At 35.6% G+C, this 72,089-nt stretch overlaps 2 protein-coding genes across 5 annotated transcripts in view; one reads left to right on the plus strand and one right to left on the minus strand.

Moving 5' to 3' along the window:
- Positions 1-9,079: 9,079 nt before the first annotated feature.
- Positions 9,080-52,512, plus strand: LOC116164560 (gamma-aminobutyric acid type B receptor subunit 1). 3 transcript variants are annotated; one of them, XM_031478757.1, is made up of 12 exons: positions 9,080-9,097; positions 31,692-32,079; positions 35,551-35,835; positions 45,112-45,239; positions 45,296-45,437; positions 45,488-45,638; positions 45,692-45,941; positions 45,990-46,229; positions 46,280-46,504; positions 46,558-46,695; positions 49,688-49,847; positions 50,424-52,512. In XM_031478757.1, exons 2-12 carry the CDS (start codon positions 31,800-31,802, stop codon positions 50,444-50,446), a joined length of 2,022 nt encoding a protein of 673 aa, XP_031334617.1. In that variant the 5' UTR covers positions 9,080-9,097; positions 31,692-31,799; the 3' UTR covers positions 50,447-52,512. The 3 variants fall into 3 exon arrangements, with proteins under 3 accessions (XP_031334617.1, XP_031334618.1, XP_031334616.1); XM_031478758.1 differs by having other exon boundaries at positions 49,688-49,781; XM_031478756.1 differs by having other exon boundaries at positions 49,688-52,512.
- A 12,582-nt stretch (positions 52,513-65,094) lies between these two features.
- Positions 65,095-72,089, minus strand: part of LOC116163596 — a 191,152-nt gene continuing 184,157 nt past the window's right edge. For both annotated transcript variants that reach the window (XM_031477610.1, XM_031477611.1), the window contains 3 exons: positions 65,559-65,877; positions 65,421-65,510; positions 65,095-65,317 (listed from right to left, as the gene is read on the minus strand). In XM_031477610.1, coding sequence (XP_031333470.1) covers positions 65,114-65,317; positions 65,421-65,510; positions 65,559-65,594 — 330 coding nt within the window. In that variant the 5' untranslated portion in view covers positions 65,595-65,877 and the 3' untranslated portion in view covers positions 65,095-65,113. The remainder of the gene's footprint in view (positions 65,318-65,420; positions 65,511-65,558; positions 65,878-72,089) is intronic.

The following is a 72,089-nucleotide window of genomic DNA, read 5'->3' on the forward strand; positions in this document are numbered from 1 at the left end:
TTTCCGGGAAATACGACGTGTGTTGTGTCAAGAATATTCGGTTCACTGCACAAAAAATTGGCCAATATAAAGATTAAGATCTCGCAAATACGGGGATCGGAATTTTGCTTTGCTTGGCTTGTCGATTTTTACATGCGATAGTAATGAGAATAGATTTCTGATAAGTTGTGCATATGACTTACCCAATAAGACTGCGAAATTCGACATGAATTCTTCCGTATTAATTTTTGAACCTTATTTTAGCAAGTACTGACGGTAATGGGTCGTTTACGTTATAAAGATTGGTAATTTGTAATATAAATTTCAAAAGTCCTTCAGTCAATTGAATGGCCATCAATTGTGTATTGAATTGTCCCTTGAATTCAAACGTCCTAATAATAAAAATATTTATACAAAATTTTGCCTCTGGACTTAATGAAGATGGGCCGAAGAATTTTGGGAATTTGTCTGTCTGTCGTTTGTTCCATCGAGATATAATGTAATAATATATAATAATGATTTATTTCCATCAGCAAAGCCTATGACAGGATATTTAAAAAGATAAACAACATTAAAATACAAACTTCTGATTTGATCTTCTGATCTCGGCTCCTGGGCCTCCTATAGCCTTTGATGCATTTTTTTGTATATCAACCATATGCATTTTATGTTGTCGTCAGGGGGCGGACTGCGTACTTACGGGCCAGGTGGAATTGCAAAGGTTACGGGCCAATTTGTTGCTTCATTTTAAAGTACCTATTCCTTTCTCGAAAATCAATTAGAATGTAGTTGTTTTTAATTGCAGCTGATAATTAAAAGTAACAAAATATACATAATCCAAACGAGGCGCGTCGCCTATAATTGTGTTTCAGCACTTTCAAAATACGACAAAAAATGATAAATTCCTTACTTACATACAAACATAATTTTTTAATGAACAGCCTAACATCAACCCCAATGACAATGAGAGAAACGTGTTAATAATTTATTAATAGTGCAAGAAACTAAATACAGCACATACTTATAAATTTCCAACGCCCCCCCCGCCCCCCCGGGCCAGTCGGCTCCTGGCTTGTCGTATAGAAAATTGATTGCTCTTTTCAAGTATCGTAAAAAACATAGGCATTGCATTTGAAAAACAAGTTTCATCGATTTCCGGTTAAACCGGACGTTCTACTGGAAGTTCGAATAAGCGATCACAGAGAGATCGTAATGTCACATATTTATATTTAACACATTATAATAATAATAAGGGTTATTTGTGTTCTACATATGGCGTTATACGGTTATCATTACCAACGCCTCCGATGGTTGCATGGTTTTTTCAGCTTCTTCAGATCTCATGATTTTTCGGATCCTTAATTTAGAATTTTTCACTTACGTCGGACATTGATGATACAAAAACGTGTATAGTCAATTATAAAAAATAGCGTTATTTGCTTAGAATCCCATATTTGCATTTTTTCCTCTTCTTTGAGTCTTTCAGGCCTTTAGATTCTTACATTTCATAAAATTCGTCTGACTTCGGACCTTTAGGATTCTTTGAATTCTTCCGATTCTTAAGTTCTTTAACTTCTGCACATGCAAGCTATAGGTTCTCCGTATTCTTTAGATTCTCCGGAATCTTCATTTTCTTCTGATTTTTCATTTAAGTTAATAAGGTTCCTCTGGTTTTTCAAACTTACGGACTTATCTGTCTGATTCTTTCTATGCTTCGGGTTTTTCCGGTTTTTCAGAATTTAATATTGCAATTTTAGGGACGCTTACAATATTCTTCGTTTTTTTCTGTTTCTATAAATTGTGAACATTGTTGTTGTATCTCAACAATCGTTCTAGCAAAAGAGTTAGCAATAATAAAATAGTTACACTACCTTCATGTAATGCAAAAGTGAAAATCTGTTGAACTTTACATGGAAAGAAGACTTTTACCTAAATCTACAGAAATGGAAACTGTAATATCCTACAAAAGATGTAAGTTCGCCATACGTATTTGATTTTCCCAACGGTTGTTTTCCACACTTTCAATTTGTTCGGATTGTTTGAAAGTTTGGTGTCCGTTTTTTTCACACTTCAAACCCTTTTGCTTTTTCTAATTTCCTTCCTTCACTTGCTTCAACTATATCTGGTTCTTCATATGAACGATCAAAACAGAAAGGATCATGCAATAAATATTCAATTGGTCTGGTAAGGAAATTTTACAATAAAAACACATTTTTGACTATTTATCAGTTAGATATAGGGGTGGGGGCTTAGCCTCTGTCTTTTTAAAGAAGAAACTGGTTCGTAATTCATATGAAATATTAATAGGCTACAAGCTACGTCTGAAATCATTGATATGGCAATACCTTTTGAACCAATTTTAACAACAGAAGTATTGTAGATTGATTTTAGTGAAGGGTGAAATTAAATCAAATATTTGAGTTTCTCGAGAGTTGCGCACGTTCCGGCCATGAGAATAAATGCTGTTTTTTCGGAACGTTACAAACTACTATTCAACATTTTTTTATATTATAGAACCTGGGAATTCAAAGAACTACTTTTCGACTTGAAAATTATTTGCCACATTTTTGACCGAAACCTGTGGAGGTGAATATTATGCAATACGTCGCGTATCGATTGGTCTCATTGTATTCGCAATTCAAATGAAAAGCAAAAATGAAAGAGCCGAAGCGTATATTTAAATTCTCAAGGGTTGTATAAATATTAATCCCTTTCACATCACTAAACACCACACCACCATTTCGTTTTAGTGCAAAATTGTAGGTACATTAAAAGTTTTCCAGTTTCCGTTTTATGTATATTTTACAAACGGAAAAATATGCGAAAGTAAAGATAATAATTTTTTGTAATTAATTCCGCCCTGGGCAGAATACGTAAAAAAATCCTCCCGGGAGTGCGACGCTTGTGTTTTTCTTGGGGAAATGTGGTCGGTCTTTGCAAAGATGCTAACCAAATCGATAATTATGCGTCCTAAACGTAAATATTACTCGAAAAACGTTCCCTGGTAAATACGAATAGAAAATGCGACCCATATTAGGCAGATGATCCCTTGAGTTGCATCGCAAATATAAATTATCTAATAAGTGGTGAAATATAAAGGGTGTACGCCCTTAATACTCCTATTTGTCAAACACAAAAAGTGCCGTTAGTGCTTACACAAGAATGCTCGCAATTCCTTTATAACTAATATTAAACATAAATCCAATATTTCCACAAGAAATTTCACTTGATATAACATCCGGGGGCGCTCCACATTATAGAAGACGCCGTCTTTGTCGTCTTTTATTTACATCCATTTCGGGTGTCCAATAAGTCAAAGGGCATCTTTTCGTTTTCGTGTACCTTGTTGAAAGCAACGGGCGTTGTACATTTTTCTATTCGCACATGAAGACGGTCATTAGTACGTGTTTTAATTGTTAGGGTAGGCGTATATTATTATACCAGTTCCACATTCATTAGGCAAGTTCGTTTAATTTCCAGCGTGTTTAGACACACCATCCGTCGTGTATGCCATAATTTGAAAAATTTTGTTGGAAGGGAAATGTCTGCAGTTTGTTATTTTTATCGTTAATTATGTTTTCTTTGCTTTCATTATTATTTTCTTTACAATCAAATGAGACATTCTAACAAGAGCAAATTAATTATTTTGGAACGTTCACATTCGCGAAACTCATTAACAAGCAATTCTAAGAATTATTATTTTAAATTCTCCCCAAAATTTCGATGTACCTAACAAGCATTTCTGCAAGTAAACTACAGTATGACTACATTAGTAATGGGAATTCCATGTAAAAGTTAATTGGTACTCTGGCTCTTAATCTAAAATTTTTTCTACGATTACACCGATCAATTTAGGAGTGTGGCAAAAATCTTGTAGTGTCAAAGGAAGAACCAAGTATCTCATAATGTTGTGCTCATTTTGCGCTAATTTGTGCTGCTATTTGAAAATTTTGTGCTCATCAGGTTAATAATTCACCTTTCTCTGATAACACTCCAACTTCATGCTGTAGTGTCAACATTGATATTTTCAAAAATTTCTTTCACTATAACTTTGTGTTCATTTTGTGCTAATTTGTGCTGTTCATTTAAAATTTTGTGCTCATCAGGTTATATTCCGCTTTACACTCCAACTTAGCGCTGTTAGTATTCTGGAAGTAATTATATGACTTTAAATCGTTTTGCTATACAGTGTGTCCCAGATCGGGTGGGACTAAGTACATAGGTAACTTTCTTATTATTAAAGATAGAGAATTGGTTAAATGGACAATGTTTTGCAGTTTTAGATGCTTATTTAAGATTTCCTTGTGGACATTCAAAATGTCGAATAGGTTCAACGTAAATTTTAAAAAATTAAAATTGGTATACATAAATCTTTAATGTCTTATATCATCGAAAGTACAAGAGATATATAAAAAAGTTTTATATAAAAGTTACTGTCTTTAATACGCCTAATTTAGAATTGATGTCAAAAAAAAATTCAAGATGGCTATACTTTTGAGGAACATTTAGGTACCAACTTCCTAAAGTTAAATAGGCGCCATATTGGATTTTTAGATTATTTGATACATAACATTGAAAATAAGATACCAGTTATATCAACGGTTTTTATATTTTAATCAAGTAGACTATGATGAATTTAAAAAAAACAAAACAAAATCTATTCGAGGCAACAAAACGATGAAAGTAATTACAACAAACAAACGTCTGGCAAGTTTCAACTAGTTGCAAAAATGTGCCAAATTCTTGACAGAACAGCTTCTGCTACGGGGGTTCCTTCTGGATTTGAAGATTACCATCGGTTCCGCCCGGCAAGGCAAACCGTCTTCTTCTTAGGCTGCTCAATCGATAAAAATAAATGCTCCGGCTAACTCAAATCGGTGGGCTTTTAACTCTTTTGAAACTGCGTAACAAACCTTGACCTGCCGCCTACCAATCTCCTGCCTCAACTCCTACTCCTCCCTTTCCTTCCCCTCGTTCTTCGTTAAAGACAGGCACATTGAAACCAAATAGATAATATATTGAAATGAGATTAGCGATACAAACAATTTACAGGGATCTAGCAGTTCTTCTCTTCTCCTTGTAAAAACACTAGCTTAACAATGACAACTAAACTAAATAGAAAATCCTATCAGGTGAAACTAATTTACTCAAGGGGTGGCCATCCTCTACAGTTTGAAAATTGCAACAACAGGTAATCGTTTTTTAATCCAGCGTGGGCTGGGACTTATTTAAATAAACACAAACATTTATCCTACTCTTTGGTAATCGTTCATAGGACTTTAATAAACGATCAAATCAAAAATTTTTTTACTATAGCTCAATTACCAAAAAGTGGAATTTTACAGAATGTTACAAATTTAATTAGACTAACCTTTACAACATTTGTACAGCCGATCTTGTGAACTGCTCTTTCCTCTGGTACAGGGTGGATGTGATGAAACCTGACACTTAGGTGTCTGTGACTTCCTAGGGGGTGGCTTGAATTTAACACACGGAAACAAAAATCCACGGTGCCTATCCTTCCTCGGAACGAAAGCAAAGTTTAGCATTTGAACTGAAACTTAGTCCAGGAAATCCTTCGCGTGGCGAGTGGGAGACGGCTAGTTGCCAAAGTTTCTACACAGCACGTGTATTTAATTTTATTTTATTAGTTTATTAGCTTTGACCGCCTGCGGGAGACGGATTTTTGAGTTAGCGGTACGGCAGAACACAAACTTTTATGATCACTATCCGACGGTAAACCGCGATGGTTCGACGTATTATTTCAGCAGCTCTTCTTGGGGCAAATATCTCTCCGAAACGCAGCGTTCCTTCGACAAATGACCGTACGGCACTAGTAGGAAATTCCACCTGGGGCGGATCCCGAAATTCTGCGCCTTGAGGACTAGTGCAGCACTTTGACTTATATATCCTCGAGAAATCACAACGTATCCTAACGCGATTCACTGCATCCAAAGTAAACTGGGGTGAAGCTCAAGGGTTCGCCAAAATATCACCTGATTGGAACCTGGGTCTTCTTCGCCAAAAAATCAACGCGAAAAGAAAATAACACTTCGAAACGGGTGCAAAAAGCACGCAACTGCGAGCAACCGAAATAAGCCGGTGGCTCAAACCGCCAAGTGTACCAAACCGATCGCTCAAGGTACGTGTTGACCGCTTGACGTACTAACCGCGAGTCTCTTCAAAACGATCACTCAAAGTACGTGTCGACCCCTCGACGTACCAACCGCGAGTCTCTTAAAAAACGATCCCCTTCTTCAGAATTGAAATGAGAAAACCACACCCAAACAAAAATGGCTCCCCTTAGAAATTCTCCCATTGGTTTAGATAAAGAAGACTTAACCCACTCTAACTTCGTCGTCAACCTCCAGGAACTGCTGAATAAACTGATCTCACGGTTTTCTGCTGACGACGTGAAAACTCCTTATCTCTTGATGGCTCGGTGCTATATCCGCTCCTATTCTCGGTCTAGACGGCGCCAAAGTTGATAAACGAACGACAAAAAACTCGCATTACTCATGATGACGTCAATCAGCTTTGCACTCTTCCCACGACGAAATTAAATCTGAGCGAAATTAAATCTATCGGACCATAGTCTTGAGCGAACCGAAATGCCCAAACACAAAATTTCTAACCGGAACAAATAATGAAATATACAGGGTGACCTTCACTATCATGACAAGAAACTTCGAAATTTTTAATGAAATTTGGCGCGAAATCAAACCACTCGTTACACTTCCTAGATCAACTCTTCACCGTTTAACGTCTTCGCACGCTTTTTTACTCTTGTTTGTGTTACTAATACTTAGGTATTACTAATAATTCACATATTGTCCAAAGTCTAAACACAAAGCTCCTTTTTCAATCGAAACGAAAGAATAAGAATGACATTTTACAACTGATTCTTAAGTAGAGGGTACGGATATAGAAAGATATTAAATAATCATATCCCTTAAGCTTGTAAAGCTCTCTGATCTTACCCTTGTTTGAGGAACAATATTAAAAAAAATTTGACAGTTTTACATCCTTTATGCCTAATGTACATTTGCGAAATTTTAACGAAATCATAGTAACCGTTTTTGCGAAATTTTTTTTTATTTTATAACATTTTTTTGTCAGTTTTTTTATAATAAAACCTGGCACAAGTTTTGTAGGTTATACAGATAAAAATAAAGTTTTTAAAATACTTTAATAAAAATTTTAGATTGTTATTTGAAAAAAAAAGTTCGATGCCGTTGCGGGGCTCCAAAATTTTTTTCAAAAATCCCGCCCGTTATTATTCGTTTCCGTATGCCTAATATACATATCCAAAATTTGAACAAATAATACTATCTAAGAGAAACTAAAAGGCGAAAAAATCTATTCCAGAACGAAAACGCTCACGTCATCCAAAGAGTATCAATTTTGAGGTTTTAAAATCAGTCGTTGGTATGTCACCGATCGTGCTATAAAAATTACATCAACAAAATTAAAATCAATCGTCTTGATGTTTTTGCACATCTCTAATTTTTTTAAATTTTGTTTTGTTTTCGATTTATTTTTTTGCAGAATTTCTATGCGGTAATAAATAATATGAATTTAAACGAATAATAATTATGTTATTACTATATATATCACATCAACTGTCCATACTGTCCCCGCCATCTTTTTTTGAAAAAGTGTAAATAAAGTTATTGTATTTCTTTTTCACTTAAGCAGGCACTTTGCCAGCAAATTATGATTCTTTTGCTACTACAAAACTCGGTTTTTGGAGCGGCATTTCACCCACCATCTTAATCTTTGTTGATTGCAAAATTGTTCATAAAATAGTAATAAGTGGAAAAACGTCATAAAAATCATGATGACATTCTTGTTAAAAATGTTAAAGCGAGTTTTAGTCCCCATTTTGACCGCCAACCCGGCCTTACCAGCCGGAATTCGGGGTGGTGACAGGAAAACCGGATTCAGCAGTTTCCGGATTTGCCGTTAGAACCTTTACAATGCGCATTATTGAAATTCTTGCCCAGGCTGTTCCTTTCAGTTCAGTTTTGACCCCAAATGGAGGCTATGTGAGGCTGGTCCCCCATATTTTCCAAATTGATTTTTTATGACTGGGAAAATTGTGGGAACTCTTTCTAAAATGCAGTTTACGTTATGTGATTTTGCTTACGATTTCCCGTATGATTTTTCGTACGATTATTAATTCGACTTTTCTTGGGGGTTGTTTTGGTGGGTTTCTGTTTACGTTATACGATTTATAATCAACAATTACGAATCAGTATGAACGGATCCCAAAACAGGACATCTCGCAAGAGAAATCGTAAGCAAAATCACATAACGTAAACTGCAGTTTAGACTGATCAAGAACTCTAGAACTTTATCGGGGACACCCAGAACTGTCACAATTGCAAAATTATTTAAATATGAGGAGAGAGCCAACTTTACATATACTTAGCTTCCGAAGAAAAAATTTATTCTTCTCGTAGATTACTTCTAGACATTCTTTATTTTGTGTGGGCGATATTCAATTTTTACTGGATATCTACTTTTGAAAAAAACGACGTATTGCGGCTAAACGACCCATTTTAAGCATCATGTGTAATACATAAAGTTACTTACACCAAAATTGACCAAGGAATCCAAATATGTAATAATATGCAGAGGGTTTCATTAACAAAAATGCAACTTTGATATAAATCACCCTGTATAACAACTACTACGGCCCACCCTGTTTATTTTACTTTGCGGTAGCTTTATTACCGTTATTGATTGTGACCATGTAAAAGACTACCCGTCTTGAACCCAGTGGTAGTCTCGAAATCAAACTTGAAGGCCAACAACCCTTACAAAAAATAATTTAAATACTTGACAACCCTTACAAAAGCCAACTCTCCAGAGACCGTTATCAAGGAAAATTAAAAATTTCAGCCGTGTAATTTAAAAGATTTAACTTTTCATTTAATGCATTGGTGACTAATGATACGAAGGTCGTGCCGACGTTGATCTCTACCTGTTATCGCTTCACCTAAGAATTTGTCACTCAGTAGTTCGCGAAAATTTAAACGGTGCGGTATAAATGTAGCGTCATTCCAGTGGTAAATTCCCTTGCAGAAACTGAACAAAATAATACGGCTAAGTGGTGAGTTTTTACTTTTGTTTAATTAATATAAACTCGCTAAACCCTGAATGCAACGACAATTTTGATAAAATAGGTGCCAAAGTATGATTATATCCCCTATTCTATTGAACTCGCGTTCTGGGTCCTTACTACCCCTGTTCTGTTCATAGCGCCGTTAGCCTTTTCTAAGATGTTAGAATCTGAAGTTTGACTTCTCACGAGAAGAAGTAAGTAAAAACCCAGAAAAAAGGTACATATTGATCATACGATTAAATTAAACTCCATTGTAAATCATTTACCAAATTTTTTCATGTGACAAGGGCGATAAGGCTTTAGTAGGTAATCAACATTGGTATGTGCCCGATGATATTTTAATTACTAATTAAAGACTTAACTGCGGTCAAAAAGTGTTTCCCGTAAAAGAAGGCCCTTTTAATGACTAATTTTTAAGCAATTTTTTCAGAAAAACGCCGAATACATCAGCGAGAAAAAATGCACAAGAAATCAAATTCGCAAATTTTACACCTAACAAATGTAATTGTTACTTCTAGAATATCCTTCTTCAAATCACTAGTGGCATTAGTAATTAGTACAATTACGGTAATACATAATGCAGCGTATACAGGGTGCTCATTTGAAAACTTCCCACCGCGGATCTATCGAAAACCACTGATTAAAGGAAAAAACGCCGAGCAGGATTTGTCAAGGGGGACAACTTTATAACCAAAAACTGCTTCACCCCCTTTCACCCTCTGCCCCCCAGGGTCATTCCCTTAAACATTTTAAATGACAATTGGTATCGAGCAATAGCTTGTTTGAAAGGTCTTTCGAAGTACTTTATTTTTACGTTTGATTTTTTAAAATCGGTCGATTCGTTCTCGAGGAAATTAGAAAGATGTTTATTCAATTTATTTAATCGACCTATCTTAATTTGTTCAGATAGAAAACAAAAACAAACGAAAATATCACTTATTTGTTGCTATGGGTACGAAAGAATTTAAATTGATGTCAGTTACCTTTGTGACACTCTTGGGATAGCGAGAATTAATGTATTGATTCAGATTTTAGGATTTTATCTTTTCTATCTGAACAAATTAAGATAGGTCGATTAAATAATAAAAAAAGGTTTTTCTAATTTTCTCGAAAACGAATAGACCGATTTAAAAAAATCAAAAGTAAAATATAGGACTTTGAAGGACCTTTTAAACAAGCTATTACTCGATGCCACGTGTCATTTAAATATTTTAAGGAAATGGCCCTGGGGAGCAGAGAGAAAAAGGGTGAGAAGTCGTTTTTGGGTAAAGAGTTGTCCCCCATGACAAATCCTGCCTTGGCGTTTTTTCCTAGCTTTCATCAGTGGTTTTCGATAAATCCGTGGTAGGAAGTTTTCAAATGAGCACCCTGTATAATACTTAGGTATGCTTACTCACCATCAAAAATTTATTTTAGGAGGTGTATCGTCAATTGAAATGAGAGAAGCAATTGCAGACTTGTTCTTAGTAATTATAGGGATATATGTTTACCTGCGGAAATTATACACTGCATAAAGGATGAAATTAGTATCCCCTTAACTATCGTAATAAATGTTTGTTTGAATGAAGGAATTTTCCCTACAAATAAGACGTCAAATTACAGACTAATTTCTATCTTTTTCATTTTTTCCAAAATTTTGCATACAAAGTCAAAGATTTTTTCGAATTTAACATCTGTAACAATTGCAAGTATTAGTCCAGGAAACGAAACTTAAAATAGTATAAAACCTGGCAATTTTTTCAAAATGCATCGATTTGTATGAAAATTTCGGATTAAGTTCAACTTACCCTCCACTTCAAAATCTATATTATCATTTTTTAGCTACCCCTCTTTGCCAAAACCCATAAAACTACACATATATTATAACTTAATGCGGGTAAAATTTGGTTCAGATGAGTTGAGTAATTATTGTTAGAGGCTTTGGAACATTATTTCGAGATATTTCAACCCTTAAAAATCAACCCTTATTGTCGTTTAATAAAAAAGAAGTATTTACCCTCAAAAAGTTAATAATCTATTATTGACGACAGTTTTTTAGTGTGCATTTCGAACAAAGGATGGTGTTGAACCTCCTGGTAGATGGTGTTTCAAACGGTGATATAAACATTAAACAGTTCATAGAGAAATAATGTTTGTGTATATGTGCAAAGGAAAAAGTTACGGGCAGCCGCGCACGTAGGTATACTCGTATCGATATCTCTCGAGTGTCATACTGAACATCTCGGAAGCTATTTTCGAGTCGAAAAAAACTTAGTTTAACACTTTTCATTTGAATATAACCCATGGTTCTATTTTGTTTCTTTAATTAAAATTCAGATTTTCAAAGTAGTGATATTCTTTTTGAATCGCCCTGTATATACATTATATACTGTATAAGTGTATAGAATGGATGTAAGTGTTTATGTAAGTTTCTAATGTGTGGGATACGAAATATATACATGTCATGTAGATCATCATGCTCTGATTTGTGCTTTCAACATTTTTTAAAAAAAATTGTGATGATTTGTTTTTTAATCTTCCTTTATTTTTTATGATGGAAGGTGATTTAAAAAAAACGATTTTGTAGGTTTTTACAAGAGCTATAATGATATTTACATCAATCCCTTTAAAACTCTTAGTTTTAAAATGGAGGACTAAAACCAGGTAGTTCTTGCATATAAATACACGATTTAAACGTGTAGGTATATCTCACTTAATTTTTGTCGTACAGAAAATTCCCAGTGAGCAAAATGTTTGGTATTAAAAAAGCTACATTTGAATGCTGTAGCATTTTTTACGTATATCCAGTTGTTTTGTAGTTATTTTGAAGAGAAGTACGTTTTTCACAACATTGCAGAGATGCGTTTTTCACTTTTAGATTCAATTATTTCAAAGTAAGTACTAAACTGGTTACACTTCCATAATGTATTAATAATACGTAATTATAGAAAACTGGAAAAGGGAGAGGACTAATTTTAATTAGTGTGGTAATTAGGGGGTTTCTTGCGCTGATTTTTTCTCTGAAAAAGGTAATTTTATAATTATATATAATTGTTATGTAAAAGTTTGTTTTAAGAAAAGGTTTTTTTAAATACTTTAAAGAATATTCTACAAGTTTTTCTCATAAAATGCATAGTTTTGCCGATTTTTGACTGTGAATCTATCCTTTAACAAACGACAACTCGGTTCGTATTGGTCATACAGCAAGTATTAAAAAACCATTTTCTTTGTTTTTTTAAAAGCTGCGATTTTGATCTCCACAGTTTTTTAATAAAATGCATACTTTTCGAGGTTTTAGCGAATAACCAATTAAAAACATTGATCTTTCCTATGAAAAACTCCTACCTTCGGTCGCGAATAACTGGAGAAGTATTTACTTTAAAAAAAAACTGTCATTTCCTGGACTAATATAGTATAATCATTTAATTTCAAAAACAAATTATTAAAGTAGGTATATCAATATTATAACACTAAAGTACAAAACAATAATAAGAGCAGCTGTTGCTGTAAGACGCTGTTTCAAAAGAACCAATCTTTAACAATTAATAAATATGGTCAATAGGTCCACAAGTGGAATACCCGCCAAAATAAATACATGCAACAATACAAGGGCCTCGACAAGGTACACAAAAAAGGTAGAGTTAAATTCATGTTGAATGACCAACATATAAAGTCGTTAACAACCAAGGCACATGTAACATAAAAAATAGCCATATACGGTCCTTAACAACAAAGACACGTTTACATAAATAATGTTACCACATTTATGTTTTTTTTTTAAACGGCAGACTCAAACTTCGGCAACTCGAAGCAGGTAACACTTCGATCTCGAATGATGGATGGGAATTCACGATACTTGCCCAATTTGCAGATAGATCAAGCTACCAGTTTGTCGACTACTCAGGTGTTAACGATAGGTAATGTTTCGGTGCAGATAAGATATCCCGGAAAGGAACTAAAATAGGGAACTTAAACATATGCTGATATGATTGGCTTGCTTACCAGAATAACTGGGGTTCCCATATAAGTAGAATAGAGGATAGATCATGTGTTAATCAACTTCGAATTTGTCGGGAACATGTAATATAAACTAACCTGTAAATAATGACAAATATTGTAAACAGCGGAAATATGAAAAATATGCTTATAACTCTCGCCAGGAAAGATTGCCGGTCACAGAACACTTGATCCCGATCTACAATCTCTGTTTTTCGTAAGGTGCTAGCGACTTCCGGGATAGTATCGTGTCAATGTTGAACGAAAAGACTTTTTGTTCAACATTAGCACGATCCTATTCCAGAAGTCGCTCGCATCTTAATAAAAACAAAGATTGTAAATCGACACAAGGTGTGCTGTGACCGGCAATCTTTCCTGGCGAGAGTTATACCTAGATTAAGGTTAGCAAAAACTCAATCCCCGTTAAGACGTTTCGATAAATAATTTCGACAATTTTAACTTTCTTCAATTGTCATAGGACCAACTCACATTTTTTATTCACACCCTGAAGGCATATTCAGTCAGACACTTCTATGGGTACATTCAACAAGAAACGGAACGTTACAAATTGTAAAACGGTCGTGAATCTAATACCGACAATTATATGTAACGTACGTAGGTAGTAACCAAATCACCAACCACAAGCTAACAAAATTTACAGATCTCTCCCTTATATAAAAAAATGCTCTTAAACTCAAGAAACTGTCATCAATGCTAATAAGTCATCAAACACTGTCTTTAACTAGGTCTTTAATCTTTTTAGATGAAAGATAAAACAACTATGTACTTTCAACACCCCTTACGTTGTACCTATACAAAATTTCTTGTCTAATTGTCACAGGCAATATATATACGTATAGGTAAAACTAAAAGAGACCTGAAAGATAATAGGAATAAGGAAGCTTGTGCACTTGCATTGTCATTATATTTTAAAAGTTTCTTTTTTATTAGTACTTTTTAATTTTTTCTTATTCTTTTAAGTGTTATATTTGTGAGGCTATAAACAAAGACAACTAGATTTTTAGATCAACGAGGCCTCTACTACTACCCATTAAAATACATCGTCCACCATCTATTAACATTTCATCATTACATCTAACTTTCGGTACACATAGGACGCTTAAATCCAATGCCAGATAAGGATATGAATGAGGTAACTTTACTCTCGAAGGGATGACAATGAATTTAGCGTTATGTAATTCAAACTGTAGGTAACTGTAAGAGCAGCACATCAACAACCTGATATTAACTAGAATGTAAATTACGTATTAAATTTCTGAATAACCCCGCAGAATCAATATTTGAATTCGAGTAGCAAAGTACCTACCCTAAGCAAACAGGTCTACGGATTCATTATAGGTAACCCACCCCACCATCGCAATTTGGTCTTCCGTTGTTGAAAACATTAAAATGTTCGTCTTAACACAGTTCTTTGATTAATCAACTGAAAATTACGTGCATGACTTAATCCAGGATGAATAGTTGTTAAGGATTACTTCGCGAGCAATGGTTTCAAAGAGAAATACGAAATTGAGGCGGCATACCAGAGAAGCCATTTTAGCAGGGGCAAGTATGCAGTAGAAAATTTAATTTGTGACTTATACTGAGATTGGCCGATCTATGTCATGTTTTGTTACGAGCACTCGAAATATAAAACATGACACTTCTGGAAAAGGTCGTGGTTTCTTGCACACAGGCAGGTGATTTATAGAAAAAAATATGGAAGGCAAAATTAACTTTGAGTATTTCCGTGCGGGATCTGCTATATATTTTTCTCAAGGGGATCCTTTAGTTTCCACCGCATATAGATATAGAAATTAAAATGCAAAACAAGTCGGTGGAAGAGTTTTAAGGATCTTATGATTTACGAATGAATGATAATCGCGTTATGGAATAAAACAGCCTTTTCACATAAACCTTTACATAATGCAGCGTAAAGTTTTCAACAGCGAATGAAGGCTCAATTATTGTGCGTCTTTGATTCAATTTATTATCCTGTACCTTCCTCCAAGTACAACACGATCCTTACCATCTGCGCTCGAATAATTTTTAAACTCGCCAAAGAGCTTTTTGTTCGTAATCAAATATTTTCCTAGCAAACTGACATTCACCATACACAAAAATTATGGCTTTAGGCATATCTTCAAACTGAAAAATTCCATACCTACCTTCTGTTATCACCGGTTTTATATAACTGAAGTGGCTTACTTCGTGGCAATTTATACAGAGCGACCGAATTTGGCGCTTTAAGAGAGTTGTGGTTTTTAACTTTTGCGGTTGAATAAAGGTAGTTGAGTATACGAAAGATTTCATTAATTGTAGATCAATTTTTTCAATCGACGCCTATTATGTTCTCCATTTATAAAGCACACTAACAACTTTTAAAGTAAATCGATGACGCCGAAATGTAAACAGCTTTCAATCATTTCTGATCGCTCTGTATCACGATCATCCTCGAAGCTAATAGAGATCAAATCCGTAATTGTCTCGGGTGTGGATTTATAGAAGTTGCTTTCTATATTACCTATTGTATAAATCCAGTTTAATGTACGTAATTTTGTGTAGAATAGTTACTATTAAAGTATGTATCGTCCATGAGTTACAAGTGCAAAAGAAGTGCGAGATGACAAAGAACTCAGGTTCTGCACTAACATCACACTATGACAGAAGGGAAATAAAATCTAATATACAGTGTGTCCCAGATCGCGTGGTATTGCATGGGTAACTTTATGTTATTATTAAAGATAGGGAATTGGTTAAATGGGCAATGTTTTGCAGTTTTGGATGCTTATTTAAAATTTCCTTATGGAAATTCAAAATGTCGCATACGTTCGACGTAAATTCAAAAAAACTAAAATTAGTCATTTCCTTGAATGTCTTATATCATCGAAAGTATAAGAGATATAAAAAAAGTTTTATATAAAAGTGACTGTCTTTGATACGCTTAATTTAGAATTGATGTCAGAAAAAAATTCAAGATGGCCACTTTTGAGGAACATTTACCCACTTCCTAAAGTTAAATGGGCGCCATATTGGATTTTTAGATTACTTGATAGATTTTTAAATTCTCTTTTCAACGACCTATTATAACATAAGATTGAGATACCAGTTATATTAACGGTTTTTGTATTTTAATCAAGTAGTCTGTGACGAATAAAAAAAACAAAACAAAATCTATTCGAGGCAACAAAACAATGAAAATAATTACACCAGATGTTTAAAATACTGGCCATTATTAGTGAAACACACTTCAAGACAGTTTAGTTTAGGCAACGTGTTGCCATTGATGATTATTATTATTATTGTAGTGGTAGCTACTTCCACTTTACTTTTATTTTTTAATTAAGTACTTACTTTTATAATTTCATGTACTGTACATAATTCGTGAATTGTGACCAGTGCAGACAGCTTGTTGGTAGGTAGCATAAACCAACCCTTTCTTCGAAACATACGTTGTCGAGAAAAATCCTTTAAGGAAGTTTATTGGAGAATTTGTAAATAATGGGGAACAGTTTCAGATCCAACGAAGATTACCGGCCAATTACATGACTTCCCATTATGCCATAAAATAGATTAATTAAAAAAAATATTACTTGATTTCGGCGTGAAACTACAACATGTAGGTTTTCCTGTGACGAGTATAGTGTTCATTATGTCGATTTGAACACTCCGCAGTTAGAAAAATATGATTCATCTGTCCATATACTCGGACTGGTAAACCTGTTAGTTTCGATATTCTTGCGGATAAACCACCTACTAACCTACAAAATGTGGCCTGGGACAATGCATCAATGGTAATACATTGTGTAAAATAACGCAAAGTGTCTTGAAATGCGTTTAACTGGATAATAGCATGACATTTTTTCGAGGGGATAGTTTGTAGTTATACCACCATTTGTAGGTCTGTAAGTATGGATAATAAGATAGTCAATAAGTGATGTTATAAAAATCAAAATTTTTCTAGGCCTACTTATATAAAATTTTGGAGGGAGTTGTAATGCCCAAACCCCCCTCTCATGAGTGCACCCCTGATTTTTTAAACATCTGATGTAATTATTTTCATTGTTTTGTTGGCTGGAATAGGTTTTGGTTTGTTTTTTTTACTTCATCACAGCATCTTATTTTAAATCTTATGTTATGATGGCTCGTTGAAAAGAGAATTAAAAAATCTATCAAGTAATCTAAAAATCCAATATGGCGCCCATTTAACTTTAGGAAGTTGGTAAATGTTCCTCAAAAGTAGCCATCTTGAATTTTTTTTGACATCAATTCTAAATTAAGCGTATCAAAGACAGTCACTTTTATATAAAACTTTTTTTTATATCTCTTATACTTTCGATGATATAAGACATTCAAGGAAATGACCAATTTTAGTTTTTTTGAATTTATGTCGAACCTATGCGACATTTTGAATTTCCGTAAGAAAATTTTAAATAAGCATCTAAAACTGCAAAACATTGCCCATTTAACCAATTCTCTATTATCCTTAATAATAACAAAGTTACCCATGCAATCCCACGCGATCTGGGACACACTGTATATTCTCTCTAAAAGTTAGGTGTGAAAATGGTCTATAACAAATAGGTACAAAAAAAAATAAACACGTGACCAGGGGAGTGGGACTAAGTTTTTTGGGGAGGGTGAAAATGGATGAAAATCGTATGAAGGCAATTTCCGACAAAAGTTGAAATCAGAGACAAAAGTGATCAATGGAAAATTTGTGGATCGTGAAAGACTCTCCAACTTTCTTTCCAGTCACTTTCTCACATAACTCACTTGCATTAAAACTATCGTATATAACTGTTACCACTGTAAACCGCATTTATTTTTGTTTATTCAATTCTATACATGGAGAAAAAACAGAGATTACCCCTTAAATTAATAATCCTAAATACGAAATTCACCTGGCGTTTGCATCTTTTTTGGTGTGCTCTTTTTGTAAAAAAAAATTCTACATTGTTTCTCTTAGGAGAGTAACTTTTTCGACAACAACCAGCACGGCGAAAACACCAGTTCTCGTCCGATCATCGAAGTTTTGCAATCTAGGGCGCGGTTAGTACGCGGATGGGTGACCGCGTGCCGTTGTACCTCTTTTTTTTTTATTTTGATTATGTTTCTCTATTGATTTTAAATTTTATTAGTAATAATTGTAATTCCTAATTAGAATTAATTTAGTCTGGCCGAAAAAAAATATTTTAGTTTTTTAACTTTCACATTTTTTTCTCAGTTTTTGGCTCAATTTTTATAGGTTGTACACAGAAAAATAAGGTCTTTCGAATAAATTTTAGGTTGCTATTTGAAAAAAAAAAATTCGATGCCGTTGCGGCGCTCCAAAATTTTTTTTCAAAAATCCGGCTCTCGTTATTTTTCGTTTCAGTGTACATATCCAAAATTTGAACAAAATCCGTCGAGCCGTTACTTCGGAAAATTGCCAACGTACGAACGTACGCACATACATACAAACGGAAAAAATTGTATTCTTTAAAAGTTGTTTAAAATGATCTAAAACGTCGACATTTGATGAAATTTCCAAAAAACGGTGATCGCAATAGCCACCTAGCTCAAACTAGGAAGCTAAAAATTATAGTCCCTATTAAAGAAGACGCTCAAAAAACGAAAAAAACTCCAAAAACGATTTCAGTAACATTGAATTTTCTAGTCAATGTTGATAATTTGTTTAAATTTTGAAAATTTGTCAAACACTGATTTCAGAATTCGATTCTACGGGAAAAAATACGAAAGAACGAGAACCTATCGTTTTTTGTATTTGAACAGGTACTTTCTTGCTGTACAGTATTCTCATAAACATTTAGGTTCCATAATGGAGATTTATATGAATAACAATCTTTATCTTTTCCAATTTTTTGCGCATTTTTGCAAATTTATTTGTAAAAAGGTAAAATGCCCGGCCGGCTGGCTGGCTAACTGGCAGCAAATGGGCGCCCGTAGAAGAACGGTTGTAGAAAGACAAGGAGTGCACGAGTACGTGTATCTACCGGGGCCGTATAATTAACAATTTTAGGCACGGGGCGATAGGCGACATCTAGGCGCCATCCCCGAGCGTGTTATACTAACGTGGTGATTTTTCAGTTTTTCCCTGTCTTCTTCTACAGTTTTGGTTCGATTGTTTTCAAACTGGTGTTGTTGAAAAGATCTTGTAAACGCGCACATGTACTCTTGCGACGGAATTTGTTTTTTTTTTATCCGAGGGGCGAAATAAATAAAGCACCTTTTCCCAAGCGCTTTCGAGGGTATAGTCGAATTCGGGCGCCCACAAGTTACCTTCCGCTGCGCATTTTGTCACGTGGTTTAAAGTTTCGTAAATTTCGCGGCCTCTCTTTAGAACTGCCCTAAAAATTTAATACTATTTTGTAGAGAGATTTTAGCGATATTCACAAATCTGGCGCATTTATATGACTGTGGGGGCGTCAGAGGTGGGTACCGAGAAAGAGAATGTGGTAGGTAGCCCCCGACAAGATCTTACTAATGGTGGGGTTAAAACTGGCAAATAGAATACTGATCTGCCACACAAAAATGCGCTGAAGTCCCTTCGATCTCACACAATGCCTTTGGTTACTTTTTTTATTCGATACAATTAGTTCACTTAGGTTTCATAATTTTTGGTAGATGTATGAGGAATGTGGTATCAAAATTTTCACAGTATTTACAAAACCTAAACATCAAAGAGCAAAAACGTAAGAATAATAGAAATGAGAAAAAATTTTGGAATTCCAACAATCCGGAGGACAGAAGAATTGAAAGATTCCAAAATTTCCAAAATCAAATAACAATAAAAAGTAAGTACTAGCAAATGGCAAGAATCTCAATTATTCGCAGAATCTCATGAATCTGCAGAATTGGATTTGAAGCAAGAGGTGAAGTTTACATTTATTGTGAAAAAGCGGTTGGATGGGTTGGGAAAAGTGAACGCGATAGGTATTAGGAATTAGTAGATTTTTTAAATAATTTTGGAGAAATTTTCCAAGGAAAATTAGCGCAAATTAGGCGAGGTTAATGATAGCATGAATAAGCGAAATGAAAATCGTGAAAGCTAAATGTTGAAAAGCTGTTGGTAGTAGCATGAAAAGGTAATATCCACAAACAAACCGCTTGCATTAACCGCATCCCCTTCTGAAATTGCGCCAAAAAGAGTTTATAAAAAGAAAATGATAAAACAAATTTGAGTCTTTTGAAACAATGTGCGACACTCACGCTGAAAATGGGAGACCTAACTGAAAATCGATGTTAAAAAAAGATACCTCTTATTTTTAGTAAAAGTAATTAAAAACGACGATTCCATAGTCGGCGAATCAAGATTGAAAAGTTACAAATTAACTTCTCCCTTAGAATCTTAATTATTGCCCGCTTACAAAGGGCTTAGAATATTCTCTCTAAGAATATCGCCCTAACAACGGTGTCATTAACTTGAAGTGTCGGTGTAATTGTACGAACTTTACAATTACAAAAGTTTATTTAGTTTGATATTACTTGGGCAAGAACTATGGGGGGAAGATTACTTTATCTCCAAAAACGATTGCCTAATTTCAACAATAAATTATCGGTAATTATCAAATAACAAAATTAATGTCATTTCCTCTCGAAATATTAAATTTTAAAGGAAAAAAAGAAGGATTTGGGGACGCTGGGGAAGAGGAGGAAGGATTTGTAATCAACTATTAATGACGGTTCGCACAGATAACAGAGACAAATTTATATATCTTCCCTAACAACTCCGACTCCGAATAGATAAAGGGTAATTGCCCTTTGCGTTTTCCTTAAAGCAGTTTCGCTAATGCGCCTCGTCTAAATTACCTTTAAACATATTACGTAATTGTGGAAGCTGCTAGGCTATGTACGCCCCAAAACAATTCCTCTTATAGTTCAATTTACCTATTTTCGTGTCCAGAATTGATCGCAATTATGCGTAGTACAGTGAACAAGATTTCGCTGTTCTGCTCGGGTTGTAATTTCGACGGCTTTTCCTTTAGTTCATTTTAATTAAATTTAAATTAGATTGACTAGTACGCGCCATCCTTAATTGTAGGTATATTTGCTTTACTTTTTAACGAAGTACGTATTGTGTGTCCTCCAAACGGCATTATGTTTGATTTCAGTAATCTTGCTTTTTAAAGTCTTTTTGATGGCAGCTCTTGCAGATATCATCAGTGGTTTATTATTGGTTCCTTGAACGTACCACTCAACCTAAATCTCTTTAAGTGAACTACGGGTTGAGATCGTACAAAATGTAGGTTAACAATTAATTTGTTAAAAAGGGTTAGTACAGTAATAGAGTTTGAAAAAAATTTGATCAATGAAATCAATTTGAGGTAGGTACCTATATGAGGGTTGAAGATAGCCTGCCTCCCTTGAGTAACATACTTTGATTTTTTATTGCATAGATTATAAAGAAGTGGTTCCTAATTCTACAACAAATTTATTTTTCTAACTAACTACTCCAAGTATAGAGATGGTGATGATCTTCAAAAAGAGGTAGCTAACGGATGACTTTTAGAATTGCAGCATCGGTTCCAGGAGATGTTTCTGATGAAGTGTCGGCATAGCTTCCGGTAAACAGTTATTTAAAGGATGTACTAATTTTCTTAATAGTTCCTTGTCGGTAATTATTTCTGTTGGTTGGTATACAAAGTGATAATTCATAACAGAAAGAAACTAGTATTCACACCCACTAGTTTTACGTAATGTTTTTGGCATTCGAATTCATTGTATGAAAAATCCCTTTTCACAATCTTGGGAACACAGTTTTCTATCGTAGGATTTAAAAACACATGGAACTTGGCCTACAAGGAATAATAAGTCTCTGGTTCGGCGCCTTCTAAGCTTGTGGTTTAGCAAAGGGCACTACGCAGCGTAAAAAATGTTTGCCTCATAGAATATATTACAGATTAAATCGGTCAACATCTCCAAAAAATTTTTATACAGGGTGACACTGTTAAAACTTTCAATGGGCGATATCGTTTTTTATATTAGAGGTATCACAAAATGGCCAAAACCGTTTCGGTAGAATCGAGGGGGAAGCAAAATGGTCATATAAAGAAGGAACCAACTTCAACCTCGTACCCCCCGCCACCCCCATGCCTAAATTTTGAATTGTGACGTATCACTTGTGATACATCATTGGAAAGCTCTTAAAAAATGCTTTCAGAAATACCATACACTGGTACATTTAAACTGCCCATTCACAATTTATTACACTAAAATTTGAACTCCGCAAATAAACAACTTTTATTTAATAAAATGTTCACCGTTTTGTTCTAAACAATACCACAAACGGTTTTCAAATTCATTTCCAACATTTTTAAACACTTCCCTGGAAAGTGAACGGCACTCCCTGACTATCCGGTAGCGAAGATCATTTATGGAAGCTGGTTCAGTTTTGTACACAACCGATTTTAAATGACCCCAATGAAAGAAATCCAATGGTGTCAGATCTGGAGATCGTGCTGGCCATTCTATAGGACCTCTTCGTCCTATCCACTATCCCGGAAATTTCTCATCTAAAAATTCACGAACAGCCATAGAGTAATGAGGAGGAGCCCCATCTTGTTGAAAATGTATAAAATCTTCAATCAAATTCATGTTTCCGTCAATTGGATTTATTTGATTCTCTATTTCATGAGTGATGAGAGGCTCGACGGTATTTTGTAGCATGTTTAGGTAAGTATCTCCAGTTAAATTTCCTGCGATAAACAGAGGACCAATAATGCTATCACCTAAGATACCTGCCCAGACGTTAATTTTTTGGGGCCGTTTAGTATGCCCCTCGCGAAAAAGATGAGGATTTTTATCGTCTCAATACCGGCAGTTATGTTTGTTCACATTTCCATTTAAAAAGAATGTACATTCATCACTAAAACAAATGTTTTTCACCAGTTCCGGATTATTTTGAATATTCTCGGTCATTATTTCACAAAATTGGATTCTTCGATCGGAGTCGTCTTCGGTTAGTTCCTGCACAATCTGCATCTTATAAGGGTAGAATTTGTGCACCTTAAGAGTTCGTCGTACAGTTTCTCGCGAAAGTCCGGTCATAGTCGCTGCTTTTCGAATAGATGATGTTGGGTTTGCACCAAAATGACCTAAAACTTCAATCTGAGTAGCTTCATCCATTATTCTTGGTCCGTCTCTTTTCTTATTTTCCACTGACCCAGTTTCTTCAAATTTAGTCACTAACATTGCAACATAAGTGTGACTGACACGTCGTTCTGGGTGTCGGGCATTAAAAACAGCTGCTGTTCTAAATGCAGATCGCGCTTCAGAATCATAGATGAAAATAATTTCAACTCTTTCGGCTAACGTGTACACCATTATGAAATCTTTAGTTAAATTCAAAATTTGTAATTTTCTTGCCAAGAAATACTAAAAACGAGACTAAAATAATAATAACCGATCAACAAATAAAGCAATAGAAAATTATTATTTACTAAAAATTGCTGTCATTGTTTTTCCAAAGCATCACTAGATCTAAGAAATTTTTTTTAATTTCAAACACTGACAAATTCATCAAATACTCAAATTACTCATTTTTATTACATAAATTGTGAATAGTCAGTTTAAATGCACCAGTGTTGGTACTTATTTCTGAAAAGCATTTTTTAAGAGCTTTCCAATGATGTATCACAAGTGATACGTCACAATTCCAAATTTAGGCATGGTGGTGGCGGGGGGTACGAGGTTGAAGTTGGTTCCTTCTTTATACGACCATGTTGCTTCCCCCTCGATTCTACCGAAACGGTTTTGGCCATTTTGTGATACCTCTAATATAAAAAACGATATCGCCCATTGAAAGTTTTAAAAGTGTCACCCTGTATACAATCCAATACACTGCACTGATATCCTCTCTTGTACCACTGCATCCAAAAAATAACATTGCAATCCGAAAAGGACATTGCAATCCGAAACTATCTGAAAATTCCTTCTTTCGAAAACACACTTGTGAGTGCACAAAAGGCACGCGATCAAAAACGAAAATGGGCTATGAAAAGCCGCAACGAAGACTTCACTAATTTCAAATAACTGTTGGGTGCATGAAAGCACGCAGGTGAAGAACAAATAACTCTATTCGCGTCAAAAAACTACCAGCTTCTTCTGGTACGTGTTATCAGCACCATGTACCTACAAACCGAATCCCTCTCAAAAATGACCCCCTCTTTCCAATACAAATAGAAGACACCCCCATAGAGTGGAAAAGAGTAAAGATGGCTCTGGATATTAATTCAGCGATTGGCTAATTGAAAATGCACACTCAGAAATGAATGCGGAAAATCGGGGGATACAGATCATTCCCACAGAATCCTGCAACACAGCAATGAAATATAAACCAGTAATTGAAAGGAATGTTATCGGACACAACTTCCCGACAATTTGGCGACTCTATTCATAAAGAACAGAGAGAACATTAATAAAAGGGGAAAACAGTTTTGTGGGAATATTTATAATGATCCAAAATATCGAGCGAAAAACTACGCCGCCCTAATTTGTGATTCCAAATTTTCGAAATATTCCAATGATGACCAAATACACCAATTTCTCAAAATAATATTCTACCTGAAATGAAATCACTCGTTATAGGCTATAACTATTCCACAATTTATTTTTGACGTCGGTGTAAATTTTTGACATCTTTAATACGTGAAACCAATCAATCAATCAATCTTTATTTGTCTGTATACAGACACGTCAGTAAATATACAGATAATAAATTAGTACAATGCATAGATGAAAAAGAATAATACACAGTTAAAAACAGTTTAAAATTTCATATAAACAAAAGGTAGATAGACTGTGTAGCTAAAAAAGAATAATATAGATGGATTATAAACATTTAAAATTTTAGTTAAAAAGAGGCAAAACATAGATAAAATATAAAGAAGTAAATGTAAATGACTAAAGAGTATACCACTACACAGGTAAACAAAGGTAAAGTAAACAAACAATTAAATATTATTGGATAGTTCTCCAAGGCGTATGTAAATATTCAGTTACGTTATGAAAAGAGCGGCTTATTAATCTTTTATTTAAAACAATTTCAAAAAGTTTGGAAAACATTGGGACTATAGCAATTGGTCTATGTTGTTTGGGTCTCCCTTCTTAAAGAGGAGCTTGACAACGCCTCCGGAAATACGTTTAAATAGATGAACCTCGAGATGAACCAATTAATTAGTGTATTGTATTTTTAATTAATTGTGTTAATTCGGTAATAATCCGTAGGTACATAATGAGTCACTTAATAAATTCACGGCATCTAGGATACAGGGTTACAAGAAATAGGTACCGGTAAACGTTGATGGATGATATGTAATGGTTGGGGAGGGTTTAACTTCGTTTTACCTAAATTGCGTATTATTTCCTCGGTCATGTTTACATAACCACTCCTCTCCTCAACAGTTATCTCATGACTTGGCATCTCTCTGTAGTAGTCGCCAGAGATGGGAACATAACGACCAAAAACTAGGGACGAAGGGCTATATTTCATGACATTTTGTCTAGCTGAATTTTAGTAAATTGAATTTTGCGTAACTGTTTATCCCAATGCTTGTGGTCATTTTTAATGTAACCTTTGATTAATGTTCAAATAGTACGATTAGTTCGTTCAAAAAATCACAGTGAGGGGAGTATTTTGGAGTGTATATTGTATTTATTTGCTAAATCACGAAACACGGTACCAGCAAATTGAGAGCAGTTTGTCGTTCCATTCAAAATCGAGAGGTCGAAACTTTTGCATTAAGAGTTTGGCTTAATTTGTCCAATCAGTAATGTTTGGCTTAATATAGTACTGTACCACATAAAGAGCTTGCCAACAAAGAGATCTCCCGCATCGAGGTAACTGAATCTTTTTGTGATACCCTTCGTGACTGATGTGTTTTCCCGAGAAATTTTGGTGTAGTCGATTTTTGGTAAAAATGGAAGGTTACCTATACACTGCCTCTTTTTGAGCCCCGAAAAAAAAATTGTCTCAGATCGACCCGGAAAAAAATTTTTCATATAGAATGTGGCCTGTAGAATCCATAATTTCAAACAGTTCCAAGATTGGGCTACTAGTTCAAAAGTTACAGCCCTTTGAATTTTCTTTCGAAATTGGTTTCTAGTCTATAACTTTTGATTAGAAGTCTGATCGAAAAAGTACGAATTGTTTTGGATTCTACGCACCAAAATTAATAAGAAAAGGAATTTTCCCGAGAAATTTTGGTGCAGTCGATTTTTGGTTAAAAGGGAAGGTTATACACTGCCTTTTTTTTGCCCCGAAAAAAAAATTGTCACAGATCGATCCGGAAAAAAATTTTCTTATAGAATGTGGCCTGTAGAATCCATAATTTCAAACAGTTCCAAGATTGGGCTACTAGTTCAAAAGTTACAGCCCTTTGAATTTTTTTTCGAAATTGGTTTCTAGTCTATAACTTTTGATTGAGAAGTCTGATCGAAAAAGTACGAATTGATTTGGATTCTACGCACCCAAATTAACCCTAGTTTACTGGCCACTAAAACTTTCAAGTTTACGGGCGTGGGGTGGAACGAACCCCACTCTAACTGACGCCACCTGCGCGCCGTGTTTCCATGCATAATCTCAGAAAAAAACTTATGGACATTGAAAGTGGCTGTGGGGTGCGATCCACCCCAAACCTGTAAACTTGAAAGATTTTCTAAAAGTAGTGATAAAATAAAAACTCAAATCCTAAGAACGCCAAAAACGATAGAAAAGACTCGAGCTCCCAGGCCAAAATATTGAAAGAAAAAAAACTTATGGACATTGAAACTGGCTGTGGGGTGCGATCCACCCCAGACCTGTAAATTAGGGTTAAGACTCTTTCCAAAAAAGAGTGCAACTTACACGGATTACGAAAGAGCATGTAGCATGAAATAAATGCTACACTCTTTCTAAATTGTCGCAATCTTGACTACATTTTTTAACCGATGGTTTTTGCACATTTGCTGCCTTGTAAAGACCCCACGTTAGTAAAATCTTAGGTCTTTATTTGGAGCTACGTTTTAATGTCCACTAATATTCTTGAAAGCTGAAATGTTTTTTTTTTATTCGTTACCTCACCTCATCAAAGTATTGTGCTTATCCGATTCATATCAATGTTCAACACTTGTGTGTCTTTCGCGTTGGAGAAATTTAAAATTTTCTTTTGGGGATCCCGATCTGTTCTTTAGATCCTAATTCATAGTTTTGTGTTGATTTATGTATCCAACCCTAAACTAAAAGACAACCTACTTATAATAAACAGTTCTTCTAGAAGACTGCCTTTCCGTCCCATGGTCGTTGGTCTACTGGCGTGAAGTTGGCAGGTCCCAATAAGTCAAGTTTAATTTTGAGGTGGTTTGGTACCTTTTTGACGCGGATCCCTTGCAGCACTAACGTTCGCATGTGAAGCACTAACGAGCACTAACGAGCCGCTTCAAATTTGCATTAGGACTGAGCCAATTTGACAAATGTGGGTCAGCTGCATGAAGTTAGCAGACCCCTTTTTACGACGTTTTGAGCTGTTGCACTTTGAGCACTAACGTTTATATTGGCGGCCCTAACGAGCACTAACGCTGCTAGTTTAACTAGTGCAAAGATTGAATCGATTTTCTCAAATGGGTCTGCTGGCATGAAGTTAGCAGGCCCACAAATATTTTTTAAAAATAGTAAGTTTCCTTTTATGCACTAACGATTTCTTCAGCGGCACTAACGTGCACTAACGGAGCACTAACGATATGAGTAAGTAGAACTATGGTCTGCTGTAGTAGGCCTGCCAAGTTCATGGACATTCGCCGTAACCCACAAAAGAAATTACCGCTACCGTTAAACCCAAATAAATCATTCATTGAAACTGATATCTTTTCTAGACTAAAATGCTGCTTCAAAAGTATCGTATATAATCCGCTATTTATTTTTGTTCTGTTCGGAAACCCAGGTCTTAGTTATACCTCACGCATAAACAAAATATGCCCTTTATTTAATTAATGTATTATAATTAGGTCGCGTTTTTCTTTACTTTTGTTTGTGTTTACTAATAATTCATTTATTGTCTACACTCAGTTTGCTACCTTACTCCAGGTTGAACGGGTAACCACTCAAACAAGTAACAACTACTTGAAAAAACAGTTCTACCACGTTAAGGTGCTAAAAGTTATATAAGCTTATTTAAAAAAAGAGCGACTAGTGACAACTACACTTTTTACTTTGCGAAGATGTCGGTGCTTGTAGTAAGTACAAGAAGACGACAATTACAAATTAACCAATTAAGCGGATTATTTGCAAACACGTTCAGAATTAAGAGACTCTCTTAAATCTAAAATTACAATTAGAACCACCTCTCACTATTTTAATTTGATGCACCACCCCGTTACAACTCGCTTATGTAGATAGATATGATCATATTTTTCCTCCAAACTAGTTACGCGCCTAGTTCATCTTATGAGAAATACATCCTTTGTTTAACCCCTATCAGTAGGTAACACTTGTTGCAAATTTCATCAGTAAAACTTTATAATTCAAGTAGTTTCAGTAGGTAACTAAATTACAGAAAATTGTACAATAGATGACTAATAGACTGGTTCACTTTTCGAAGATTCTCTGTCCTAGGGGCATTTCAGACAACATTTGGCCAAATAGGCTTTTTTTACTAATTGGTACCTGCTGAACACGAATATCGATGTTGGCACCTCGAAATCTTAACAGGAAGTCCAGAATTCAAGATGGCGGCCAATTTCCGAAAATGTTGATATTTTCACTCATGCGACCGATTTTTTCGATCTAAAAACGGATTATAATGTTTTTCCTGACGAAGGTACGGCACGATAATAATCGTGACCAAATGTTTAAACAATGATTTCATAGTTTTTCTAACCTGAAAGTGCGTAAAAGTGGAAACCTTTTTTTCATAGTACTATGGCTACTGTTTAAATTTCTTCACATCGTGTAAGTATTAAATTATTTCTGTTTTGGCAAGCATTTTGGTTCCTGTGCGTCGTGTGATTGCTGGAGGCTTCAATGATTAAAGAAACGTTTTCTGATAACCGTCAGACGACACAGATTTCCTCCTTAGAAACGACCCATTTTTTCGATCTAAAAACAGATTATAATGTTATTCCTGAGGTACTTTACGATAATAATAGTTAACTATTGTTTTAACAATAATGTAATAGGAGGATGCAGGATGCGTAAAATTAAGAATTACGAAATTCCCAGTTCCCCTTGCTAAAAGGAGGACTTGCAAAACGATTGTTTCCAGTAATCCTGACACATATAAGTATTCTCGACATGCATTTATATTGCATAATTCTCCTTATAAAGTTTTGATAACTACAATCTTTCGAATTTTACGTTAATTTTTAAATGAAAAAAATGAAAGTTCAACTATACTGCGGTGTTTCGGAAGATTCTGATTTTGCTGGTATTAATTACCGTTCCTCAGGATATATTATTATTATTAAAGGATGAAAGCATATAGAAACGTGAATACAAATTTATTACCTTCGTTATTCTCATGGTGTTAGGTCAATCGTCTTCTTGACAATTAGATAGTACAAATCAATTGAGCTTTGCGATATTTTTACAAAGTTTTGACGAGCAATCCTATTTACAACGACAAAGGACGATATCTAGAGCAGCCTTCGGAATTAATCTAACGTTGGGAGAATGGGAATGTAGCTACTCGTATTTTCAATTCAGGATAGATAAGGTAGTCTGAACGACATTGCATAGTTTATAAGATAAAAAAAGTACATCTTGAGATTTACACCTGATATGCCGTAATGATAGAAATGGATGAAATGCTAGAGAAGATTAGATGGAATCCCAAGAGAATGGAGTGCAGAATTGTTAGATCTAAAGCTTCGCAGCTCCTGAAACCTCGAAGTGATGAAGAATTAACAGGAATGCATCTGTATCTGTAGCGTTTTTCTTGTATCCGCTTCCTTGATGTGAAAAGCTTCTAAAGAGGAAATCTGTGTCGTCTGAGGGTTACAGAAAACTTTTCTTTCATCATTGAAGACTCTCGCAATCACCAGTACGCCGTCAAATGAGGCCTCTTCAAGGTGATGCGACAAGATTTCTTTTGTTTTCCTCTAATAAAAGGAAATTCTTCCATATGTGTGGTCATGGACCATCGCGGATATCTTTCACACGACGCACAGGAACTAAAATGCTTGCCAAAACAGAAATAATTTAATAATTACACGATGTGAAGAAATTTAAACAAGCCATAGTATACTATGAAAAAAAGGAATCCACTTTTACGCACTTTGACGTTAAGCCTAATTTACATTTGGCAAGTTTACTGGCGGAAAGTACTGTCGGTCAGTAAACTTGTCACGTGTAAATGCGCGGAAAGTGCCAGTTAAATAGAAATAGGGTAGCAAGTTTACTATGAAATCATTGTTTAAACATTTGTTCACTATTATTATCGTGCCATACCTCCGTCAGGAATAACATTATAATCCGTTTTTAGATCGAAAAAATCGGTCGCATGAGTGAAAATATCAACATTTTCGAAAATTGGCCGCCATCTTGAATTCTGGACTTCCTGTTCAGATTTCGAGGTGCCAACATCGATATTCGTGTTCAGCAGGTGCAAATTAGTAAAAAACGCCTATTTGGCCAAATGTTGTCTGAAATGCCCCTAGAACCCGTTAAAACGCCGTTTTTTATAAAAGTGAACCAGTCTATAAAGGAATTCCATGTTGGATATTGTTGGATAATCGATACAAAATTCCTTCAGAAAGTTTCTATTATAATTATACACCTACAAAAGCAAATAATCTAAGAAGTGGTAATGTTTAATTTGCACGTCTTTACCACAACAAACAGTATTTGCTAACAAACAACCAAATATTACAATCTTGAATAAATGGAAGGTAAAACGCACAATTATGTTCTGGATCTGCAACTGAGCTTCAAATTGTCTGTAGTGGTCGTACGCGCACTTCCTTTTTTGACCCTTTCATTAAATGCTCTAATTTCCAGCTTAAACGTCCGATTTTCTCGTAATTGCGCCAAATAAAAGCTACAATATCCTCGCTACAATATAATTGTTATTAATTTTATTGTTAAGCGTCGTGCTTCGGTTTGAATATTAATTTCTTCGGTCGCACAATAAGTAAACTTGACAATGGCACGGCGAAATAAATAATAGGCATTCTAAATTTGAAAAGGAAAGGTCAACGTTTTCCCTACTTTATCCTTTTCAAAGTAACGAAGTTAATCTTGCTGAATAATCTGTTTTGTCATACGTTTTCACTCGAAAAAGGTTCGATTACACCTCTAAATTGATACGAAATCGAAAATATATCTAGCATTTCGCGATGTACCTACTGTGAGACTTTGGGGTCGAAATAAATATCAACTGGGTCTATTTTATGCAGGATTCTTTCATCTAGCTTAACTCGGGTACAAAGCATATGGTCAAAGGTTTCTATGAATGTGAAAATCGGAATAGAGAGGTAGATATCGAATCTTCTTTTATGCAGAGAGCTTGTGAATTTGAAATGTTTGGGTATATACTAGCATTATGTGGCGACAAACGACATATCAAATTTTCTGTGAATAAATTTTACGAAATTTGGAAACCGGAAGTTTTAATTACATCCTCTTTTGTTACAGTTATGTTATGGGGCGAGTTCTCCAGCACTATCCGACCGTAATCGTTTTCCCACTTTATTTCGTACGCATCCATCAGCAACTGTACATAACCCGACTCGCATAAAATTAATGAGGAAGTTTAATTGGTACCGAGTGGCGATCTTGCAAGAAGCCGAGGAGGTGTTTATATCGACCGTTGAAGATCTGGAATCGCGTTGTATGGAAGCTGGTATAGAAATAGTGACACGGCAGTCGTTCCTTTCCGATCCAACGGATGCAGTTCGTAATTTGAGGAGGCAGGATGCTAGAGTTGTTGTTGGTCTGTTCTACGTTGTGGCAGCGAGGAGGGTTCTTTGCGAGATTTACAAGCAGCAGTTGTATGGAAGATCAAACGTGTGGTTCTTTATCGGTAAGTACGAAAATGAACTAAAGAGTATAGACTATGCGCAACGTAAACCAGAAAACCGCTCTCAAAATTCTGTCTCTCAAAACGAAAAGGTAAAATGTGGAAAGCCTATTACTAGCTGACTGCATATGCTTACTAGGCATCCTTTTTTATACCTGTGCAAAGTTATATTTGGTCGCTTGTGATAAGAGTACAACTACTACTTTTATCCTCCGTAAGCATGTGTAACTGTTGAGTTTAATGATGGTAGGATATTGGTCCCTGAAAATTCAATTCGCCCCTAATGAAAACTTGTCTCCAGATAAATTCACCCCCGGAAGAATGTTAATCCTGTAAAATTTGCCTTCCTCTCTTCCAGTAGATTCGTTCTCGGAAGAATGATCACGGCAAATGTTTCCCCAACAAAATAGTAAGCATATTCCGGTACTAGAAAAAAATGCATTCAAAAAGGTTTGGGTCCTCACGATTTTGGGACAAATTTATCTCTTATGGTTTCCCAATGAAATTGGTGGCATACCTACATAGGAAATTTCACTTTTGTGCAGATAATGTGCAGTAAATAGACGAATTATGGGGAGGGGGATCTTTACACGTAAACATTTAAAGGTTGCCTGGCATACAATCAAAATCTACGCTATATAATAAAACAAGAATCAAGCCCATTCTCCGGAACCTTGCATTTTCCCTTTGTCCTGCAACATTTTCAAAATATTCACAATGTAGTTTTCACATCACCTGTATATGTGTCCAGTCCAGAGGATTAATTTGGCTTTGTGAGTAATCTCCTCCGACAAACCGTTTTCGAGTAAAGTTTTGACATCACCAATGGATATATTTCTTTCAGACGTCCCAATTGCCCTTTGTAAGTACTTCCTCCGACAATCCGCTCTTGAGATTGCAGTGAAGTTTTACAAGGAAAAGGGGATTGGCCATGGCTAACCAGGGGAAACGTGTCTTCCAGTAAAACATCCGCCGAAGTTTGACAAAAATCATATAATTTAAAAATAAAATAAGAATACCCAGCTTAGTGAATCCTCAGGTACTCGCGGGTATAAAAAAATCTCGTCTTGGCAATGAACAGTACATATTACTATGATCCTTTAACTTCGGGTCGCATAAAAAGTAAATGCAACGCCCCGCACGTTTAGCGAAAAAATAAAAATGATGTGTGCAATGGCACGGCCAAAATGAACCATACACAAGACACTTTAATCTTAGCTAGCTGTCTTATCAAATCTCTCTCAGCACACATCCAAATCCCGACACAATAAAATTTTTTTAAATTTCTGATTCTAAAGCAAGCAATTTTTAATTTCAAAAGGATCCTTTACCATATTTTGAAGACAACAAGATCAACAAAATTAATCATAATTAAGTATGGTACATCTATTTGGATCGTTAAAGGGATCGAATAAACACACGATTTACATGATTTCACAACGAACAAATTTTATTCTACACAAACAAATGAAAGTAAACATTAAAATCCTAATTATCAAAATTTAGCTACAACAGTGGCTGTACCAGAAACTGTACGAACTGGCGCCAAATTTTAACACAATTTCAAAGGACAGCAACTCGGTCTCAAAATTGGCAAAAAAACCCTTCTAACGAACCGCATCTCGGTCTTGAAATTGGCAAATGGCTTCTTCTAACGAACCGTAACTCGACCTCGAAATTGGTAAAAAGCTCCTTTTTTAATGCTAACTCCAGTATTTAACTTTTCTTCCCTCTTTAAATAAAACGAATTTTCTTATCCAATTATTGGAGCGTGGCAACTCGACAACCCAATCAATGCTTCACTGTAGGACGCTCTATTCAGTAACGTAGGCAGATTTTACGCAGAATTATCTTATCTAAAATACACAATTTTTATCGAAAACAAACAATTTTTTTTAGATAATAATTCATCCTCATCTCTAGATAATTACATCAACCTTTTATAAAAATAAACGAAGTGCACAATTAATCAAATCTGAACTGCCACATAAAGGAACAAAACAAAAATGATAACGAAAATGAGAGATAAAATCTCTATCCTCAACAATTCTAGAAAATAATCTTTTTCAACGAAACAAATAAACAAATAGCTTGGACTCAAGCTAGATACGCAATAATCGTTTTGTGTTTATCCGAAAAGAATCCCACCAGATTAATTAAATGAGTTGAAGTGAAAATTTGATTAGTAAATTAACGACCCGTATTTACGTCAGGCGACTGGACCTAAACGAAAACTTTCACATCGACATTTTTTCAACAGCAATATACACAAATGCTATTTAATTGTATAAAACAGTAAATAAACTGGCAAGACAGGTGGCAATCTTCGATTCGAAAGTGTAATACAACCACTCCAATGCTTCTACCGTAACAAAAAATTCATCCAAAAAATTACTATACCAACATCAGCCTAAAATCCAATTAATTCAATCTTACGTCAAAGAGTTACTAATCATTTACGTACCCCTTTAATAAATGGGTTTCGGATTGCGATATAGATAGAAGAAAGTAATTGAATTAAGACATATGACATAACCTGAAAAGGTTATTTTGATAAGGGAGGGCGGTAGTTGGTAGAAGACGGTTCCATTTGTTAAGACTCCTTAAGATAAAATTTGATGGACGTCTGGCTTGGTGTCATTGGGGAAATGTTTTTGGTTTTCTCTATCCCCCTATGACCCAATTTTTTTGCCTAAGGTAGGTACGTAATTGAATGATTTTTATCAGCAACATATAACAAAATTGTCTTATAAGAAGAACGTTACGGGTACAATCATTTCAGTCGTCGCTTGAAATACCCCGTGGTTATATCCTTAGAATTGAAATTTATTATAACTTTATTACTTAAAATGGCCAATTCGTGACTACTACCTACCATTATTGCTTAAGCTTTCATATAAAATTAATTTATTTTAGTGACTTCTCTATACAAGAGAATCATCTAAAAGGTTTTCATAACGTAGAAGTAGCTGCGAGAGCAAACTGAAAATACCACACTAATTTTCGCAAAGCGAATTAGTTAGATACTTATAGCGAAGTGAAAAGGTAAAAAAAAAGTCACAAAACTCCCTCTCCAGTAATCTCCAACGTGGTAGCGTCATTTGCTCTATGAAGTCGCGCCGCCATTTAATGAATTTTTCATTAATTTTCACTCGTCATTTAGCACACGTTAACTCGGTTTTTACATTAGGGACTTAATTATTAACGTCGCGTATAAACACCTCATCATTTTCGCCATAGAAATAAAAGTTTATAATTTGAAAGTTTTTGCGATTGATTATGGGCGGGCGCTAGTACAAAAAAGAAGTTTGGTAATAATTAAAGTGCAAAAAGTTCTTCGAGAAAAACTCATTAAAAAGTAGAACAAAGTCGTTAAGAGGGTATCCTCTCTCTTAACTTTAGAATGCTATTAATTTTAAATTGGAGTTGAGTAGTAGTGCCGTGTCTTAAATATTTCTGCTTCTTCTTTTATAGGTTGGTACGAGGACGATTGGTTTGTGAACAATTTAGAAAAGGAAGGTATCGAGTGTACGGCCGATCAAATGAGGGAGGCGGCGGAAGGACATTTAACAACCGAAGCGTTAATGTGGAATCAGAATTTAAATGAACGCACGATATCGGGAATGACCTCGGAGGAATTTCGCGTTCGTTTGAATGATGCTCTGCGAGAAGAGGGATATGATATTGATAATAAACGATACCCCGAGGGATACCAGGAGGCCCCACTTGCATACGATGCCGTTTGGTCCGTCGCTTTAGGTAAATATGGAATTTTTGCACTGAATTTATTTGCTTAAGGTTCGCCTTTTTAAAGACGACCCCTTTAGGAGTACGTTATTTGACGCTTTGCGCCCTTTTCATTTATTGTACACCTAGTTTGTGTAAAAGCTCAAATACTGGGGGAAACAAAATGGACGTCTTACTGCCGTACAGAGCCGGTGGGAATCTTTGGTGTACACCGTACAGAACACTGTTTCAACATTCTAGCCTACAGAACACGTACCTACCCTACTTACTTCGGTAAGGAATCTGCTGGTGATAAAATGTATTTATCTAATGGTGATCATAGATGACAAACACAGCATCATTTGAATATTACCTATATAATTTGAATTCAGCAACAGAATGTAGAAAGAATTAGACGTATAGAGATATAGAGAATTATAGATTAACTTTGCGAACATAATGTAATACTTTTTAGGGACTAGCAGATTTTACAATAATTACTTAAACATGTTTGATACGGTATGCTGATTTTGATTCAATTTAAAAGACTGACGGAACGATTTAAAGCGTTGAATAAAAAAATTGCCATTATATAAAGGGACGGATCATAAGTTACGAATCAATTGTCCTATAGAGTGATTTGCATTTATTTGCAGCAAAAAGCAGTACCGAGTACCTAAACTGTATCGTAATTGGATGGCAGGGCATTGATGAACGGTAGGCACATTATGCCTTATTTTAAATAAGGTCAGCCCTTAGTAATTTTCTCCATAAATCCATTCCAGCCTGGAATGTTCATACGCCCTCGACATTTGCCATATGCCCATATAAAGTCAGTGGCTAAAGGCTTTATTTTAAGGCTATAGTCAATTTTTCGTCAAGGTCGATATCATAGGCCCGGCTTAGCTTTCTTTTGAAAAGCAGCAATGGCCATTGTCATAAATTCCCCTAAGGTTTTTGCACCAGGGATCTCTTTTACTCCTTTCATGATGGTTCCTGCAATTTTCAAAGGTTTAGGTGTCGTGTACTGGATACCTCCCATCGCGTGGAAGTTATAGGTTCCATCTAGAGTGTCAATGTTTATGTCAGCATTGTCAAAGACAAACTGTATGTAGGTACAACAAAATCCAGTCGCGGAAGCAATCTCCAAGAGATTCCTAGAGCCATATTTTCGATGTATCAGTGTCCGCCAACATGCTACGCTGTTCGAAAAGATTTTGGTTGTATAGCAACAATAATTGCGTGGGCGATAGATGTTATTTTCGTATTGACTTTATCGTTATCTTGGCTCTTATTAGGAACAATTCGAGTGATTCTGGTACGTCTCCTTCAAGATGATCCAAAGAATTGTTGGGTGCAGGATAGGAGGTGTATATCCTTGAACGAATGTCCTCACGGATTAAGGCAGCCGCTGCTTTTACTACACGAAGCTTCTCATCCTCTTCATCAGCCGATTTCGACCCGTAGAAATGTTTCATACAGAACCTTGTAACCTGTGTTTTTGAAACATATGATACTGGGACTAAATCTGTTCTTCCCAATTGTAACTATTATATTGTCTCCATAAACACTATCAAGTCTTTTCTTGAGAATGAGGTTTTTTGGAGTTGGTCCACCGTAATCGTTGAGAATATCACTCAATACAAACTGCCACTGATCTTTATTATCTTCAAGGTATTTGCATATGTAATCCATTGCAGCCGCGACTTCTTCATCTTCTGGGCGGCCTCGATTTGTGACTACCCATTCTCCGAAATAATTTTTACAGGATAATCCATGATGCCTTCCTTCAGACACCACAGATCAGTCTCATTTCGAATTCGAAAAATTACAGCTTTACTCCATTCCTCATTTTTTCATGTTGTTTTAGCTGCATCGATAACATTTTGCTTGAAATCTAGTTTAGTCACTTCATGAACTTTTTTCGTGTCGTGAGTCTTATAAATTCATCGGGGGCATCTTTTCCACAAAAAACAGTGTTTATTGAAATCAAACAATGGTTCATTCGGTCTACTAGAGACCTGTATAGCTAACGCGGCATCAATGTACGACATTAGAAAAATGTTTTAATTTTTTTCGAGCCCAAGCTAGTTTGGTTGTAGAAGCCTCTCATCCAGTTCAAAAGCGATATTTAGAAGAGGGGAAGGAGTCAGGTTGCTCCGTTCGTTTCGTTTTAAGTTATCAAGAAAAGCTGTTCTCAAGTTGAATTAGTTTGTCAAGTTTTAAGTTTCGGTTTTTCGTTTTTGCGATGTTCGAGAAATGCGGTTATGTAAACATTTGGAGCTAGTTTATTGAACGGCTATTTCGAGTAGATGGGGGCTACGTTTTGCCAAGTATAAGGATGAATTTTACCGAGAAGGGAAGGAAACGAGTTCATCAGGTTTGAGTTGTTTTAATTGGTGATTTAGTGTACGAATTTAGACATAGGTATGTGCCTCGAAAAAGAAAACTGTGAGTAATTTTAAATTCTACGTGGTATTTAATTGTTGTGTTGTTTTGAAAACTCATGTCCATTGTAACGGGACAAGGATGGTTGCTTTTCTTTTCATTATCTTGTGTGTGTGAAATAAAATTTGTCATTGTTATTTCAGGCTAGTTATGTGTTAAATCGGACCCTTTTTTTTAACGACGAACAGAAAAGTTTCATGTTTAAATTACAATTAATTTTATTTGATTCTCGCCCATAGTTCATTTTAAGTGTTGGTCAAAATTTAAGAACGGTCCCTTCAGAAATTAAAGATTTTGCTTGCCCACTGTCTGCCGTGAAGTAAAAAAATTCGTTAGCCGCTTGTAAGCAAGAGACGAAGAGTGCAAATTCAAATTTATCTTTTTGATTTTAATAGCCCTTATGGACATTTCATGCCCAATCGAGAATGGCACAAAAGTGCACTTTATAATTTTTGAAAGTGAAAGTGCACTAAAAAAAGTGAAAGGTCAGAATTAAATCACTTTTCTGTATGAGGGTGAGAATCTGTATCGGGAAAAAGTTAGGTTTAAAGAGTGTTGTGTATGGTTCTTTTTAGCGTGGGATAAGTATACATTCGATATTTACCGAGAGTATACTATACCTATTCCATACAGTACGTTAGAACAATTTCTTCTAATATTGGCGTTATGGGCAGGGGCACCGTCTTGCTGGAAAAACATATGACAATTGACAATCAGTGGCAGTTCCTCAAAATATGCGGCTTGATCATTAGCGAGAAAATAGATATAACTCTCAGTTTTGCAACATCATTTGGTTCTAAACTAAGTTAATAAGACGTAACGTAGCTTATAAAGACTTAATTTATGCTCAAAAACTTGTTACGTGGAAGTTTCACGAATTTCGAATACGACGATTATCTTTTACGTTTAGTGAATGTTCGGTTTTTCGTAAGCGTGTTGCTCCAATTTTCCGAACTTATGACGATTAGGTGCAATTCTATCGAGGAAAACTATTAAGTAATAATATCGTCTCATTTGAAATGTGATCCACTATTCCCTTCTAAACATAATACTATGTGTTACAATTTCAAAAAAGCAGACATCCCCGAATTATATTTTTTCCTATCAAGCATTGATTGGTCTTTCCTTCAGAATTATGAAGACGTAAATTTAGCATGTGGAGAACTTTATAATGTGCTATCTGATGCATTTAATAGGGTCGTTCCGCGATATAAACTAACCAAACGGCGTTATCCAAAATGGTTTACTTCTGAAATTATTCATAATATACGTGAAAAATACAAACACTTCAAAATAATGAAAATAAATAATTCGGAAAGTGCTTTAAATGAATTTAAAAGATTAAGGAAGCAAATAAAATTGCAAATCAATAGCGCCTATAAACAATACATTTCAAATGTGGAAAGCTCTATCATGGTGGACCCTAAACTCATCTGGTCATTTATCAGATCCAAAAAACGAACATCAAGAATACCCTGCAACATATCTCATGGAAGTAATACATACTCATCTCCTCAAAAGATTGTTAATGTTTTTATGCAATACTTTTCTTCAGTTTATCGCCCACATACTAATGTGCAGCTTTCAGCAATCCGTCACCCTTTCCACGGAGGTTGCATTCACCTTTCTCAGGTCACCGAATCCATGGTACTTGATGCTATTATCAAACTAAAGAATAAACATACCTCTGGTCATGACGGCATTCCCGTAAATGTCGTCAAATGTTTTAAGGAATTATTAGTCAGACCTCTTTGCTGTATTTTTAATCTATCACTCTGAACATGTAAGTTCCCAGAGGTCTGGAAAACAGCTATAATTTGCCCTATACCTACATAAAACTGGCGATACATCTATGGTTTCAAATTACAGACATATTAGTATCTTGAATACTTTTGCAAAAATATTTGAAATAGTTATGCACAATTGTATATACTCATGTGTAAAATACATTATCTCACCCAATCAGCATGGGTTTGTGCAAAAGCGATCCACTATGACTAACTTGACTTGTTTCACTGACTACACGACGCGCGTGCTAGACAATCACGGTCAAGTCGATGTAATTTATACAGATTTTGCAAAAGCGTTCGATTCAATCGATCACCAAATTATAATTAGGGAGTTAGAACTTTTTGGTTTATCTGATTCGCTCTTAAATTTCTTTTCGTCGTACTTATCTAACAGACATCAATTTGTCGCGTTTAATGGATTCATGTCTGATCCATTCATTGCATCCTCTGGGGTACCCCAGGGGTCTAATCTGGGCCCTCTTTTATTTCTCCTATTTATAAACAACATTTCGGACTCAATCTCTACACCTCATCTCCTTTTTGCTGACGATTTGAAAATATATACACAAATATCTAATATCGCCGATTGTATTTCCTTACAGCAGCAAATTAATTCGGTTTATAGTTGGTGTGAACTCAATTCCCTCAATTTAAATATACCCAAATGTAAGGTAGTGACGTACAGCAGAAAACGCAAACCCATTTTATACCAATACGCGATTAATGATACTACTTTGTCTAGATCTTCATTAGTAAAAGATCTTGGAGTTATCTTTGACTCGAAGTTACAATTTTCTGAACATGTCAAATCTGTATGTGCGTCGGCATCTAAAACATTAGGTTTTATTATAAGAAATTCAAAATCTTTTACGGATACACAGGTTTTGTTTCGCCTGTACTTTACGTTAGTGAGACCCAAATTAGAATATTGCGATATAGTTTGGTACCCGCAGTACGATGTGCAAAAACAGCTTATTGAACAAGTACAACGCAGATTCTTGAAGTACTTACGTTTCTTTTAAGCTTGATGGCGCGTATCCTGAAAGAGGCTTTCCACACCAATCTCTCCTATCCCGGTATACTGTCCAGTCGATGGAATGCCGCCGAATTGTGAACAGTGTTAAGTTTTTATTGGGCTTATTGCACAATCTTGTAGACTCTCCTAATCTCCTTGCACACCTAAACTTTTCTGTTCCTCAGCGCAACAGCAGGCTTACACTAACTTTCACTTACCGCACTCCGAGAACTAATATATTGTGTAAAGCCCCTACATTAATCATGTCTCGTAATTTTAATATGGTCTGCCAGGATTGTGATATACAATATACCTCTCTACCGGAAATACTTCGCCAACTCATTACTAAGCTCAATAATTCTTTAAGATAATTATTACATATTATTTTTATTTTTTATTTTATTTTTTCTCTTTCATTACTCCTATTACTTATATCTCTTGTATATCTCTGTTGTTCATTTGCACGTTTTAATATAATTTATATATATTTTTGTTTATTTTGCGCAATTTAATCGAATTTAATTATCTTTCAATGCACTTTTACAAATTTTGTATGTTTATAATATTAATTTACTTAAGTATACTATGTTAGTTACATTATTTTAATTTCACTCTTGTAATTGTAATTGTATTGTTGCTCTATCATTGGAATGTTTTCTGTTTGAGCAATAAAGTATTATTATTATTATTATTATTATTATTATCTTTTAATGAATTCTACATTAAATTTTTTACAAATTATTTCTATACATTTGTGCTGTAGGATCAATATACAGGGTATCTAAACTGAAAAACAATAGATTAATTAATCAAATTGTCTTTCCGCATCGTCATCTTTTTCACCAACATCGATTAGGGCTCCATTGATACATCCTTATAGGCAACTGTTACAGACAAAACGTGCAGCAGCTAATGCCTGCTTTTCGGCAACTGCACTTGCCAGAAAAACCACTCTTCATCGGCAGAAAACAGAATTCAACAATGTGTCAGGAGCAGCAGAACGATCCCAGGTCGTGATCGGTTTTAAGTTCCCGTCGACTCGTTGCTTCCAACTTCCAACTCCACATTTCAGGGAGTAGTTGGTTGCCAAGCCATTCCTGAACTTAATGGAATACTCTGTAGGTTTGATATTTGGTAGGAGGTAGGGAAGAGGGATCAGGTTTGGGATCGGTGCAAAATTGCAAAAAATCTGTATATCGATGTCTATTAAGGTCAGATTCAGTAGAGGGCGCAAAACCGCGTGTCCCCACAACATAGGTATAAATATTGCTGCAGACATTTACCTAGCTAACTCAAGTTACACAATCTAGCTTTTGAGATCTCCCTCAGAGGACATCTGGGTTCCGGCATAAAATGTTTACATTGACTTAAGACCCATATACTTGAAAGACTCGAAGGCCGCAATCAAATTCTGTAATACAAAAAAAATCCTGTTAGAAACAAATTTAATGCTAACAATGCATTTTGAATAGAACACACCTCGTTTGCAAACAGTCGATCAAAAACAAATTAAGAGATCTCAAACATTACTCACAGTTCTGTTAATAATGATCTAGTAAACTAGCCAGGACAAGAATATGCGATATTCGGCGAAACACTTCTACAGCGAATCTCGCAGATTCTTCTCAGAAACAAAAAAAAATATTAATACACCACAATATAACTAGCTTTTTGTATTAGACCAATTATTTCTGCAGTCGTAATAACACAAACTTTGTCTCCACTTCCTATTTAAGCAAAAATCACCCCCTCTTATTAAATCAACACCGTTGTTCCAGACAGCACACAAAAATTTCTCTACGCCGCCTGTTAAAACAACTGCATCACTTATCTCGCACGAGGCTATGTCAAAAACCAACTAATTCTTGTCCAATAAGAACTTTTTATCCACACCAGCTTAGATAAAACTTTTTTATTATACCTGAATCACAATCTCCGTTTTAAACACTCAAATGCGTGCGAAAAAGGGCCTTTAAAACACACGTGCTTTAAAGTTGCTAAGTAACGATACTTCAAGTGTGACTTTTGAAACTGTCATCTGGATGAAATAAAAAATCCCCTTAGGTCGCTTTCTGTAAATGCAGAACATTTCTTTGGCTTTTGTACCTATCCTTTGGTTGAAGCTTTCACAAACACGCGTAATTTAGGGTATGCTTCCAAATCTGTTCCACTTTTTAATCGCAGCATTGCTTTAAAGTTTTGAATGAATGCACCAAAATATAGAAGATTTAAATACCTTTGACATTTCCTTCATATATATGCAAGCATTATCGATGCATTTAATACTTTATGCGTAAGTAACTTCCTATCCATCCATGGAAACAACTTTTCATATTCTTTATAATAGGCTTTACTGGATTTGGATTTTACACCTACCAACGTTTGTTTAGATTTTACAACAATCGATTTAATGGGCGGTGTATTATCTTTTTCAACGGAAATCGTTTAATTCACAAAGACGATGATTTTTATAAGCAAACGTCAAGTGACATTTCCATGGCAATCGTGAAATTACGAATACCCAGCCCACTTAATTAGACATGTATTCGAGTATAACGTCAATATTAAAGTCACTAAATATAGAAAGTACGGCAATCCATTGGGCTCGTGTGTTAGAGAGAGAACGCACGATTTTTGCCCAAAAATGGCGGAAGTTACCAGATTCTAGTAACTTTAATGTTAGGGATTGTTCCACCTGTTTGGAGATATCTGTATATATTTTTATAAAACATGACAGTACTATGAAGTTAGGTTATAAAAAATTACAGCTATTCAGATTTTATTTGTCAATTTTTTTAAGTTGGCAGCGAATTTGCCCAAAAATGGCGGATGATTGCGGTACTTTCTATATCTAGTGACTTTACGTCAATATGATTTCATTGTATTTCCTATTTTTGAATTATACTGCAGGTATAATAAAAAATACTATAAGATACACGTGTATAATTGGTCTTTAAAGCACTTGCAACGTTAAAGGCACTCCGCTTTGCGTCGTGCCCTTAAACTCGTTGCGCGTGCTTTAAAGACTTGATTATACACTTGCATCTTAATAATACTATTAACTCTCGTAAAAAAATTCAATTAAATGTTCCGTTAGTTACCCATTTTAAATTTATTATATAAATTAAATACAACAAATAAAATGAAATCATGAACATTTACCGACTAAATTTACAATGAAAAAAACAAAAATGACAATTCACTAAAACTTTCCCATTCTGTGTCTATTTGAAATAAAAAATTCACAGATTTTATGAAATAACTACGAGTAAGTAAGTTACACACAGGCTGCCCTGACTGCCATTTCCGACATATTGACCAAAATTACGTTAACAACACGTATTTTTACACTATAAATTGGCTGGCACTTATCTTCGGCATTGTTTCAACTTAAATAAACGACACACACACACACATGTAGTTTTACTAGTTTACACAACAAAATAATATATAGCTGCTCTTTTTGATAAAACTGATAGTTCTAATTTATTCTCATAGTGTATAAAGTGCACGTTAAAATACACACAAAACTTGGCGTAATCCAATTTTAAAGTAGTAAACTCATAAATCGTGGATTCTAAACTTGAGCGCTATCCCATTCCCGAGGTTGTTTGTTTTATACTATAGCGCTTGGTTAATGCTGCATCCGCATGACTTCAGTCTCTTTTCTTTTTATTTGCGTCTTACATATAGGTACGCTCTGTTTGTCCGTCAATACTTCTGGTGACGCGCGATACATTACTTAACAGACAAATCCTAAAACGCTCTCTTATTGGATGTCGCTATCTGCCCATTTTCGGTGTTAGTTGTTAGTCGGTATAGTCAATCCTGTCAAATGTGAAGAATTCCTATATAAAAATAAAATCGTTTAAAAGTTCTAATTAAAGGTAAAGCTAATACTAGCGAAAAGTTACGTTATTTAGCCCTTACCTTGCTCCTCCTGATAAATTTACTATATAAACACTGTCGTTAATATCAAGTTAAGTAAATTTGAACACTTCAGAACCCCTTTAAGCAACCGATGTTTCCTCTTATTAATCTATGATTTTGTTTCAGCTTTTAACAAAACAATGAATCACCTCCATAAATATGGTAAAAGTCTAAAGGAGTTCAATTACAACAATAAAGAAATAGCCGACGACATCTATTCCGCAATCAACTCTACACAGTTTTTGGGAATATCGGTAAGTCACCACCGTTTAGGTACTAATACTCATCACTACAACGACTTTACTTGCAGGGTTTTGTGGCGTTTAGCTCTCAAGGGGATCGTATAGCTTTAACACAAATAGAACAAGTCATTAATGGTAACTACGTAGTTTTAGGGTATTATGATACGCAGGCTGACAATCTCACTTGGTTTGATAAAGAAGTATGGACAGGTAATGTTATGACTGCATCACTACCGGAATCTTACGACTGTGTTTTTCAGGTATAAAAGTGCCTCAAGATAGAACGATCATAAGAAAAGTTTTACGAACAGTTTCATTGCCTTTGTTTATATGTATGTGTGTGATTTCTAGTGTGGGAATTCTAATTTCAATTTCGCTTATCATTTTTAATATATGGAACGGACATAGGAGGTACGAAAGCGCCCCTCTAATCCTACGCAGGTTTTCTAAACGCACATTTGCAGAGTAATTCAGTCATCACATCCTGTATGCAATACGATCATGCTATTTGGCGTTATTGTATGCCTAACCAGCGTTTTTCTTCTGGGACTGGATGGAAACTTTGTACCACCGCATGTCTACCCGAGTGTATGCCAAGCGAGAGCTTGGTCGTTAACCATCGGTTTCACACTTGCATATGGTGCAATGTTCAGCAAGGTATGGCGTGTACATCGACTTACCACAAAAGCGAAAAGCGATCCTAAAGTGCGAATGGTACGTAAAAGTCTCGACGTTTCGTGCACCTCAAGACTATTCTTTTAGAAAAAAGTGCAACCGTGGAAACTGTACTCGATGGTTTCCGGACTTTTAGTTGTAGACTTTGTTATACTATTAGTATGGCAGTTACAAGATCCCTTGCAGAGGCGAATAGAGCCATTCCCTTTAGAAAACCCCGCCTCCTTGTCGGATGACTCGAAGATTCGTCCGGAATTAGAGCACTGTGCCAGTCACCACAACACAGTATGGCTGGGTATAGTTTACGGATACAAAGGACTTATCCTCGTAAGAACAACGTAAATCCGTCCTTCACACAATTACGTCGATTGTTGCAGGTTTTTGGTTTATTTCTGGCATACGAAACTCGGTCGCTTAAAGTGAAACAAATAAATGATTCCAGATACGTTGGAATGAGTATATATAATGTAGTTGTCTTATGTTTAGTAACGGGGCCGATCATATTAGTAATTGGTAGTCAACAAGATGCCAGTTTTGCCTTTGTGGCACTCGCCATAATTTTTTGTTGTTTCTTAAGTATGGCTCTTATTTTTGTACCAAAGGTAAGTAAATCTGTTTACCTTAAGAACCTTCATTACCCATTATTTGTTATCAGGTTATTGAAGTCATAAGGCATCCACGTGATAAAGCCGAAAGTAAATACAATCCAGACGCCGGTGTCTCAAAGGAAGAAGAGGAGCGTTATCAAAAATTAATTAACGAAAATGAAGATCTACAACGACTTATAGCGCAGGTAATACTTCGCCCAATGGTTTCTTATTGTTAGAAATTCTTCTCGGTCATCTGAAGTGAGTATCCGCGCTTTTCTGTTTTGTGCTATCAGTATACGGACCATGTATAGTTCGAACCACTCACTTTAGCACTTGTTTGATAACTCTTGAATTTTTTTCTTTGTCTAATGACTCGCCAATAATATGGGGGCAATCCTCCTTAAATGCACCTTTTTTTTCTGGGAATACGTCGACTGATTTTCTACTCACCTATATCAAGATATTTACATTTATTTTTGAGCGATGTTTCTAAGGGCAATCGACAAGGCACTCCCGAGTATTCTACCGTCCTTTGAAAACCGTTCAGGGCTTATTAGAGCTTTTAAATCCCGCCTGAAATGGCCTATCGTGTTTGCCAGAGTTCCCTACTTGACTCCTCGAGCCTTTCCAAAAGCCGTCTAGAGCGTTGTAGGTCTCTTCTGTGACTGCGCGAGTCAATACCACCCTCCAGGACGCACAACACTACAACATAAGCATTAGAATGCTCATCACGGATTTGCTCAGGCGCCACCAGAAAGATTTACAACCTTGCGCACTGGTCTTGGGTTTTGGAAAAATTGGTAGACACGGGCAGTAAGTTGAAGAAACGACGAACGGATCGGCGGACGGCGACGTCCAGGAAAACAACTAATACAAAATTACGGCACACGGACAAGGCAAACGATTTCTGAAGCGGTAGCGGAAGCACAAGTTAATTAGCGGTATCTACAGGAAAAAAGAATGCAGGAAAGCAACCCAAGACCCCTTTATAATTAGCGGAAAGGAACGCATCAAACATTTACCTTGATATCCAAACGGTATGGTAGATCAGAAAATTACTAAAGATTAAATGCACACTATGCGCTATGCAAGACGACCAAATACCGAAAGATACATCTAAATCATGTTGTTACCTTATATAAAATACCCAAAAAATCTGGAAATGGACCCCGACCTTCCAGTCGGGTACTTGGGCGTTAATGTCTAAAAATTAAATATTCTTTAATTTATTAATTTCCAGTCTCGCGAGCATCCCAAAAATCTGGGACATATCTCAAAATCTATATTAATTAATCGCGGTTCTAATGACACTAGGAAAAATCTAAGTAAACGATGTTTGCTGCAAGACAATTAATTAACTACGGTTAATTATACTCACTTAATTGGCCGGATTAAAATTCTAAAATTCGGTAGCCCAGCACGACCTTGCAGTTTTAATGCTCATTTTTGCTTAACATTGGAAAACTAAAATTGGTTATTAATGAATGGAAGGGAACTAAAATCATATATTATTAATTTAGTTTCATCTTCCAAATGACGAGAGCTTTCGGAGGCTGCAATAATAATTAAAATATCTCTACGGGAACAATTAGAAAACTGCACAATTAGGTATGGCATCTCGGGTTCCTTATCGGCGGCAAAAACGGCGCTACACATTAACACAATTGCTTTTACCGACTACAGAAGCTACAGTTTCTCGTAATGAAGTGCCCCAAATTAGTATTACGTCTTGATACCGTGCGTTCATGTACCGGGAGGTCATCAAAGCTGGTAGATCTCACTGCGGAAAATGGGTGCTTCCTTACATTCCATGCTTTCTAGAGTCTTTTAATAAGGTACTTTGGTAGCTTTATACGTATAGGTTCTATAGAGCTAGACAACCTCATAAAACTTTGCAAAGCTCTTAGAAAACTTCAGCGATGGCCTACAGCGCTCTAGAACTGTGCTGAAAAGGGTAATTATACAGCCCTTAAATCCTGTATAAAGATTCTCAAAGCCTTTTTATTCTTTCAGCACCCCTTAAATCTTCTAAGACTGATCAGGCCCTTTCTCAAGTTTTCTAGAGCCTTCGATGTGTTTTAGGATAATTATTTTGATAGGTGTTCTCTTTAGCCTTGAGTGCCTTTATGTGTAACTTCAAAGATTTTGAAACCATCTTGCCATTGCTTGAAAAGTTCTTGAAAGGTACCTCCTTAAAACGAGTGTTAGCTCTCACAAAACACAACGCGAGGGTCTGGAACGTACACAAAAAGTTTTCAAACACTTTCAGTTACCCTGTTCATTTAAATTAGAAACTCTGCTCAGCTTTCTGAAGTGAGCAATTCGCATTTTGCGTTGAAGCCGCGCGGAAAAGCTTCAAAAATCTAAGTAAGTATACTTATTTTTATACTCGTACCTAAGAGCATATTATATTATTTTTTGTGCCTCTTCTAGAGATTCCCAATGAGGCCTTATTGCAGGGATCTTTGATAGTTTTCTAAGCCCCTTAAGAACATGTATAAGAGCTTGGAAAGAAGCTCTGTAAGAAGCTTCCATTCAACATTTTTGTTTTGTCCAACACTTCCAGAGACTTCTTAGGGTATTTTATCAAACTTTTCAGAAGAGTTGTGTGCGAATTGAAGGGTCGAAAAAGTTCTGCAAATTTTGGGTAGGGCTCTGCAAAGGGCCTTAAGAACTCCTAGAATGTCATACAAGTCATTAGAAGTCGATCAGGCAAGACGTTACAGAGTCTCCAAAAAGTCTAGAAGCTTTTGGCATTTGTTTTGAGAAAATTATTAATGCGCTTCCAATTCCGGAAAGTGGTCCTTACTTCGAACCTTTGAGGATTTTCCGACGTTTTCAAGGCCAGTTTAATTTTTATATCCAAAAAAGATCTAAGAGCTTTAAAGAGGTATGCAGGTATTTTATTACCTTTTTAACAATATCTCTGATATTTTGAATAAGGAATTTCAAGGTCCTTCTAATGTCCCCTTCGCTCTGAAAATGACGTCGAAAGCAGGGCGCAGGGAAACTAGAAACTCTTAGATACCTAAAGGGCTTCGGAGTTTTCTATAATCGTTACAGTCCTTATTTCCAGATTAGAATCTCCGAAAACGACGTGCCGCTATTGAATAAGTTTGAAAGTAGTGAATTAATGAATGGCTATAAGTGAAAATTAGAGCAAAAGTATGAATGTTGTATGTTCTTCATTTACAGAAAGAAGAAAAAATTAAATTGCTAAAAGATCGGTTACAAGAAAAAGAATCGGAGAAAGGCGGTGTTTATTTAGCGCCACCGATTTTAACGCAAGGTAAGGATACCATCATCGTACCTGACTTCATAACGGATGCAGGAACATCTGATTCGGCATTTGGTGGTATATCTTTTTATACACGTTCGTCAAGAGCCAGTCAGTCTGACATTGAATTTAGCGAGAGCTACTTGTAAATTACCTTTTTTTTATTATACCAATTACCTCCTCACATTATTACCTATGGTCAATTTCTCCTCGGCACACATATCTCATTTAACAATAATAAATTAAACTCAGTTTCATTAATCGCATATTTTTGATACCTCAAATTTGCATGTATAACCGTAGATCCTAGTTCATATTTTTGATACCCTTTTCAATCTCGTGTATGTATAGTCAATATGCATCTAAGATCACCATTGCTAGATCTGTGTATTAAATAATCACACTCGCTTCTCTAGTCTAGTTTTGGCTTCGCTAATTTATGTCACCTAACTGGCTTCTTTAATGTTTATGTACTCACAATGTAATGAAATCTCGTTATAACATAAATGTACCCCTTTCCAAGTTTTCTTAAAAGAAAGATGATCTTGAGCTCCCAATTAACGCTCTAATTTACGATATTATATCTTTATGTTGTAACGAGATGAGAGGATTAGTGGTAATTGGGAGTAATCGAGATTCTGTTTCTTTCGACAGATACACAAGATGAGCATATATAGTCAACGCTGTTCAGTTTACACGCACATTTTCGAAGCAAAGGACTATTTTTGTTTGGTGGGTATTTATCTGCGGGGTGTTTGTAGTTTTTACGTTTTTATCTAAGTGAATATGTGGATTTTACACAATTAGTGACACCCTGTCGATGTAGATGTAGTGAAACCCCCATTGTTATTATATAATGCGACTTTACTTATTTGCGATATCTTCCGAAGCACATTATTCTTCTTATATAAGACGCTTCGGTGATGTCTAGTTATTATTTATGTAATAAAACGAATTTTATAGACTGTTTAAGACTTAAAGGTGACGCTTTCAGAAGGTATTGCAAAATTTGTTGGACCGACTTTCGGTTACTGAAAGTTTTACCGAGCATTACACACCGTGCTTTACGAATATCATCTTAAGAATAGTTCAAAATTGGTTACAAATGACTGAATCTGAATATAAAATGGTGATGTATGCGTTTGCCAAAATGGTGGCAAGTTTAAGTCAATTCCATACTAATATTTAGTCAGGGATTATAATTTTGATGTTGTTATTTGTAGATTTTGTTTATTTATAATATAGTTTATAGAAAAATTATTTCTAGTTAAAAGAAATTTACGAAAATGTTAATTGTTACATAAATGGTATAGTCATTTAGAGGTTATAGAAAAAATCAATGGTTAGTGACAAAAAAAAATGCTGTTGTGATAGTCCTAACGTCGCATCAATGTATAATATCATAAAATAGCTCGGATATTTTTTCATTTATTTACATTTGGTTTGTGCTATATGTTAAAATACAAAATTGTGAGCTAAGTAACTTAGCGTAATACCTTATAGTGAGAGAAGTCGCTCAATGTGTGTAGTCACAAATTAAAAATGTCACAAAATTTCTTTTGACGTTATTTTCGACCCATATATTGGAATTTTGCATGTGCATCACTCATCAATACTGTCATCGTCATTGTTGAAAACTGGCACATTGCAAGAATCCGTTTTCTATTGCGGCTACTGCATTTTTCTAATTACCTAGTTTTTCAATAGTATACTATTCTTTGTTTAGCACAATAAAAACGATTCTAAATGTTGTGATAGAGGAGTAGTTAAGTTAGATTGGAAAACTGCAGTCGCTCTGTGTGGCTGTATTTTATAAGGACGAATAACTTTCGAAATGTACTGTATAACTTCGTAGCAATTCTAAATTAATGACTCTTCTGTTACTAACTAAAGCTTGACTTGTCAATTTTAGTTGGTGACAGAAACAATTAAAATGGGTTAGTGATTTCTACGGAGCGTTCCGTTACGGACGCTTAAAGTACTTAGATTTTAAGTATTTTTTGCTAAGAATCTCTTACAATTCTGTGTTAAAACGAGATTTCACTCAAATTTTTGGACAACCTTCAAATGAAATTCTGCCCCACAACCATAAATAAGTGTTACACCCATTCCGTACGTGTAACTCGGTGTTGTGGTCCACAATCGGAACCCAAAGCGCCCAAATATTTCTGTTTGAATAGGGCCTAAATAACATCTAAACTCAATGAATGGAAACTAATTTGTGATTTTTTTCTTAAAAACTTATTCATGTTATCCTAGCAATATTTGTTATGTATTTATGTCTTAGCTGTTGAATTTTTCTAAAAGGAATGTTTCATACTTAACGTAAATTTTTTTAAATGTTAACTTCACAGCGACGGTCGCCATTTCACTCGAATAGTTGTTATATATACACAAAATATTACACAAAGAACTTTCTTATCTCACTCAACTGACGACCATCGCTGCGACGAGATGAAAACGAGTATGTCATTAAACAATTTTAGATACCTATTGTGCAATGAGAAAAGTAATGCATCGTCATACCACATTACGGCTCAAAATGTGGTACGATTGGACGCAATTAGCTAATTCACTTTGTGTTAGAACAAAAAGAAAAATGATATACATACCTACCTTATGTAAAGTATGGTACCTAAATAAGTATTGATAGTACCTATAAATCGCAGTTTTACTGTCAGAATATGTGTTCAAAACCCAATCACCCCTAATCTTATGTAAAAATAAATTTAAATGTAAATAATCTTTTTATATTGTATTACTTAAAGTTGCGATTTGGATCTTTGAGAGAGTGGGTTGGGAATCTTTCTACCATTTAATATTTATGTACATTCGGTGGTAGATGGCTCTTGTAACAGTTCCAAATAAGCATGTTTGACGCGACAAACTCGAGATACACCATATGGAAGGCTAGGTGCAAAACAATCGTCGGGGCTCTCGTCGTTATAGAAGGTAACATTCATTTTGGTTTTTTATTTCAATGAGTTGATATTTGGTAGGGACATAGATAAAAAGTCAAAAGATTTACAGAAACAGAACAATTGACAAAATTTAAACTTATAATGTTAAAATCTCTCCTCTAGTCTCTCCTCGTATATTTCCGGCATCTGCCATAAAGAGAAATCCCAATATTGGACTTTACATTTTTTTTATAACGCCTGAAATAAATCTTAGCCACCAACAGAAAAAATCTGGTATGAAAACTCCATCCGGGTCGCACAATGGATTTGAATCAATACACAATTAATTGATTACCATGATTACCAGAAATTTATTCTGGAAAAAAAATAACAAAATCCCTGAAAGAAACAAAACCTTACAAAGCTTCTTTGGACTAATTACCCCGCACATAGGCGGACGTCAATTAAAATAAGAAGTCACATTACAATTTTCCAAGGTGAAAATGCACTTGCCTATATTTTGGACAGGAAAAATAAATTGCTTGAAATCGACCGGGGAAAAAAACATTTTCTTATAGTTTTTGGCTCGGTTTTTGGCCTGTAGAATCCATAACTGCCAACAGTTTGAAAATTGGTTTTTTACCTATAGCATTTGTTTCAGAAATCCAATCGATAAAATACGAGACGTTGTGGAATCTACGAAGTTAAATTAATAGGAGAAAGTGGTTTTCCGAACATTTTTGGGGTAGTCAACATTTTTTCTTAATAATTGAAATAATCTGGTCGTATAATGTTTGCGATATTAGACCTCGTACTAGACGCACCAAAACTGACACAAAAACCATTCGCTGACAGCTTCAAGAAACTTCACTTATTCTTGATAACACTGAACTTTATGACGAAATCTGGCGTGTTGAATTAGATGACAGATTTTCGGTAGCTATCCGAACGGAAGTAAGACTTTTTATATGAAGAGAACCTTAAAACAAATGGTCTAGCTGTGCGCAACTACTGCTTCTTTTTTTAACATTACAAATCTTGCACTTCTTAAACCACTTGCTTCTGGACAGATTTATTGTAAAGAATGAACGACTTCAAGTAAACTAATAGCGCTAGAGTACCCGAGATTTAGCCTAAACAAATTTACACCCTCTTAAACCGTCGCGAAACTCAGTCTGGTTTGCTCGTTGTGTCTAGTATTTAAAGAAACACCACTTCCACTACCAAATAATCTCCTTCTTTATGAAATTTCCAAAAAATTGACAATCAAGGCGAATCCGCCAAACGTCCCCACTATCCACCGACATGACACACGCATCAGTACAACCAAATCAAAAAAAAAAGATGCAAATTAGGCTGGATGAGTCTTACGTCCCTAAATTGAACAATTGCAATAGCCATAAAATTTAAACAAAAATTACGTATTTACAAACAAAGGAAAATAACATCTGCATAACGTTGTTACATAACAATAAATAGATATTGTAGACACTTGGCCAAGTGGCTGCACCTGTTTTTCTATCAACATTGCGGTTATATGATTAGGTATGTAATCAGTTCATTTGCGAATGAATCGCCAGTAAGTGCGGTTGTATGTGCTCCGTTCGTATGCATCAACGTGTTTATATTCGACGTGAAAATGGTGAGTTTTGATTACCTTTATGAAAACACGGGTGGGCCTTTTCCTTGCAAATATAAAAATCAAAATATGCTCGGACACGCAATCCTTAGTTTTGGAGGAGTGAGGGCACAATTTGGAATACCTTAAACAGGAATTAATTTGACCTCTAGTGCTCAGTGAATTTTGAATTCCACTTCGTGTTTAAATGTAACTAAATGGAATTTAAACGTATGATTTGTTTAAGTACCTACCAATCCATTACTATAACCTGCATAGGAAGATGGGCGTTTGGATTTTAATACCACATGGGATCAAGTGTTAACTCCCTTACCAAATTTAGAAAGTAGCATATGGAGTGGTATGCTACCTCACTTAATTCAATTTTCTTACCTACCCTTAGTTTTGATTCCCCTGCACTGGTACAATAAAAAACAATCATCTTAAATTATCAGGGTTTCAGTTAATAAGTGGTTTTTCGGTGACTAGCCAAATTTTTTAGGTGTTTGTTACAGACAAAATTCTGTTAGTTTATCTTTAGTCGCACTTTTCATTAATTTTCTTGTTTCTTTATTTCCCATCAAATCGGGTGATGTAAACTTAAAAACAGCTAAATCATCAGCAGTCCAAACTAGTACTCAAGGTTTTGACGGGAAATATTTTTTATTTCAAAAACGCAGTAATTTAGACTAACATTAAAATAAACACTAAGGACAAATCCTGCATCGATTGGCACTCAACAATCTCGTTGTGAGCCGTTGTGAGTAGAAAGCTGAGGAATTTTTGCATTGCGGCACAATGTAAATGTTTCTGAAGTTGTGAATAGTTGTACAGGTCACCAGCAAATAATTATCAACTTAATGCTTGCTTGCAATCTTGATCGATGAACTGATTTTACGTTATTTTACAAAAGCATATGACCAACTTTTGCTGTTGAATTTAAGAATAGCCAAGTTCAACCAAGACAAAAGCACAAGAAATTTTATTTAGGTACCTACGTAAAATAATAATGTTGTTAAAATAAAAGAAAATAAGTTTCAGTGCACAGTTCTCGTGACTTAAGTAATTGTAGTTTTATTTATTGTAATGCTAATCATTATCCCTAGAACTAACTGGCGATCAAAGATGAGTTGCTGTCGAGTCGCCTTTGGTTCAGTACGATTTCCCATGTAAACAATAAGTTCAAATGTGACTCGACAGCAACTCATTTTGGATCGCATAGTACCATCATTTTAAAAATGGATCTGTTTTTGGACAATTTGAGTTAACTCCATCAGACCATTGCGTGGTTCAACTTTTTTATTTAAAAAAACCGATTTCCTGCAGTAGTTCGTATAAGGAATATAAGGATGGCTTGCCACAGTCAAACATTTATTTTGCTTTAATCCAACGTACCTTGTCCCTCTTGAAACAAATTTAAATCTAACTATTTGCATATACATGTGATATATTACACCCCGGATAGACTATTACTCAATGAATATGTCCATCGAACCATCGAAGTATTTAAATCTGCCACAATAAACTAAACTTAATCACAATTAGTGATTCCCTGGTTACGGTTCAAGATGTTGAATTAAAGAGGCAAAGAGTTCTTTCGATTTACTATTCAAACGTTTTGGAATTGTGGTGGGAAAAACCGAAGTGAAGTGTCTAAATAATGTCAACAAATAACGTTTGGCAATCTTGAAAAAATACATCAATTAATTTGGATATTGCTGCTTTGTCTTCACCGAAAATAATTCTCTGTTACCGACACTATACCAGTTGACAAAATCAACTTTTTCTTCAGTTGAATACATCGCACAAGAACGAAAATAAAAATACAGAAGCCAAAGCCACAATACCTATTCAAAGTAATTATTACGACAGCCAGATCTTTATTTACTTAAAGTTTGGTTTGGTTGCATCAAATTAGCCGCCCTCCAGGAGAGATTTTGTAATTTCGAAGTAGACATAGGGAAAAACAATACACGTAAATCCCTATGTCGACTTCTTAATAGATATAACGGTATAAAGATAATTACTGTAGGCATGTGGTTATTAAAAATTTTTGCAACAAGCGACAGCGACAAATCGATAATTTAAAGTAAAATTGAAAAGTTAGTAGTGTTGGTAGTTCACAATGGCCCCATCTCGCAATCAAAAATATGCCTCTGTAAAACTTTGCATAAATCCCCTTGGTAAAATTTGTCATTGGTTAATAAACATTTCATTTTATTTTGTTCTTCATCTACAAATGACCTTACTTTATAGTCCTATTTTATTTCCGTTCTAATTGTCATTCTCATAATTTACGTTCTCTGATGATGATTTTCCATTTGTCATTTTTCTTCTATTACTAATTCTTTAAGTTAATAATGGCAATTATAAAAGTCTGGCCCTGGTGGTTGAAATAATACAAACTGTGAAGGGAAAATTAAAACTGTTTAAAACAATTCACGTAACATTTTATGAAAACATCAATAAACATTTTTTAACAATCGTAACAGTCTATGACAAAAAATTAGATCTTTCATTTCCCTCTATACGAGATTTGTTCAAAATGGCTCGGAGGCAACCATCCATCCAATCTTCTCCTAATCGACTCCCGGACTCTTTCAAAAACAATAGGGACGTTTCTTATTGAGTTACACTCGGTCATTATCTGATCTTTTAAATCGTCCACTGCGCTAGTATGAACTAATGCGGTTTAATAGCCCCATAGGGCATAGGAAATAATCCAGGGGGTTTAAGTCCGGGGATTGAGCAGGACATAAGTGAAGTCCACCTCGACCTCGTCCTCGACCAATCTAGCGTATGTTGCTGTTAAAATTTATCGAGAAACTACACTAAAATGAGCTGGTGCACCATCATGCGTAACCACATATTTCCTTTCTTGCAGCCAATGGTACATCCTCCAGAAACTCAGATAGTGTTTCTTCTAAAAAGTTGCTGTATACTTCGGCGGTAAGTCTATCTGGTCCAATTAGGCAGTCATTCGCTTCAGTGTTGTAGTTTCTCCAAGATGATAAATACCATGAAAGATTTTTCTATCGCTAACGATATACGCTTAAAAAAATAGCCAAACGTCAATCAATCTTACCAAACTTGACAAAATACAAACAAAAACGAATAAACTAATAAGTCAAAGAAATTGGGGAATGTTGGTAAAGGAAGCGTTCAGTAGGTAACAAAGCATAGGTACCCGTTGCCAAAGGCGCACTTAAACGAACAACTTTGTTCGTAAAAAAGACGTGAAATGTAATCTTAGGAATAAGGTAATATCTTTTATTTATGTCACAAAACTTATTAGTGTCTTGTTTGGGGGGGCCCAAATTCCGCCGTTGGGGGCGTGGTCCGAAGACCGACTTAGTTACATTTAACGTTGTCGGCATTATGCATAATTGTGCATAATTATGATTAATTAAAATTTAGCTTTTGTGAAACTATACGTTTCCCGTCAATTATTTGTAATTGGAATTAATTTTGCTAATTACGTAACCTGCTAGTAAATTCTATTAACTTAGCTGAAATGGTTAATTAATTCTTCACTCTTGTTTGGAAATGGGGGCCCAAATTCCGCCGTTGGGGGCGTGGTCCGAAGACCGACTTAGTTACATTTAACGTTGTCGGCATTATGCATAATTGTGCATAATTATGATTAATTAAAATTTAGCTTTTGTGAAACTATACGTTCTCCCGTCAATTATTTGTAATTGGAATTAATTTTGCTAATTACGTAACCTGCTAGTAAATTCTATTAACTTAGCTGAAATGGTTAATTAATTCTTCCTCTTATAATTGACTCATATTTTAATGTTATCACTTCATGAAGTTGAATTGAAATGTGTCAATGAAAGTTCTACTGGTTTTGGTTTTGGAACGTTTACTGCAGCTAACAGACTACAGGAAATTTCGACCTTAATACTAGTCCGCGATTTCGTGGCCAATCGGTGCCAAGTACTGCCATTTATGCGGTGGCTCGTAGTTAGATCGGTAAAATGCCATTTGACTTTTGTGGAATGCCCGCATGCTTTCGAATTGACGAGGGAGACTGTTTCTTCTATAGCGCATTTATTGTAAAATGTTTGTGTGGATTGTAAATGAAAAATAATTTATTTCCAAAAATATTAATTGAGGAATAAACCTAATCTAATTAACTGTTACGATGTCTTTAACTTACGTTGTCTCTGTGCAAATAAAATAACCGACAGATGACGACCTCTAAAATTGATACTTAAAATACTACAAGGCACAACGTAAAATTCTAGGGTTTTAACACTAAGATTTAGGAGGTCAGAGTCTGGAGGTGACTGGTATAATAAATAAATGTAATTATTTCTGTTCAGTACAGTAATTACCTACAGTGTTTTAATTGTTAGAGCTTAATGGTAACTGATGTGGCCCCAAAATCTGGTAGGGCGCCAAGACCTGATTCGGCACCGCTTCGAAAAATACCCAGTTACGCCACTGAACAAAACTTGTCGAATGGTTGCATCTTTGGTTCCTTAGCCGTTGATGGAGAAGATATCCATTGTGACAGGAAAAGTAATGCGCCATTGTTTTAAGCTCCAAATTACAAGAACACCTAGAATGAACTCAAAAAAACTGTCACAGCTCGATTCAAATCATTGAATGGGAGTTTAACTGAAATATGAAAGATTAGACCTAGGGAAATTTCAACGCCGCGCCGAGAGGCAAAAAAATTAATTAAAATGGTTTTTATCTATTTTTTGAAATGTGTCTTCCTTCCCTATTGCTTTCATACTCTCATTCGTGGCGTTGCTTCCAGCAGGTGGTTGACTTGATGCATTCATGCCGAAGTTGCTACTACATCTGCGGGGGATTCGCTAAATTCCTCAATCGTCTACCCATAATGTGCCGCACGTGTTCAATTGACCAAAGGGTCGGCAGATCTGACTGTCCAGGGCCACGGCAGATATGGGCGCCTCTTGAGTTAAATAGATATTGCTGTATGATAACGAGCATGGTCTTGCTAGAAAAGTTGAATTCCTAGCTCATGAAAGAACTGAAGGAATTCCGCCTTTGCGTAGATTTCTTCAATGTCTTTCTCATTGAACTTTTTCTTCGTTTTTATTTAATTTCCTATAATTATATAATTGCTTATATGAACCGGATTTATTGTTTTACCAGTATTGGCCACGTTGCGTGAACAAATAACTATTGCATCCATCCAAAAACGACTACACTACTTCAACCTGCTGCTAAAACCAAATGTTCTTTGAATTGACACATTATCAGAAATATGGAAAAGGTAATAGAAATTAACATTTAATTATTTTGTCTTTTTTCTAAGTGGACCGAATTTCAGCCAAGGCCTCCGTACCATCCAACCCGCTATACAAAGAAATATTCATGCGCGGTCCTGATGTCAACCAGGGACCTTAAGTACCGCAGTCGATCCTCTACTGAAATGAACCAAGGGGCGAGCACCACCCACCATAATATCGTATTCGGCATTATGAATAAACAGAAATTTTCTGGTGAGTTGTCATAATAAATGCGTTTTGCGTACCTATACTAAATGGAATTCATAACTTATGGCCGAAATTTTACGAGATAGTATCGACAATATTTTTAACAAAATTTAGTTTATTCAATATAACCTCCCTTGAGAATTACACATTTATCACAACGTGGTGAGGAGGCGGCGGTGCAGAGGTGGCTCGATGGCAAACAAAACTTCTTTACTTCTTGTTTATGCCGTGCAGATGTTTACATTTTCGGATTTTCGTACGTCTGCGAACTACAAAATAACGAGACATTTTGTAATCTACGAAGCTAAATTAATAGGAAAAAGTGTTTTCCCGAACATTTTTGGGGTAGTCGATTTTCGGTAAAATGCAAATAAGGCTCTTACCTATATTTTGGGTCGGAAAAAAAATTGTATGATATCGACCGGGAAAAAAACATTTTCTCATAGATTTGGGCGTGTAGGATCCATAACTTTAAACTCAACCCGTTACCACCGTAAATACACTCAACCCCGTTTATTAAAATTTGATCTCTTACAGCAAAGGGGATATTTTAAGAAAAATAACCAATCCAAATTTTAATAACGTGTATTGACATTTTCTTCATTCCTTACCCCTTATCATTGAGGCCAGAAGAGGAGTCTTAATCTTAATATAATTGCACAACAAGAACCACACTCCATTTAATTACCAAGAGAAGTAGGAGAAATGGAAAGTTTGTAACGTCCGTTGCATTTTCTATACACATCGATTGATCAAGGACTTAGAAACAATTTTCAACGCCAACCGAGCAGTGTAGGTGGAAGAATGCGCTGATCTACTCTCCACTTGATGTATAAGGAGACATGTACGTATAGCTTTCGTTAAAACTCCAGTATTTGTGAAGCAGTTGCCGTTTACAGATCGCTGTGTAAGATTGCAAGGACATTTTTGTCGTCATAATCCTGTCTTTGTTGTCCTTATACTTCTCCGTAAATTGTGGAAACCCGAACCCGCATTTTCCTGTGACGTCACAGTTGGAGGTAGGTACATCAGCTGTTGCAGATAAGGTACGTCATACATTCTACGTATATTAAATAAACTGAATAATTAGATTTTTGAGTTGAGAAAGATAAATATAAATAAAGCAGACGACGCTTTACTTGCACTTGACAGTATTTAGTGATTTGAAGATATAATTCGGGTAACGTATCGATTTGGATCTTGGTAGTACATACAAATTTCGCGCATTCTAATTTCATAAATCTACTCAAAGTAAATTTTGGGTATACCGCAAGACCACATTATTTATTTACCACATAATACATAACAGGTACACTCTTAAATGCATACATGATTTCATTGTTAAAAAACTTTCGATTTTCAAATGTTTTTGAATCACTGTAGCAATTGTTTGTAATGCAATCGGCAACTAAGTGTGTACAGTTCTACAATGGAAACCAGAACTAGAAATCTGGTGGTGGAACCTTGGAATTCTTCCACTGGGTAAATTGCTAGTCTTTGGAGTCATTTTTCATCAAAAAAGTTTGAGGAATCTTTAAAACTACGGCATGATATCTAATTGAAATTCTATTTTATCAAGATCTAGCTTTTCTCCATATATATTTGCCTATAATTTGGGTCGGAAAAATTGTTCCTTGTACAGCTATCCGTGTCATAGAGGTTGGCAAGTACCTAAAAGGGATGTTATTACGCCTGTATCAAGTCGTATGAAAATATAAGCAGTTTTCGTATGTACGGGATAAAATGTATAAGAATAAATCTTTTCCGGGTCGATTTCAGAGAATTCCTTTATTCGACCTAATTTGTAGGCTTCTTGGAATCCACAATCCTAGTAATGGTTGAACGGAGTCCTTCCACATTTCCTATCCTGCGCCAATCTTTTCACTTCTATATAACCACCCTTGCCTACGCCCCTAACTATTTAATCTATGTATCTAAGCCTCTATGCCCTATCATTCTATCTTTTTCAGTTTTTTCCTATCTTCTACTACAGTAGTGGTCCGATTCTTTTCAAATTGGTGTCGTCGGAAAGATGTTGTAAACGCGCACAACTCCTGCGTGTCGGAATTTTGGTTTTTGTCCTAGGGGCGAAATTAACGACCTTTTGCAAGGCGCGCGTCTTCGAGAGGTAGTCAACTTTGGGCACCTTTTAGCTTCCGTTGCGAATTTTGTCACGCGGTTTAACGTTTCGTAAATCTCGAAGCGCTATCTCTCTTTCTCGTGTCGCCAATTATAGAAGCTCGAGCAATGAGAAGTGCCCCAAAAATTAAGTACTATCTTGTGGAAGGTTTTTAGCGAAATCCACCAAAATGTGGGTGTAATATAAGTAGGCACCGAAAAAGGAAATGTGGTAGCCCCCGACAAAATTTTACTGATGGTAGAGTCAAATCTTCAAACGCGCATTGGAAGGGAACGGGACATCGGAAGTGGATACTACCAAAGGGAATATGGTAGCCCCCGAAACGATCTTCCCAATGGTGGAGTCAAATCTTCAAACACGCATTGGAAGCGAACGGGACATCGGAAGTGGATACCGACAAAGGGAATGTGGTAGCCCCCGACACGATCTTCCTGATGGTGGAGTCAAATCTTCAAACGCAAATTGCGGATGAACGGGAAGTCTGAAATGGGTACCGACAAAGGGAATATGGTAGCCCCTGACACGATCTTCCTAATGGTGGAGTCAAATCTTCAAACGCGCATTGGAAGGGAACGGGACATCGTAAGTGGATATCGTCAAAGGGAAAGTGGTAGCCCCCGACACGATCTTCCTGATGGTGGAGTCAAATCCAAATTTCCTTTGATGGATTGTTGATCTCGTAAGTGGCGTTTATGTTATAGTCCATTAGTTCATTATTCAATTAGGTACCTAAGCTACTTAATCACTCCACGGTGATGGGTATGAATCAGGCCCGTAGCCAGGGGGTGGCCAGGTAGGGCTCGAACATGGTCTTGCCTCCACTGGAAATTACGGTTGATGGTTCCTTTACAAAAATTATAGGGAAAATTTTTATCAAAAACTTCTTAAGCCCCACCTACAAAAATACCGGCCACCCCTGCTCGTTCATTCTGGCTACGGCCCTGGTATGAATCAGGAACGAAAAATTTCGCTGACATCCCAGGTATCTAAACGTGGATTAATTTTTACATGGACGTGAACGTTGTGGATTCTACAGGCCAAAAGTTTTTCCCCTGTCGATTTAAGGCATGTCGTTTTTTCGATCCAATTTCTAGATACAAGGTGTTTGTATTTAACCAAAAAACTAGTTCGATATCGACCGGGAACTTTTTCGTATAGATTTTGGCCTGATGTAAAATCCGAAACGAAATTTTAGATTGGACCACTACTGCAGAAGTTATAAAAAGATTTCCAAAGCAAAAATGAAGGCTTTTGATGTAGTGATTTGATTTTGCCAAGGTGAAATCAAAATTAATGGGTGTTTGAAGAAAATTCAATTTCAAACCGGTGATCTATTTCGAGCTAGGAAAAGAGATGGCCATTACGAAGTATTCCAAACTTCTGACAGGTAAAGTACAAAAAGTTCCAGAAGTACTACAACAAAGAAAAGACGAAGAAGAAATTGCAAGAAGAATTTACATCACAAACCTGAAGGAATATTCAACCCTTTAAAGATACGTACCAGTTCAAATTGGTACCCTTCCACGAGGTAGAATTACAGAGCTATGCCGTTTAATTTGCTTAAATTTCCTTTGCTTTTGCTTCTCCATTAGGTACTTTCATCATTTGTTATGCGGTTTATTTATTCACACTTACTTACTTGCCCACCTTATCACAATACCTCTGGGTACTTATATGTAACCGATTTTAACTGGATTTCTCCTTTCAGAAAATCTAGTCGCCGCATTGCGTCAACAAATCCATAATTGGTTCCAACTGCTGTCAGACCAATTGATATTCTTCGGCTTCACACAGAGCAGCTATGCGAGTGAGTACGCTCGCATTGTCATCAAAATGTAGAAGGTAGGAGAACAAATTGATTTGGATTCTACGCACCCAAATTAATAAGAAAAAGTGTTTTCCCCAGAAATGTTGGTGTAGTCGATTTTGGTAAAAAAGGAAGGTAATACACTGCCTTTTTTTGAGCCCCGAAGAAAAAATTATCTCAGATCGTATCAAGTACCAAGTATCAACTCTTACTCTTAGACTTTTTTGAATCACTCTTAGAGTTTTTTTAATCACTCTTAGACTTTTTTGAATCACTCTTAGACTTTTTTGAATCACTCTTAGACTTTTTTGAATCACTCTTAGACTTTTTTTAATCACTCTTAGACTGTTTGAATCACTCTTAGACTTTTTTGAATCACTCTTAGACTTTTTTGAATCACTCAGACTTTTTTGAATCACTCTTAGACTTTTTTGAATCACTCTTAGACTTTTTTGAATCACTCTTAGACTTTTTTGAATCACTCTTAGACTTTTTTGAATCACTCTTAGACTTTTTGAATCACTCTTAGACTTTTTTAATCACTCTTAGACTTTTTTGAATCACTCTTAGACTTTTTTGAATCACTCTTTTGAGACTTTTTTGAATCACTCTTAGACTTTTTTGAATCACTCTTAGACTCGACTTAGACTTTTTTGAATCACTCTTAGACTTTTTTGAATCACTCTTAGACTTTTTTGAATCATCTTAGACTTTTTTGAATCACTCTTAGACTTTTTTGAATCACTCTTAGACTTTTTTGAATCACTCTTAGACTTTTTTGAATCACTCTTAGACTTTTTTGAATCACTCTTAGACTTTTTGAATCACTCTTAGACTTTTTTGAATCACTCTTAGACTTTTTTGAATCACTCTTAGACTTTTTGGATCACTCTTAGACTTTTTTGAATCACTCAGACTTTTTTGAATCACTCTTAGACTTTTTTGAATCACTCTTAGACTTTTTTGAATCACTCTTAGACTTTTTTGAATCACTCTTAGACTTTTTTGAATCACTCTTAGACTTTTTGAATCACTCTTAGACTTTTTTAATCACTCTTAGACTTTTTTGAATCACTCTTAGACTTTTTTGAATCACTCTTAGACTTTTTTGAATCACTCTTAGACTTTTTTGAATCACTCCTCGCAACTTTTTTGAATTTTTTTATTCTTTTGGATTTTTTGAATTTCTTTTATAGGCCTCTTTTGAATTTTCAATTTTTTGATAATATGGGCGACGTGCGGAGGGGTCACCGATTGAACTTCTCCCCGTGATTGTTGCGTGTCCATAAAGGTTGTATAACTAATGACGATATTTATTTAGATAGTATTTACAATATGAATAAACATTTCGTATGCGCCTGTTGATATGGCGTGCGTACGGCGAATCGGCGTGGATCGTTTACGGGCACTTGAGCAGGGATGATTTGGGCATACGGATCGGGCGGCCACTCGGATTAGGTTCCACGTCGGCGACGGTGGACACTTTTCCGACGACGGTGGTAGCGAGCTGATGCAGGTCGGGACAGGTGGTTTTCGGTGGAATTCCCTCGTCACGAGCCGTCGGTGGGTCCGCTCCTTCCTCGGTGCCATACAGAAGTGGACCCTAGAACAACAATAATTTATATTGTTACATGCTCCTACATTGTAAATTGTAATTCATACTGTTTGTAATTTATACAGTCTTTATTAATATATTATGTACTCACCGTCAGAACTGTATTTATTCGGCCATAACGGAATCTCGTTGTGGACGACGATATCAATGAAAAATCGTTGACAAACGAAGTGAGTAGACCCTTAAAAAAATACATCAGAAGCAATTGAGGTGAAAGTATTTGACTTACCCGTATACTCCGCTCTAAAGTGATATTGGCCAGCATGGTGACCGTTCGAGGGCCTTCGTCTCCAAAGAATGATTGACAACCGAAGAGAGTTGACTAAAAAATTCTTCAGTCTCAATGGGGTTGGAAGTATTTGAAGCATCCATGTATTCTGATTTCTGTTTCAAAGTGGCGTTGGCTGGCTCGATTTTGAATTAGCAACCCCATATGACAACGTTGTAACCTTTTCCGAAGGCTAGAGGGTGTTACGTATCGGACGGCTTCACGATCAGTCGATGGCCTCCATCTCCAGACGAACGTTGACAATCGAACTGTGGTATCTCTAAAAAAATTGAGCAAAAGCAATGGAGGAAAAAATTAAGAAAAATCAATGGAGGTGGAAGTGTTTGGCGCACCCGTTGTACTTCGTTCCAAAGTGGTAGTGGTCAACTCCCGTACCCCCTTCCAAAATTTTTGGTCCCTGAGCGTATTTTGATTTATTTAATTGCAAGAAAACGCGTGGAATCTAAACAGGTTTCCTACGTATAGTGCAGGGGTTAAGAGCCAAAATAGGTTTCAACCTTGCATTTTGTGATAACTTTATGAAACTTTCAGAGGATGTTCTAGACACCCTAAGGTTCAATTTCAGCTATGCCGCCACCCCCGCAACCCCGAACGGCACTTGCTATAGTGGGTTTCTTAAGCGCAAGGTAGAATTTCAATACCTGCCCATAAAATGGGTCAAAAATGTATTCCAGGGTTTGTTTTGTATTTTCTTACATCTAGGAAGGTTGAAGGGAAATACCCAGGGAGAATTTATTTAGGGTATTTTACGTGGTTTGCCTATTTTTAAGGCGCTTTTAACAGTGCGGACTAGGGAATACAATCGATTCTGTGCGGTTAACTTCTGTATTAAAATAAATCGCTAATTATCACAATATTTAACAAAAAAGTACCTTCGGCTTAACTTAGAGCTCAAAAAAACCTTACCTGTAAAGCACAAAAAGTCTTCTAAAGTGCCTCAACAATCATAGTACATTTTTAACGAAAAAAGTTTAACAATTATTTAAAAAATAATTCGCCGTTATCAGTTTCATTAACAAAGTAAACAGAGTCGTCCCCTTGGTCGACAAATTCCTCAGTCCCGCAAATCCCGCGGGATCCCGCTCCATTTATGTGCTCGCAAAAATGCTGCGGGATCCCGGTATTTCGGGATCCCGCAATCCCGGTATTGCATGCCCTAGTTTCTAGTCTATAACTTTTTATTGAGAAGTCTGATCGAAAAAGTACAAATTGATTTGGATTATACGCACCCAAATTAATAAGAAAAAATGTTTTCCCGAGAAATTTTGGTGCAGTCGATTTTTGGTAAAAAAAGGAAGGTTACACACTGCCTTTTTTTGAGGCCCGAAAAAAAATTGTCTCAGATCGACCGGGAAATTTTCTTATAGAATGTGGCCAGTAGAATCCATAATTTCAAACAGTTCCAAGATTGGGCTACTAGTTCAAAAGTTACAGCCCTTTGAATTCTTTTCTAGTCTATAACTTTTGATTGAAAAATCCTTTAGATACCTATTTAATTATTCGTTATTTATTTATGATTCAACAAATACAAAATTTAAATTTGTTTATGTATTCATTATACAAAGGCATCCTTCTCCTAACGGTGGTAATTATAAGGGAAATTCGCGAATATGAAATCTTTTCACCCGCCGAGTAGAATTATGTCGCATTAAAAGAATAATTTTTGGTAATGGGTTTACATTAGGTTCAGTGTAGTGTATCGATATTATTGAAGTTCCCCCGCACAAGTTCAGACTCAGTGGACCGGAAGTGTTAACGCTACGTTATTAGCTGTGTATTAGCACACCCCATGAGATTGGGGTTGCAAACATCAAGGGTAACATAATGTGCCCTAACTTACTACCAATAAAATATCACAGAGGACGCTTTTATTAGTAATTTGTCTCGTTTTCGTGTTTTTGCACAAATCGTCTTTTTTATAACGTTTTTTATCCTGTCGTCCGCGTAACCAAATCCGATATAGTATCATTTAAATACCCTTTCGGAGTTTTTAGATGTTATCATTAAATGCCCTAAATGCACAACTGTTACGAATGTAAAAGAACAAATTAATTATGCATGTAGTAAAGAAGGGGATGAAATAAAGATTTAAATTTTATTTAAATACGAGAAGTGGCGATTTGCCATTAGAGATGCACATGTCGCCCGATCATTTTCAGATAAGATGATCTAGTAGCTTCGAACTGATATTGTTATTCATGTTTAGGGACTCCCAGCTTCCTGGTAAACATATCCGGTTACTGTAATACTGACGTCCACTCTCAAACCCATTTCAATTTCTATGATTTAATATGAATGGAGTGGAGGGTTGAAATCTTGTTTGAACCTCTGTTACGCTTTTGATTTTGTCACTTATGTTTTATGCAGATCTAAGAACTGTGAGAGGGTGTGTGTAAGGTGTGTTGCCAATTCACAGGCGCTTCTACCACCTACGTGCCGAGCGCTCGCTCTCCTCCTGCTACAAGAATGCATATTCATCATTTTCTTCACTTCCGCATAGGAAGTAGGGACTAAACCCTAGCGAAACCTTTTATTTGCTTAATAAAGGGTCTTGAAAGTTAAGTAAATATCCCCTGGAATTCTGAATCATAAATTGCCGGCATTTTATTGCCGATAGTTTCAGGATCAAACATTCGCTTTATACGTGACAAAATATAGCGCCATTCAAATAAAAAGTACAGAAACCACCCTTTTCTTTTACGGATTTATAGGTCATGACAATACATAAATCATCTGATGTTTTATAAGAAAACGGCGAATTCATCCGTCTAAACTTGTCGAAAAGTATCTATATTCGATCAAACATGCGTTTTTTTACCCTTGTTTACACCCATATAATACCTACATTTCATGAAAAATCAACAGATTCTGATACAGTCTACAAGAATTTCCTCTACTCTCTACTCAGTTCGTCTATGTTGTTAGAGATACAAAATAATAATGATTGCAGAAAAGTTAATTTGCTTCTTGCCTAACGAATCTGAATAAAATGGAATACCTACTAAATCAAAGGTCAAAATGGAACTAGATTAGGTATTAAACATAGCGATTTGGCCCACCGTCAAAGTTAATTTAACCTCCCTGATAAATTTTCATTTCGTTTCCCTTTCTACAAAAACCGTTCATTTTAAATATCGGGATATAATTACAAACTACTCTTATTATTACCATTTCAACGTAAAATTTATTGGCGGGGAGAAAAAGGCGATTGGGTCCATTTAATAAGCACGTAAAATTCTAATTCCTATTTGGCATAAATGAAATTTTTTTTCGTGTGATTTATTAAACGGATCCAAACCAAACAATTTAATCTTTATAATAAGAAACTGAAAATTGAACAATACCTTTCCGATATTTCTTTAAGTCCGTGAACGCCGTCGTATAGAAAAATGAATCGGTTTCCTCTGTGAAATGGATACTTCTCAGGTTCACCTAGATCGAATAGAATGTGGATAGCCGTCGGATGTCTCAAAATTCTCACGAAGATGGAAAACGCAATAGAATTTAGTCGAATGGTTTTTTGCCATATGGTTTTTAGGTATACTGATGGTAAAATACTGATTTTATTTCAGTGAACCATACGTACTTGTATTACATAGTTTGACATACAGTCAAGTGTATGTTTCAAAATAGTCGCTCGAATTTGACATAATTAAGAGCCCTTTCCAATGATGTGTCACTCGACCCAACTTTGCTAAGGGGGTTGACTGCAGGGGTGTAAATTTTAAAGTGAAAGATGTCTCCCTTCCAACCCAAATTGACGTGCTTTTTCGTTTGTTTCAAAACCATTTCTTTTAGAGTTATTTAAGTCCATTTCGTTTTCGTTGGGCCACCCTGTATATTGCTGTGATATTTCGTCTTCCAGGACGAAATTTTGGGATTCATAACTAGGATGGACAAGGGCGGTTTCCTATTTTTTATGTAATTAATTTTCTTAATCTAAATTTTTGTTTTGTGTCGTTGGTTAAGTACCTACTTCAACAGAAATTGTTGTTACGAGAAAGAGGTCAAGGTTGTTTTTGTGTACATTTTTAACCTCATCTTTAATAATTATTTAACTTAGATTTCTGAGAATTTTATATCACTTTTATTCTGTTATCATTGTAAACGCTTAATTTAATTGAAAGGTGGATTTTATTTACCGCCTTTTCTTTGTATTTAAAAGACAGAAAATTCTATTTTCCCTAGTATTTTAATTTAGTGTTATTTCTTAATGTCGGTTAAAAATTGATTATAAAAATAATTTCTACCTCTGGTTTAACGTGCGTTAGGGGGGAAATTTTCTGTTGTCAACTGCTTATCATTGACTGTTTTAATTTGTATTTTGGAAGAAGGGTTTCCACCTTAAATAGAACGGACTGAGAAGAGGAAGGGCTTTTTGCCACGTTTAACGCAGAACTACGTTTGTTTGAAATTTAAATCGCCTTTTGCCAAGTTGAGAGCAGATCCACGTCTGCAGAAGTTTGAAGTTTGTTTTGGAGTTGTGAAGTTTTTATCGTCAGTTTTGTTGCCAGTCAGGGCAGTTTTGGAGTTGAGTGAAGATTTTTTTATTTCGCTTCGGCGGAGAAGTTTTGTTCCGAGGAAGATTGGTTTGAGCTAGCTAGGTTTGTTTAGGTGTTTTGTGTACGGTCTTTTTGGCCTACGGACCGGTGCACACAGCAATATAAAAACATAAACGGGACGTTAACTTCTACTTTACGATGCACAAATAACTAAATGTCTATACAACAGCAATGATCTAATTAATTTACAAAGTAAATAAGATAACACGAACAAAATCATCGTAATGACAGAAGTAACGTAAATAAAAATCATAGATATCGGTTTCCGAATAGGTCTCGGTAACTTAAAAAACTTCTCTACAAAGCAAAAGTAACTAAATATCTTGGTAAATCAAAGCTAATCTGAAGGATAGAACGTAACCAAACTAATATGAATGAATCTTCGGAACGACAAAAGTAACGTATACAAAATAGAAGTTTCGGAACATATTCTTCGTAACAACAAAGTAATATACGTAGAATCAGAAATATCGAAGCAATTCACAAGAGCAATAAAAAGGTTGGTTAATATTTTGTCGATGACATAATGGCGGGTCCATGTAAAAAATGCTATATCATCCAGGTTGTGCGTCGATGTAAGTCGAAACACTAGGTAGATAATATCGAAAGAGTAAACCATAAGAGTCTTAGGAGAGGACGAAGAGAAGAAAGAACTGTAATAATAGCCAACACCAAGAACCCATTTTCAGGTAGACATAAGACAAGTAAAAGTAATGGCGTATTAAGAAAAAAAAATTACAAGTGATCACCATGAAATCAGGATCTTCTCTGAAAGGAACAAGTACAGCTTATATGCAAGACGAAATTTAAGAAGAAGGGATAGAAAAAAGTGCAGAAAGGACACTTGGATGGCCTCTAGCGGCAAATGAAAGAACTAAAATAATAACACCTCTACCACAGAACTAACTTACATTTCAACATAGATAGCGTAAGTTAACTACAAGGAATATATTTAAAATCTCACGTGTGACCAACAAATACCACGTTGCATTTTCCACGATGCTGAAAAATCGCACGCCTATTCAGTGGTTTGGAGTAGCTAAGACAAATTAAGATACTAACTTGAGCTCTAGTTACAGCGACATCTCGTCTCCAAACATCCGAGACCCATTATGAAAACAATACTCTACAGAAGATTAAAGATGCAGAAAGGATAATCTTCAATTCAAAGATTTAAGAAAATCGGATCTCAAAGCCTTTTTTCTTAAGCTTTGATATCACTCAACCCCATTTGGAGGAACGATGGATCATGTTCAAAAATCTTCAATTCCCCAGAATTTGGGGACCTATTTATTCTTGAAATTCCACTATCCACATAATTTATTCGAAAATCGGCTCTCGAAATTTCTACCTTTACATTTTCTATGATATTGTACCTAATGCTTAACTTGCTCTAACCTCTGAGATACAAAAAACCTTCACCTATGTTTATAAAATTCAAAAAAATAAATCCCGATTTAGAGGTACAGTTGGAAAGTTACTCCAAATTTCGCGTAGATTCCAAAAAGAAATAAAAATTAAGGAATCGCATTTAAAATAACGGCGTGTAAGCCAACTGCCGATTTAACTACTACTGGAACTAAACTAAACAAAGTATAAGTAAAACGGTCTAATAAACCATTTATTAAAAATCGACTGGCATTAGTTTCCCATGTAATAATCGACTCATTTCATCGCTGGACCCGCTGTATAATAGAAAAAATTACTAAAACTCATCCTGCCTCTAGCTGTACGAAAGAAAAAACCATATCAACTATTTAATGTATCACCATAAAGTATGATACAATTTATAATTCAAGTTTGCACCTATAATTTGGTGGTGAAACGAAGATGAACTACATTTATGATGTAAGAAAAGGTCAAATAACCTTTAAAGGCCTTGGCCATTAAGAATATTTTGTGTTATTCA

Source organism: Photinus pyralis, unplaced genomic scaffold (genome assembly GCF_008802855.1).
Source record: "Photinus pyralis isolate 1611_PpyrPB1 unplaced genomic scaffold, Ppyr1.3 Ppyr1.4_LG2, whole genome shotgun sequence".
NCBI lineage: Eukaryota > Metazoa > Arthropoda > Insecta > Coleoptera > Lampyridae > Photinus > Photinus pyralis.

Bases quoted from the DNA above. Each gene is read 5' to 3' on its own strand.
- LOC116164560 (XM_031478756.1), top strand. From the start codon at position 31,800: ATGAGGAAGTTTAATTGGTACCGAGTGGCGATCTTGCAAGAAGCCGAG. The intron at 45,639-45,691 runs GTACGAAAGCGC...GCACATTTGCAG, and splicing joins ATATGGAACGGACATAGGAG to AGTAATTCAGTCATCACATC. The intron at 46,505-46,557 runs GTAAGTAAATCT...ATTTGTTATCAG, and splicing joins CTCTTATTTTTGTACCAAAG to GTTATTGAAGTCATAAGGCA.